At 39.2% G+C, this 72,089-nt stretch overlaps 1 protein-coding gene, 1 non-coding gene and 1 pseudogene across 2 annotated transcripts; 2 read left to right on the top strand and 1 right to left on the bottom strand.

Moving 5' to 3' along the window:
- The first annotated feature begins 9,745 nt into the window (after positions 1-9,745).
- On the top strand, positions 9,746-10,696 carry LOC118720182 (annotated as a pseudogene).
- A 25,358-nt stretch (positions 10,697-36,054) lies between these two features.
- LOC118720181 (melanoma-associated antigen B10-like) lies at positions 36,055-37,071 on the top strand. Its single transcript, XM_036440097.1, has one exon. The coding sequence runs from the start codon at positions 36,055-36,057 to the stop codon at positions 37,069-37,071; it is 1,017 nt and encodes a 338-aa protein (XP_036295990.1).
- Positions 37,072-64,926: 27,855 nt separating this feature from the next.
- On the bottom strand, positions 64,927-65,089 carry LOC118720283. The gene has a single exon (XR_004988383.1). It is a non-coding gene; the product is annotated as a U1 spliceosomal RNA (small nuclear RNA).
- Between the last annotated feature and the right edge of the window lie 7,000 nt (positions 65,090-72,089).

Here is a 72,089-nt window from a genome sequence, read left to right as displayed (position 1 = left end):
AAATAATGTGAATATGTAAAGATCCCATAGTAGAACTATGGGTGTGTTATTTAGACTACTAAAAAAGTACACCTTAGAAAAATATGTTTACTTGAACAAAGTTTTGTTTGAGTGATGAAATTATGGAAATGCCTTTTTTGTCTTTTCTATAATACTCACATTTTCTGTATATATATTAATATCCTATATAATAAAACCGTAATATGCAAATCAACTGAATAGTGGTTGCTATGACAAGCACTGACCACCAGGGGGCAGAAGCTCAATGCAGGAGCTGCCCCCTGGTGGTCAGTGTGCTCCCACAGGGGGAGTGCCACTCAGCCAGAAGCTGGGCTCACAGCTGGTGAGTGCAGTGGCAGTGGTGGGAGCCTCTCCCACCTCTGCCTCAGTGCTAAGGACCCCTTGATGAGCAGGCTGACAGTAAGGAATGAAGTGTCCTGGACTACTAGAGGGATGTCTAACTGTGGGGAGCAGGCCTAAACCATCAGGTGGACATCTCCTGAGGGGTCCCAGCCTGGGAGAGGGTGCAGGCTGGGCTGAGGGACAATTCCAGTGCACAATTCCAGTGAAATTTCGTGCACTCGGCTTCTAGTTGCATTTAAAAAAAAAAAAAAAAAAAAAAGACTTCATCAAAATATATGTAAATAAAAGTTTCCAATTAAAAAAACAAAAACAAAACAACAACAACAAGAAAAATAGTCCAGATGGTGCAGCTCAGTTGTTGATCATCAACCTATGAACCAGGAGGTCACAGTGTCACAGTTTGATTCCCAGTCAGGGCACATGCCGGGGTTGTGGGCTCAATTCCCAGTTGGGGGTGTGCAGCAGGCAGCCAATCAATGATTTTCCCACCATTGATGCTTCTCTCTCTCTCTACCTCTCCCTTCCTCTCTGAAATCAATAAAAATATACTTAAAAAAAAGAAGCATATGTTTGCTTTTAGAGGATTAAATTTTAAATGCATAATATGTATCTCTGATAGCATTAATTATTTATTTCCTCAACAATGTCATTTTATTTACATTCTTTCAAGAAGTAGAAATCTTACAGAAACCAAGAGATTATATGAATAGATACGATTTTTTTATTTGGTTCTCTCTATCTCTTGCTAAATAGGGCATGCAGTTTTCTGGACAGTACATAAAGCAAAAATCTCCCTATTGGTACCAAGTTGGCATGCAATTTGGTTTTAGTCCTGTCTGGAGATTGTGCATTCCCATACATTTCCACTCTGCTCCTGTAATGGTCATCTGTTATGCTGTGATTACATGGATGAACTGCAAAAAGATCATTCGACTAAATTGTCAAGTTAAGGGCACAGCATATGTACAAAGGAAAAATGTTACAACTCAACGTAAAATAGGCTATGATTTACAATGAAGTTTGACACTTTAAAAATAATGCAAATACTCTGCTTTAAACAGCCTACCCATGAAAATATTCTAGGGAATACTTTTCTGCATTGATGAAAATCTCAACAGATTGGCTAGATTCAAGATGCATTTGTGACCCTAGCCAATTTGCTCAGTGGATAAAGCATTGGCCTGCAGACCAAAGGGTCCTGGGTTCAATTCTGGTCAAGTGCTCATACCTTGGTTGAAGGCTCCTCTCTGGCCTGGGCCCCATGGATATTTCTCTGTATTTTCTTCTCTCTTCCACTTTTTCTAAAAATTAATGGAAAAAATCCTCTAGTGAGGATTAAAAAAAAAAAAAAAAGAAAAGATGTGTTATCACTCTTTTAGTTAGTAATACTGAATCTAGAAAGTGCTGAGAAATCACATAATAGCTTCTATAGAACCTGATGGAGTTGAGGTTCATGTAACATTTTTTCTAGTCTATTAAGAGACAAAATATTGGTTAGTCCAAGCTTTCCCAAGGAATATTATATTTCCTGGTTCCAAACACCATCACTGCCTTCAGTGCCTCCTTCCATCTCTCTATATAAAAGGCTAATATGCTAAGTGTCCCTCTGCCCATCCAACCGGTTGCTATGATGTACACTCACTACCAGGGGGCATATGCTCAACACAGGAGCTGCCGAGCTACAGTGACTTGGCATTGGCAGTTCTCAGGGTGACACACCCTGAAACCAGAGAGGAGGGAGCCCGATTCCTCACAGGGCCACGTGATTCCAACTTTGGCTGTGGGTTATGTCTTTGCTGGGGCACAGTCAGCCCCGAATGTGCTTTACTGCATACTTGTGTTTGCATTCCACACTCTGTATGACAGCAACTTTGCAGAGAGCCTTCTCATACTCCAGAACTCCTTTGGGAATGTTGGAGAGCTGGTTTTGGTCTTATCTACACAGGCCAGGCCGTGGGACTCCACCTGCCAGAGGGACCCTGCTCATTCTGCAGATGCTGGGGAGAGACTGGGGAGATTGGCTCCAGGGCATGTCCAGCCAATCTCTCCTAGTCCCACTCCAAGAGTTACCTTCTAATTAATTTCCTATCAATGTGCACGAATTTGTGCACCAGGTCACTAGTGTAATAATAATCAAAGATGAAATTTGACAGTGATTCTCTAATAATAGATACAAGAGGTTGAGCCTAAATCCAATCTCTTTTGGTATATAAGACTTGTTACCCTATTCTCTTCTGCTAGCATTGTAGAAGCATGAAATAACATTTTCATTCATGCTTTATCTGGAATGTAAACAAAAATTGGATACTTCCTAACCATGCCTTGCTTTTGATATCTCTATGTTCATCTCCATGCATAGGACCTCATGGGCACAACCTAACATCTGAGTTCCTCTCAGAATCTTAAGGGGAGTTCATTTTACTATGCCTTCTATCCTTTTCTTGTTGTCCACTATCATTTGGTGAGGTTTTTTAAAAACATTTTATTTTTCAAAATATCTTTTTATTAATTTCAGAGAGGAAGAAAGAGAGAGAGCTAGAAACATCAATGATAAGAGAGAATCATTGATTGGCTCCCTCCTGCACGCCTCCCACTGGGGATTGAACACACAAGCAAGGCATGTGCCCTGACCCAGAATCGTATCCAGGACACTGCAATCCTCAGGTCGACACTCTATCCACTGAGCCGAACCAGCTAGGGCTAGTGAGGGTTTTCTAGATGATCTAAGTGCTTTCCATGCATCATACCACACTTGTGTACTATCTGTTAATTGACCTCTGCCTAATTATCTTCATCTGAAAATTGAAAATTTTAATGGTAACCATCTCCTGGGGTTGAATTGAATAAAATTATGGATATAAAGTGCTTGGAAAAAAGTACTCATCATATAGTAAACAATCCTATATAATAAAAGGCTAATATGCACATAGACCAAACGGTGGAACAACTGATCTAACTGGAACAACCAGTTGCTATGACATGTACTGACCACCAGGGGGCGTGTGCAAAACATGGCGGGCATTAGCTGCAGCAGGATGGTGGAGCAGGTGAGCAGGAATGCCAGACCAAGGAGGGGCACTGGTTGCTGTCAGTGGGGTGAGCCTCTGGTGGTTACTGAAAATTCTTTGCTCTCATGTGCCACAGTCCTGCCTGGCACTTGCACCCACTGCCAGTGACAGAGCCACCGCTTTCACCCACAGCCAGTGTCAAAGCTGCCACTTGCACCTGTTACCAGTGCCTGGCACTGGTCCCAATCACTAGTCCCGATCACTGGCTAAATCATTAGTGGGTGTGAGTGGCAGCTGCCAGCCCTGATTGTCCCTGTGGGCTTCTGCACTTCCCCCTGCTCCCGAGAGGTGATCAGGGCAGCAGCCTCTGCTCACACCTGATGGCAGCGCTAGCCCCACTCACACTGCTGCTGGTGCTGGCCCCAATGGCTCCAAGCTGTCAGCGGGTGTGAGCAGGGCCAGCACCATTAGTGTGAGGGAGCGGTGGTAGTGGGAGCAGGGTTGCAGGCAGACAAGGGACTGGGGTCCATGGCGGGAGGGGCCAGGTGAGGTTGTGGAGGATGGGTCAAGACCCGCCCCTGTGCCTACGACAGCCTTGCAGCCCACAGTTCCTTTCAATGTGAACGAATTTGTGAACTGGGGCCCAATAAAAATATAATATAAAGTATTTCCGTTGATACATTTAAAAACTAGATAAGAAGCATCTACTGCATGGCCATGCCCTGTTCTGGGGACTGGGAATTCAACTTTGAAAAAGATAGACATGATTCCTATTCTTATAGAGATGACATTTCAGTGAGATGACAAACAGATAAAACAAACATGATAGATACAACATATTTATTTTGTCAATGAGGAGATTTAATCTGAGATAAGGTATATAATTTGCTGTCAATTAGAAAGGTAAAAGGTAAAGCCTGGATTTGAATCTAGGATTCTGACATCCCAAAGCCCAAGCTTTAAGCTTGCCATTATCCCCATGCTGTTATGCTCATTATAATCTCTGAAATTCTTTTCCACTGCAGTCTTCCTCTTTTTCCGTTTATACTTCATCCTCTGAAATCACTATACCATATTGTTATTCGATACTTTTACTGGAACTTGATTTTCCTTGGGAGTTTATCAGTTATGACAGTGTTTCTCAAACTTCACTGCATATTGGAATTACTTAGGGACGTTTAAGACAATACTAATGCCTGGAATACCCCCCAGAGATCCTGATTGAATTATTCTGGAAGTCAAGTGAATCCAACATGCAGCCTTTTAGAATGATGGCTACTAATACTCTGTATGTATCTAATGTGTGATCATCAGGTTTCCTCCTTTAAATTCTCTCTTGAGACAACTTCCTGAGTTCTTTAGAAATTCATATTATTAGGGTCACTCCTGCATTTTCTTTGGACAAATTTGATTTCTCACACTGCCAAATCATCCCTTTAGCACATTTCAAAACTCTAGATCTTTAATGTACATCCAGTACCTTGATTATGGTGTCTGATCCCCTCTAAATGACCCTGTATTGGATAGCCTATTGCTCCCTTTATTTTATTCCAATTTTTTTACTGCATTAAAGTCGACCTTGTGTTTCCCCAGTGAGCACTCTATTATTCTGGCCCCATTACAGCCAAATTTCTGAGAAGTGTCTCTCCATTGTGTCTTCACTTATTCATCTTCCAGTCATCTCTAATAGCTGTGTTTTTATTCAATTTGCATCTTTGTGTGTTACCAGAATATAGAAAGTACAACTCAGGTGATGTAAACAGAATACAATTTTATTTAGGTCTCACCTTGCCCATTTTATTCAGTAGGATAACGTAATGCTACACCTGACCAGGACTCATGTTGGCTCTTTCTTATATCTAGTCCTTAAGACAGCCTTGAAATTTTTTAAATGAATATGTTTTTTATTGATTTGAGAGGAAGGGAGAGGGAGAGAGAGATAGAAACATCAATAATGAGAGAGAACCACTGATCGGCTGCCTCCTGCATGTTCCACACTGGGGATTGAGCCCACAACCCGGGCATGTGCCCTGACAGGGAAGTAAACCATGGCCTTCTGGTTCATAGGTCAATGCTCAACCACTGAAAAATGCCTGCTGGGCCAGCCTTGAAAATTTCATACTCCCAAAGACTGTAGGCTGAACCCTATGCAGCCACCAAAATCCCATTTTTTTTTTCAACCAGGAGTCAATCACAGCCTCTCTATATCTCAGGACTACAGACATAGACTGAGTGTCCATGTGAAAGTTCCCAACAAGACATGACAAAGGAGGAGGAGGTGGTGAATCACAAATCACCAAAGAAATCTCTTCCTTCTCTCTTATTTGACTTACTTTTAAAATGGAGTGGAATGGAATGGAATGGAGTATATTACACATTTATAATGGAATTCATTCTCACATTATTTTCTTCATTGCTTCACCTGACCCACTATGATCAATCTTAACACAACCAGACATCATGTGCCCTATGATGTGATGTAATAAATTACCCTTACTTAAAAAAAAAATTGAACCTAGATCAAATCGGCCTCTAGATTTAATTTAGAGTTTATAGGAAATATATGGTTTTAAGGAACAAGTTAAATGATACTACTAGAAAGCTTGAAACTAAAAAAAAAAAAAAAAAAAAAAAAAAAGTAAGAATCTTTATAGGATAAATGACCTAGTTTCTCCAGAAAATCAATTTCAAGAGGAAAAGGAAATGGCGATATGTGGCTCTTATATTATACAATAGAATAAAACAGACTTAAAGGACAAAAGAGCCAAACATGATAAGCAGATCTTGTTTGGAACCTAATTAAAAAGAAAGCAAAAACAAACAACTAGCTGTAAAAATGATCTTTGAGAAAATCGGAGCATTTGAATATTGTCTTATCATTAGATGTCATTAAGAAATTATTCAATATTATAAAATCTTTTAGGTATGAAAATAGCAAAATCATTGTGATAAAAATCAAGAGACCTTTACATTTACATATCTTATCTAATAAGAGAGAATGTGCAAATTAACCATCACTCTGCTACACCCACAACCCACACCCATAAGCCAATCAGGAGTGATTATGCAAATTAACCCAACCAAGATGGCTGTGGCCATGGAGCAAGGAAAAAGCTTGGGTTTCCCTAGCAATGGAGGAAGCCAAACTTTCCACACTCCCTGGCCTGCCTTGGCCTCCACTCAAGGCTACAAAGTTTCAATTATAGAAGATAAATAAATGCTAGAAACCAGGGCCCCTGCTTGGGTCACTGGGGGGCATAGCCAGCCTGCAAACCACCACAGGCCCCTCACCCAGGCTGCCTCATGCCCCATGGGAACCCCCACCCTAATCTGGGACACCTGTCAAGGCAAACCAGCCAGTCCCCACCCATGCACCAAGCCTCTATCTTATCCTATCTAATAAAAGAGTAATGTGCAAATTGATCTTCACATCACTCCAACACACAAGATGGCTGCCCCCATGTGGTCAAAGATGGCTGTCCCCATATGTACACAAGATGGCCACCACAAGATGGCCAGCAGGGAAGGGCACATGGGAGGGACAAAGCCTGCAAGGGAGGGCAGTTGGGGGCAATCAAGCCTGCAGGGGAGGGCAAGTTAGGAATGACCAAGCCGGCAGAGGTGGGAAGTTGGGGGCAACTGGGCCTACAGGATAAGACAGTTGGAGAGACCCAGGCCTGCAGAGGAGGGCATTTAGGGGTGACCAGGCTTGCAGGGAAGGGCATTTAGGGGCAAACAGACTGGCAGGGGAGCAGTTAGGCATCAATCAGACTGGCAGGTGAATGGTTAGGGGGTGATCAGGCTGGCAGGCAGAAACAGTTAGGGCAATCAGGATGGCAGGCAAGCAGTTAGGAGCCAGCAGTCTGGATTGTGAGAGGAATATCCTACTGGGATCTGGCTTAAACAGGTAGTCGGACATCCCTGAGGGGTCCCAGATTGGAGAGGGTGCAGGCTGGCCTGAGGGATATCCTCTCCTGTGCACAAATTTTGTGCACCTGGCCTCTAGTATATAATAAAGTATATATATATATATATATATATATATATATATATATATATATATATGTAAAATTACATAATGTCTGGTATTTATTTTTAAAATTTCTACTTCCTAAAATTTTGGAGATTAAAAAAGAGGACAAATTTGGCTCAGTGGATACAGCATTGGCCCACAGACTAAAAGGTCTCAGATCCAATTTAGGTCAAGGGTCAATGGCACTTGTCTCAGTTGTGGGCTTGATTCCTGTCCCCAGTGGGGGAGCATGTAGGAGGCAGCCAATCAATGTGTTTCTCTCACATTAATATTTCTCTCTCTGTCTCTCCCCCTCCCTTCCATTGTCTCTGAAGAATCAATGGAAAAATATCCTTGGGTGAAGATTAACTAACTACATAACGAATTAACAAACTAACTAAATAAGAAATTAAATAAATAAATACAATTTTAAAAAGTGAACAATTACTGATCTTAGGACTTATTTAATATTCTAGTTTCTCAAACTTTGTATTAGCTTGGAAATTTTTATAATAAATTTGTAATATCATTTTGCATTCTTTTCATTTCATTGCTGTTGTTGCTGTTGGGTTTTGTTTATTCTTTCATAGCTCAGGGATCTGCATATTTAAAACTTATGCCAGGTGATTCTCCCTATTGGTCAGATATAGTTACTCATGTAGGAGATGAATCCCAACTGGGGGTTCAGCATCATTTCTCCATTAGCTCAGGTCTCACGGATTTATTTGAAATTAGACTTATTTAAGTCTTTAGCATTCAAGGAAGATAATCTTTTGTGTGACTATGCAAATGACCTTACTTCAATTGTGAGGAATTAGGAAAAATTGGTTATTATTGGGGTTAACCCACGGCTGCTTTCAACTATTAATTGATACAGACAGTGCAATGCACAAATCATAAGTGTATGCATACCCCAAACTCTGTTTCTCCCCTAAACTTGTCCAGCTGATGATGACCTAAAGAGTCATTCATGCTTTTCCTGTTCTACATCATATTAGCTTATCTATAGAAGTCGGTTTTTATCCTTCATTCACATAGAAGAGTGCTGTGCAGCAAAGTTTAATAAATTTGGGGCAGATGGGATTTACAGAGCTGCAATAAAAAAAGTTAAAGCAAATAATGGACTATTTGTGTTTTATGTTTTATTGTGTGTGTGTGTGTGTGTGTGTGTGTGTGTGTGTGTGTGTGTTTGTTTTTTGTTGTTGTTTTTTTTTCCCGAAAGTCCCTCCATAATTTCTCCAACCCAGGCTTCAATCTCCCCCATTTTGTTTTCTATGGAATACTGCACACATTGTCCTTTTTTGCGGTGAGTAAATGGAAACCAAATACACTTGATATAATTTACATTACTTATCTGACACCTATCAAAATTGAAAACTTTTGCTATACAGAGGATTCAGTTTTAAATCTTAAAACTGAGCACTTTCTAAAATGTATAGGCTCCAAAGACTAGGGTGCTTCTTGCCTACTGAATACTTGGGTTTCTGTACATATAAGTTTGAAAATATTGAACAAAGTCTAAATTTGTGTGTATGAACAAGATGACAAAAAAAGTCTTCATGGTTAAAAAAATTAAATGTATAAAAATTTCATAGACAAAATTAAGTACAAATCACAAGAATGGAGACTTTACAGAATGAAAACTCAAACAGCCAATAAACACATGGAAAGATGTTGAAACTCACTAGTTATTTGAGAAGTGCCAATTAAACCTCAATAAAATGCAAATTAAAAGCATAATGAGCTGAGACCGGTTTGGCTCAATGGATAGAGCGTCGGCTTGGGGACTGAGGGGTTCCGGGTTCGATTCTGGTCAGGGGCATGTACCTTGGTTGTGGGCATATCCCCCGTAGGGGGTGTGCAAGAGGCAGCTGATCGATGACTCTCTCTCATCGATGTTTCTAACTCTCTATCTCTCTCCCTTCCTCTCTGTACAAATCAATAAAAATATATATTTTTTAAAAAGCATAATGAACTGCTATTTCAATACCCATTATGCTTTAGAACAAAGTTTTTAATACTAAGTTTTCTGCCCTAGCAGGTTTGGCTCAGTGGATAACCATCAGCCTGTGGCCTAAAGGCTCTCTAGTTTGATTCCAGTCAAGGGCACATATCTTGATTGCTGGCTCAATCCTCAGTCCTGATCAGGATCCTGTGGGAGGCAACCAATCCATGTGTATCTCTCAAATATCTCTCTATCTCCCTCCTCCCGTCCACTCTCTCTAAAAATCAATGGAAATTGGCAGGGAATGTCTGGAGACCAGGCTGGCTTGGAAGGAGGCAGGAATGCCCAGGCTACAGACTCCTCCGAGAGAGAGTGCAAGGGCCCTATGGGTGGTTGGGCCTGGGGCAGGGGCTGGACATGTGTCTCTGCAGGCAGCACCTTGCCTGGGCTTCTGGAGCGCCCCAAGCATTGCACATCATGATAGAGCTGGAGCACAAGCAGCAAGAGAAAGGAGATATGGACAAGATGAGGAAAGAGAAGCTGAAGGAAGCACAGGCAATAAGGAAGAAAAAGAAGACCAAGAACAAATTCTGAAGTTGCAAGAGAAACTTTTGGCCCTACAGGAAGAGAAGCACCTGTTTTACTTGTAGCTTAAGAATGTTGTAAATGAGGAAGAAAAATGGAGGCAAAAAGAATAGAATGACCTGACCGTTCTGACCTCAGCTGCAGACACACAGGAATTCATTGCCTCATCATGCAGGGCAGCCCAGGAGCACTCAATTGCCATGCAGGCACCCTCATGGTGCTGGTGGAGCCAAACAGATGTCCCCACCTCAAGTGCTTACCACATGGCATTCTGTGGGAACCCAGAGCACAGGCAATTCCACAGCAGCCCAGGCAGTGCCTATGGAGCTGCTCAACTCCCACCTCACTATGGACCCACTCAACTCTCCTATGGTCCCAGCCAGCAGCTCAGAGCCCCTTCAGCGTTTCCTGCAGTGCAGCTCTTGTCTCAGCCACAACCACAGCCACAGCCCGAAGCCATGCACAGCCACTTTCATCCCACCCAGACAGGGTGTCTCCAGCCTGGTGGTGGGTGCCCTGGCCTTGCAAAAGCAAATGGAACATGCTAACCAGCAGACTGGCTTCTCTGACTCATCCTCGCTGCACCCCATGCATCCCCAAGCTCCAAATCTAGCCTCTACACTCCTTGCCCGCCTCCCCACTGCCCAATGCAAATTCAACCAGCAGCAAAGTCAGGCTTTGCAGCTACGAGCCAACCTGGACCCTGGCTCCCTTTCATTCAGCACAGCCAGAACATGCTATTCCACCACAAGTGACCATCAAATTTGATTTTCAACTTCACAACCCCCCCATTGTGTCCTAGTAAAATCTGCCATTAGGGGTGGTGGTGGTGGATATGAAGAGCACAGCTGAGTTGATATGAACTTCTCTTTAACCCAGGGGAGGGATGACTCCAATTTGCTCTGAGCAAGTACACTTTTTTAAGTCTGAGAATCATTATCCCAGTTAATGAATGTGCATTGTGTCATAGCCAGAAGTCGACATTGTAGGAAATGAGACCTTAGCAGGACAGAGGACAAGCAAATATGAAAAACCACATAGGGACATTCAAAGAAGAGCAAGGTATATCTAGGGCCATGCTAAATATACACAGTGAAGCCAATTTTGGATCTAAGGAATTAATCATCAAGAATTTCTTATAGAGAATTCTAGAAGGATTTGAAGAAAGAATACACAGGGTGAGAAATGGTGGGCAAAGCACCAGGTACACTAACTGGTCTGTGTCTCAACACCAGAAAAAGGAAGGAAAGAAAACTGATATTTATGAGCAACTGTGATAGGTCAGGTATTGTAACATTTACTTTGTTTATATTACCTTCATGACAATCCCTTAGGTATTCATTAATTCAACCAGTTTTCCTAATAATTATTTGTTAAATGTCTATTCTGTGCCAGGATTTGTGTGAACCACAGAATATATGAAGAATAAGGAACTGTCAAAGGCAAGAAACATAAAATCCTATAAAATAAAGAGCTAAAATGCTAATTAGACCAAACAGCAGAACAACTGTCCGGGCGATCTTCCCGACAAAGCCTGGGCTGCGAGGGCCGAACCCCTTGAACGAATTTCCTGCATCAGGCCTCTCGTATAAACACAATTTTTTTTTAAAACATCTCCATTTTGAAAATGAGGAAACTGAGACTCAGAGAGATTGTACAATTTATCCAAGTTCACCAAATAAATTATTGACTGAACTAGTATTAGAACTAATGCTCACATTTTTATGTTTTCTCTAGTTAGGTATGTAACATACGGTAAGAAAGAATTTATACCACAGTAAAATGGTGAGATGAATTCCACCTGCTTAATGTGGCAAAGTGTGAGCACTTGGTGGTATTGACACAAGTGACCCTTATCTTTTTATCAATAACTCTGTTCAGGAAGGTTTTATTTATTTTATCTATTTATTTAAATCCTCAGGTGAGGATATTTTTCCATTGATTTTTTAGAGAGAGGGAAAGACAGAGAGAACTAGCCATGTGAGAGAAAAACATCGATTGGTTGTGCCCCGATCAGGGCCGGTCTGTGAAGGTGCCATTGACTGGAATGGAACCCGGGGCCCTTTGGTCCGCAGTCTGATGCTCTACCCACTGAGCCAAACCCACTAGAAGATTTTTTTACATTTTCACTTACTTCACTTGCTATATATTGTTGGTAACTTCTGAGTGTTGCCTAGAAATATTGCCTTAATATCATGGGTCAAGTGAGTTCATAATACCAGAGATACAATGTTTAAAATAAAGAAAACTTCCTGTTTCTCTTTCTGAGGGGGAAAAAGGACCTAAAAAATCATCTGCTGGATTAATCTGAGTCAAAGTAAGAAGGCTCCTGTATTCAGTAGGAACCATCTAGCTTATTTATTACATATAAATCAGAACATATCATGATTATCTTTGATTTTGTCTCTTTAATTATTGTCAGTATTCCTCTAAAAAATATAAACCCTGTTAAGCCAAGAATCAGATCTACTTTAATCACAAGTGTGTACCTATCTTTTAACAGAGAAACCTTAGCAGAGAAAATAGTTACTGATTAATAATCTTTTAAAATAGATAAATGATTAAGAATTTTGACATGAGTGTATGATGGGGAGGTAAAATGAAGATATAGTGAGGTCTGTATTGAAGCTAGTTGAGGGAAGAGCATTACATTTCTCTTTCAACATGTAGATTAGAATTTTTAACCAACAATTTAGCTCAATACAATTCAGTTTAATTAATAAAATCTCTGATTTTGTCAATACCATACCTATTTGAGAAATCATATATCACACCCATAAAAATCCTCCTGACTTCATATAAGAAATCACCACCTTAAGGTCTCCCAGTAAAAATGTGTTTTTCATTCATTGGCAGCCAGGAGTCCACTCTAATATCTTGTTAGCCTCATGTAGAGACAAAATGAAAAAAGAATATCTGCTCAGCCGGTGTGGCTCAATGGTTGAGCATCTACCTATGAACCAGGAGGTCATAGCTCGATTCCAGTCAAGGGCACATACCCAGGGTTCTGGCTCAATCCCCAGGGTGGGGCATGCAGGAGGCAGCTGATGTTTCTTTCTCTCTATCCCTCTCCCTTTCTCTCTGAAATCAACAAAAATATATTTTTAAAAAAGAACATCTAACATATTTAGATTGCAAACATTATTCTGGCTAACTAGATTAGCTAATGCTGGAGGCCCAATAAATATTTTATTTCTAGCCTAACCCTTTATCCCTTCATCCCTTCATGCATTTGTCCTCCATCATGCCTCAGAAGTAAAAATAAGTCTCCAGGAAGTACTCTCATGATGGGCCTTGTCATTGGCTGCTTTATCCATCACTGCATACCAGGGACAGTACCTGGATCATTCTAAGTATTTCATAAATATTTGAGTGGATGAATTCATTGATTTAATCCATCAAGAGTTGAATAATCTCTGAAGCCTTTCAAGATCAAGTCATAATTGGATATATCTGTTTCTCTGGTACCATTCTTTTTTTTAATCTTTATTGTTGAAAGAATTACATTGGTCCCCTTTATTCCCCCACTGACCCCATCTAGCCCAAGGCCTTCACCACCCTATTGTCTGTGTCCATGGGTTATCTATAATAATAAAAGGGTAATATGCTAATTAGATGGATATCCTTCTGGACGACCTACTGGACAAAACCAGGGCTAGGAGGGAAGCCTGGGCCCCATGTGCCAGAGAGAAGCTGGTGCCGGCATCCTGGGGAAGGAAGGCCTTCTCTCTCTCTCTCTCTCTCTCTCTCTCTCTCTCTCTCTCTCTCTCTCTCTTAAAATATGTTTTATTGATTTTTTACAGAGAGGGAGAAGGATACAGAGTTAGAAACATCGATGAGAGAGGAACATCGATCAGCTGCCTCCTGCACCCCCCCCACTGGAGATGTGCCTGCAACCAAGGTACATGCCCTTGACCGGAATCAAACCTGGGGCCCTTCAGTCCGCAGGCCAATGCTCTGTCCACTGAGCCAAACCAGTTAGGGCAGGAAGGCCTATTCTTGCACGAATTTTGTACATCAGGCCTATAGTTCATATATATGCATACAAGTTCCTTAATTGATCTCTTCCCACCCACCCACTCTGGTACCCTTCTTTATATACTTAAAATAGTATTATCAATCCAAAGTCCCATCAGGAACATGTCATGCTGTAAAATGACAATTTAATGTTTAATTTATACTTTTTTTTTTCTTAGGAATAAAAACCATCAAGAGTACTTGATTGTCTTTCATTAGGGCTTTGCATACTCCCTCATGGAATTTATTGAACTAATATTTTGAATGGTCAATTGGGCGGTTTTATTTCCTAACATTCCAATTATTCATGTTTTCATTTGATTATTTTTCTTCTGAATGAGATTTTTTCTTCTTTTTCTTTCTGATAGAGCATAAGCAGTTGCCATCACAGTGCCCCTTCATGAATTTTCCATCATGTTAATGATTCAATGTCCCAGCCTCTGCAGAAATGGTGGATAACACAGATTTAGTCATAGAGCCAGAGAAAATGCTGCCACTTTCTGTTGTTAAGGGCATATTTTTTTCAAGGACTCAGACTCACAACTTATTGCCCAACATTATATTATAAAAGATCTCCAGCATGCAGAAAATTTGAATTTTACAGTGAACATTCACATACCCAACACCAAGAGCTGACAATTAACATTTTGCTATATTTGTTTTATCACATATCTTTTTATGTCTACCCCCCTACTGACCCAGTTTCCCCGAAAATAAGACAGTGTTTTATATTAATTTTTTCTCCCAAAGTTGTGCTAGGTCTTATTTTCAGGGGATGTCTTATCTTTCCATGCACTAGGTCTGATTTTCGGAGGATGTCTTATTTTCGAGGAAACACGGTATCTATCAAGGGTCATCTTATTTTTGTAGGCATTTTATCATAAGTTGCACACATCAGTATACTCCAGCCCTAAATATTTTAGCATGCAAATCAGAAGCTAAAGTTCAGCATTTGTTTGCAGTTTTTTAATGTGAAGCAAAATTTAGTTAAAATGGTATGTACAAATTCTAAGCGTGTGATTTGATGAGTTTTGACAAATAACACAAACTCCTTTCACAATATAGAGCATTTTCTTCACCCCAGAGAAGTTTTCATATGTCCCTTTCTGTTCAGTCTCCACCCCCACCCCTCCTTTAAGAGGTCACCACTATTCTGACTTTTTTCCATCATAAATTAATTTTCTCTGCTTGTTCCAGCACTTCCTATGAATTGTATAATACTCTATGAACTCTTGTCTAAGGCTTCTCTCACTCAGCATTATGTTTTTGACAATCATCTCTCTGTGTAAAGAACTTACTACTTTGTAATACAATACTAAGTAGTATTTCATTATATGACTATATTGCACTCCATTTATTCCATGATCCACACTGTGTTTCCAGTTTCAGCTTTAATGAATAAAGCTCTGTGTACATTCTTGTACAAGAATTTGTGTAAACATATGTTCTCATATGACTTGGGTAAATATCTAGTAGTACACTTCCTGGTTGCAGCATAGGCATATCTTCAACTAAAACTGCCTGATCTTGCCCTGGCTGGTTTGGCTCTGTGGATAGAGCGTTGGCCTGTGGACTCAAGGGTTCTGGGTTCAATTCCAGGAAAGGGTATGTACTGTGGTTGCAGGTACATCTCCAGTAGGGGGTGTGCAGAAGGCAGCTGATCCATGTTTCTAACTCTCTATCCTTCTCCCTTCCTCTCTGTAAAAAAAATCAATAAAATATATTTTAAACAGGCAAGCAAAAAACAAACAAACAAACAAACAAAAACTTGCCTGATCTTTTCTCCAAGGTACTTGTTTAATTTTACACCCTTACCCAACAATGAATGGAAGTTCAAGTTACACATCCTTGACAAATTAGGTGCTATCAATCTGAACTTAACCGTTCTGGTAGGTTTAGTGGGATCTCATTTATGATGTTAATTTTCATTTCTTAGACGACTAATGATCTTGAAATTTTTATTTTTTATTTTTTGCTACTCCTGGGATAAATAACATTTTTTATTCAGTATTTTTTTTAAAGAGTTGATTTTAACTTGCTAATATATTGCTAAATATTTTTATGACAGTATTCATTAGGGACACTCACTGAGTGGCTACATTATTATTATCTCTGAACTCATTATAATCTGGTCACTCAGTGTATATTCTACATAAATAAAGACTAATATGCAAATTATCCCCTCAACCAGGAGTTTGACCAGCAGGCAGGCCAACCAACCATCCATGTCCCCTCTCCCTGGCTAGGCTGGCCGGACCCCACCCATGCACAAATTCATGCACTGGGCCTTTATTATATATATACTGAGTGGCCAGGTTATTATGCATTCAGAGAACATAATAATCTGATCACTCTGTATATTTTTATTGCCTTTGTCAAGTTTTGATCCATCTAGGTAGAGCATCATTTGACGACATTATCTCACAAGATGTGAACACATAACCACTAGTTATTGCCTCTAGGCTTGTAGATTAGCAGGTTCGTGGCGTAAGCTTCATATTTTTGTTTCATCTTTGGTACATGAATATAAGTATTTTAAGCCTGCTGTTTAGTTTTTATTTTCTGTTTTTAATTTTTTCTATGTTTTTGAAGTATTGAAAATGCATCATATGTTTTCTGTATTGTTGTGACCACAATTTACAGTTTTAACCACAACATCATTAATTTCGGATTTGATGTCACTCTTTTTCTCATTCAGTAATTATAAGATATAAAGGTTCTTTTGATGGTAGGACACAACACAAAAACACTTGGATGGTACTGAAAGGCCGAACTTTTGTTACTTCCAGCTCCAAATGAAAGAAGGCTGCCCCAGGCAGGGACGCACAAAAGGTTGCACAGAGACAGGGTAACAACTAGAATTACACAGGAAAGTTTATGTTTGGCAAGCAGGGTGAGGTTAACTAGATTTCTCAAACTCTCTATGGATTGGATAATTTGAATAATTTCAAGGACTCTGGGGTAGAGGCTGCACTAGTTGTCTGGTAACCAAACACAGAGTGACTGGACTGGAGCATAGTGGCTCAAAGTGTGAGATCTAAAAAGAGAAGTTTGCCCTAGCCTGTTTTGCTCAGTGGATAGAGTGCCGACTAAAGGGTCCTGGGTTTGATTCCAGTCAAGGGCACATGCCCCAGTTGTGGGCTTGATCCCCAGTGGGAAGCATGCAAGAGGCAGCCAATCAATGATTCTCTCTCATCATTGCTGTTTCTATTTCTCCCTCTCCCTTCCTCTCTGAAATAAATAAAAAATATATATTTAAAACAATCATAATAATTGCAGTCTCAAAGAGATATTTGTACACCTACACTTATAGCAGCATGAATAGCCAAAAGGTGGAAGCAACTCAGTTAGCCATCAATGCATAAAAATGTGGTATAAAAAGTAAGGAAATTCTGTGACAGGGTCCAACATGAATGAACCCTGAGGGCAGTATTACTGGCATCTAGTAGGCAGAGACAAAGGTTGCTAAACATTCTACAGTGCACAGGACAGAGTCTGTGGAGAAGTTCAGAACTTGGTTGGAAAGTATGTGAGGAGGATTCTCTGAAAGATTGGAGGCCTCTAATGGGACCTTGCAGAAGGCGGGCCTTGACTTTTCCAAACAAGTCTGAGCCCTGGGTGTTTTGCTGGAATCTTTATGTTTGTTCTTTAGACGTCCTTGCTTAAAGGACACTGCAGACACACGTGCCTTCTCAAGGATGCTTACCCTGCTGATAGTATCTAATAGTTAATTTTAGTTCAAGCTGTTGCTACAATAAAATCCTATGCAGGCAGGCGAACAGGGCTGTCTGGTTCCTTTAGCCAGGCAGTCGCTTAGCCCTCTCTCTCTCTCTCTCTCTCTCTCTCTCTCTCTCTCTCTCTCAGAAACGTGTCAGAGTAATCATTCACCCACCGCTCAGGGTCTGCCGGTCAGCCCTGGCAAGAGTCCAAACAACAAATAATTATTCAGTCCAAAATGTTAATAGTGCCAAGGTTCAGAAAGCTTGCACTAGAGGAGCTTCCTAGTCCAATATGTCAAGGCCAACATATGTAGTTGATAACAGAACTTGGCTACAGCTGGAGACTAACATTTCTTATAGATGAGTTCCATCTGTGAAAAGGAAATAAGATACAATGTAACATTTCTTTGGCCCAGTCACAAGGAGTCCTGTAGTTTTTTTGTTTTGTTTTGTTGTTGTTGTTGTTGTTGTTGTGTGTGTGTGTGTGTGTGTGTGTGTGTGTGTGTGTGTGATCCTGACTATTGTTAACACAATGAACCTGCCAGAACAAATCATTATGAAGTGATGTCTAGCCAACTGGATCTATCTTCCAAAGATGTCCTTGTAGTGCTATCCTCAATAACTAACTATGTGAATATGGCAAAGGTTTAAATTTGAGATAGAAGTGATAAAATAATAAAGAGAAATGAAATGAAAAGTGGACCTTCTATTTTAGTCAGCCAAGTTTGGGTTCAGGAGTAGGCAGAGCATGACATGGTGGGACCAGCTTGGATTGGGAGAAAGAGGAGGGCGGAGGGAGGAAAGAAAGAAGAACAAGGAGAACCCAATTCTTTTGTAGGTTGTTTTATTTTACAATTCAGTCTCTTTTTCTTCTGAATTCTATCATTTGGAGGAGAATGGAAGATACTCTAACAACTGATATTTTTCTTTTTGTCCCACAAATACCTCATGCCTAAATATGCCTGATTTCCTCATCCATCAAGCCAAGTGGTTTGATACAAGCATTATGCATGGCATTTCTCTCTCGGGGGTTAATCATTTGTATTCCAAATGCCGATTTCTAAGATCAGGACTTTCCCAACTATTACTTTCTCTGGCCTTGATTGAAAAGCAGCAATGCTTTTTATGGCAGGTAGATTTGCTTCTTAAATTTATTGTCTAGCTATATTCCACTTTAACTTGCAAATTGAGCACTGTGCTTGGGAAGAGAGATTTTTCTAGTCCTCCCAGCTCCACAACCTGGTCTTCTTTTATTCAGGAGGTAATGCAGTGGTCCCCGGCAGCCAGGAAGAGGGGATGTTTGAGGCTCAGGGCTTCTGCTTCATGCCCCAAGCTTCTCTAGTTGCAAAATATGCAGTCTCACAGCATATTTATTGCTAACCACATCCTTTATTATGCATTTCCTATTTTCATAGACAAGTATAAATATAAATAAAACAGCAGAGAAAATAAATGTAAAACAGCATGACAGAGAGCATTTAAATGGGAAAACTGAAATAAGGGATTCTGAGTGCGGAAATAAGACAAATATCATTTCTATATTTTGAAGAATCCAATAATTCATTCTATTTTATAATAGATATATTATAATATAAAAGTATAAACCTGCTTTAAATCACAAGAGCAATATAATTTAACCATCAACATTAAGAGTTTCATTTCATTTGTATTTGCCTATCCTTAAGATTGCTTCATAGATGGCCAAAGAAAATGAATTCCTATCAACCATGAAAATTTCTGGTCCCCAGCCACTTCTCTGGGGATTCTAGTCTGGTAACTATTTATTTGAGAAATGTAAGAAATTAAGTTTCACTAACAGAAGAAATTATATTCTTTCTCTATCTCTGGATTTCTGCTGTGTAATTTCCATTAGACTTCTTATTCAGGCAGCTCTCATTTATCTATATTTCAAAGGACTGTAATACACTTCTGATAATTAAAAAATCCCAAGCATTGCAAGCTCTTCCACTTAAAAAAATTATAGAAACATTTAGAAAGAAATTCATTAAGACTGTTTATTTTCAGTTTTGACTAGTTAACAGTTCCACAGAGAAGATAGAAGTGGTAATGAAATTACCTCAAGATAAAGAACATAATGGGGCGTGAAAATTTCTTCAATTAGGTAATAGTGAACTCTAAAACACTTAATGGTCTTCCGGAGCATTCAGTTTTTGAGAACTGGAAGCAACCAGAAATTAATACATTCTTCTGATTGGAAATTAAATTTTCTTTACAACAGTCAAGGAACTAAATCTTTCTGTTTACTTCACCTTGTCCCAATATTCATTGCTTTTTAAAAAAAAAAATCTTTATTGATTATGGTATCACATAATTGTCCTCATTTCCCCATTCCCATCCCAAACCCCTCCCCACATATGCCCCCACCCCCCTGTTGTCCATGGCCACTGGGTAGGCTTATATGCATGCACACAAGTCCTTTGATCGATCTCTCCCCCATCCCCACCTCCCCTACTTTCCCTTTGAGGTTTGACAGTCTGATCACTGCTTCTCTGTGTCGGGGTCTGTTTCTGTTCATCAATTTATGTTGTTCATTATTTCCCCAAGATGTGTTAGATCATGTGATACAAGAAATACCCTTATAAGAACCGAAACTGAGATAAGCCATAATGGTTATGCTGAGAGGCAAATGAATCAGTCTGTAGTGAGTTCCTTTCTGGGCCAACAGTTCTTATGAGTCCCAATTTCTATGTCGAACAGTTCCTTATGTGTACATGTCAGTCATGATATTTCAGATCTGGTTGGTGGACAAATGGTGGTGATGCAGGTCCGACCGTCTCTGGTTTGGTCTTGGGCATCCTTCACCGATGCACAGCTGCATTGCTCCTATGAAGAGATACATTATCTGGCTGGCTGGCATGACTCAGTAGTTGAGCATTGACCTATGAACCAGGAGGTCACGGTTCAATTCCCAGTCAGGGAACCTGCCTGAGTTGCGGGCTGCTGGCTCAATTTCCCATGTGGGGCGTGCAGGAGGCAACGGATCAATGACTCTCTCTCATCATTAATGTTCCTATCTCTCTCTCCCTCTCCCTTCCTTACTGTAATCAATAAAAATATATTTTTAAAAAGAGATACATCCTCTTTTCTCTCTAACCATAATTCATGCTCCAGAAGGCTATTTTGATCTCAACATGCTAAATGAAGTGAAGTGATTTCCTCTTATAAAAGCCTACATCTCTCTATCATTCTCCACCTATGCAACTATTCATCTATTCATTTAATTAAGATGTGAGTATATATACAGTATATTCAGCACCAGTTGTTTATCAAGCAATGGATAGGAGACAGCAAACTTGTGCAGCAAAGGGCCAGGTAGTAAATTCTTTAGGTTCTGCAGGCCACATGATCTTTGTCACAGCTACTCAACTCTGTCACTCTGGTATATTAGGTCTAGTAATAATTAATGTCGTTTTCTAATACTTTTTAAAATCGAATTTATTTAAACAATACAATAAAATTTAATCAACAATATAGTTGCCATTGTTTTCTACTACTTGTGCCCAACGCTCAGGAAGCATTTTAATCCCTCTGTTGTAAAATTCTTGTGATTTTGATGCAAAAATTTCGGTCAATGTATTTTTGAGGCATTCTTCATTATTAAATTTTTTTCCAAGAAGACAGTTTTGCAAAGAACGAAACAAATGGTAATCAGAAGGGGCAATATCAGGAGAATATGCAGGTTGAGGGAGAACTTCCCATTCCAACTGGCGCAGTTTTTCAGCAGTGATTCTTGCAGTATGCGGTCGTGCGTTATCGTGGTGAAGAATTACGCCCTTCAGATTAATCAGCGCGGGTTCTTTTTCTCTTAAAGCTTGGGCTAACCTTTCCAATTGGGCACTATACACTGCACTTGTAATGGTTTGGTTAGATGGTAAAAGTTCATAATGAAGAATTCCTTTAAAATTCCACCAAACACACAACATCACTTTTTCGCATGCAAGTCAGGTTTTGGCGTGGGCTGCGGAGCCTCATTTTTGTCCAACCATTGAGGCCACCTTTTCAAGTTAACATACAGCACCCATTCTTCATCTCCGGTAACAATTTGCTCTAAAAACGGCAAACGGGCCGGGACCGGTTTGGCTCAATGGATAGAGCGTCGGCTTGGGGACTGAAGGGTCCCGGGTTCGATTCCAGTCAAGGGCATGTACCTTGGTTGCGGGCATATCCCCAGTAGGGGGTGTGCAGGAGGCAGCTGATCGATGACTCTCTCTCATCGATGTTTCTAACTCTCTATCTCTCTCCCTTCCTCTCTGTATAAAATCAATAAAATATATTTAAAAAAATAAAAAAATAAAAAAATAAAAAAGGGCAAATGGTTTTGACGAGAGAGGAGCGAACTGCAAATTGTGACTCTTTGATTACGGTTGTTGTGGGTCAACTCATGAGGAACCCATTTTCCAAACTTTTGGACTTTGCCAAGTGCACGCAATTGATTGGAAATTGTTTTTTGTGGACAATTTAAAGTTGTCGCAAGCTCTTGTTGGGTAATTTGAGGATTTTGAACCAAAAGAGCTTGAAGAGCTTCTTGATCAAAATTGGACACACGGCCTCGACCACTCTTGTCATCTAACGAAAAATTTCCCTCGCGAAATTTCTCAAACCAACGCTGGCATTTTCTGGTGCTAACTGCATCTTGACCAAGAGCACTACAGATGTTTTTTGCAGACTCACTTGCTTTTCTTCCTAATTGGAACTCGTAAAGCATGCAGTGCCGAATATGCTCTTCATCCGCCATCTTCTTAGCCATAGTTTTGCAACAAAAACCAAACCAAACACAAACTTTTTCAAGTAAAACTTGTTAATTGCACTTCACACGTTCTGTAGATACCACGTGTTTGAAGGCTATGTCAATACAAGTCAACGCCAAGCAAGATTTTAAACGAATGTTTAAAAACGACATTAATTATTACTAGACCCTAGAATCAGCCAAATATAATGTGCAAATGAACTGCCGTGGCTGTGTTCTAATAAAATTTTGGTAACAAAAACAAGGGGTGGGATGGATTTGTCCAATGGGAGGTAATTTGCTGAACTCTGGACATTATGTGGTTTATATTGAGCAAATATAATCATAGGAATCAAAATGATAATAGGAAAATTTAAGAAAATAAAAAAAATGCAAACCTTTTGTAAGCTGTTAAAAGTACTAGACATCTGGATATAGGATTGTTAAAGTAATATATTCGTATTTTATCCAGAATCACAAAGATAGAGAGAGAGAGACAGATGGAAAAAGAGAGAAAATGAAGGAGGAAAAGAGAGAGTTAATATAAGAATATCACAGTTTTCTTTAAAGCTTAAAATGAACATATTATATACCTTATTTATAAAAAAATACATTAAACATCTATTTTTTGGTTTTTTTTAAATGTAATCACAATATAAAATACAATATGCAATACAACAGAAATACTATTTAACAAAAAATAGACATTTCATATGCATACATATATATAAATAATTGCTAAATTAATTAACCATCTAAATCAGGGGTCCTCAAACTTTTTAAAGTGGGGGCCAGATCACTGTCCCTCAGAGAGCTGGAGGGCCGGAATATAAGAACTACTAATTTCTACTGTAACACCTCGGCTGCGCTCACTGCCCAAAAAACCTGGCGGGCCGGATCAGACTCCTCTGCGGGCCGCATGTGGCCCGCGAGCCGTAGTTTGAAGATGCCTGGACTATTTAGATTCTAAATAGTCCCCCTGCCCCAAGTGGATGCCTGCAACCATGGATAGTCCCAAATCTTATATATACCATATATATATATATATATATATATATATATATATATATATATATATATATATACTGAGTGGCCAAGTTTTTATGATCTCTGACTGGGCCAGTGCATGAATTCATGCATGAATTCATGCATGGGTGGGTCCAGCTAGCCTGGCCAAGGGGAAGGGACATGGGCAGTTGGCCAGCCTGCCAGCTGGTCGAACTCCTGGTCAAGGGCACAATTTGCATATTAGCCTTTTATTATATAGGATATCCACTGAGTGGCCAAATTATTATGTGTTCAGAGATCATAATAATCTGGCCACTCTGTGTATATTGCTTCCCTTTGGCATATCCTAACTACCACCATGACGACTCCTGCCCCTTGTGGTCATTAATAAGTTAAATAAAGGTTACTTGAATACAAGCACTGAAATACCACAACAGTCAATCTGATAACCTAGTTAGGGGTGTCGAACTCAATCAGAGAAGGGGCCAAAATCTAAAATCCAGCCTAAATCTCGGGCCGAATGGTTTACTGAACAGTCATAAACTGTCATTGTGATGGAAACGCAGCGGAGTGTAGTGATGACAGCGCGGTGCGGGCCACATTGCAAGGCCTGGCGGGACGGATTTGGCCCTCGGGCCTTGTGTTTGACACATGTGACCTAGATGGTTACTACATACTAATCCACAGGTATCATATATAGCATGGATATACTGATTTATGTTCAAGGTGGGACACAGCAGGATGATGTTCAATTTCATTGTGTTACTCAGAAGGGCAATCAAATTAAAATTTGCTTCTGGAATTTTTTAGTTAATATTTTTGGATCATGGTTGACCATGAGTAAATAAAATTTTATGAAGCAACAGCATGGATAAGAGGGGGGGGGGAAGACAACTGCAATCTGCATGCCAAAGTGGCACATTCTGGAGTAGCTTGTTCTATATGCCTCCAAGACAGAGTAACTGGACAACACAACTCAGAATTTGACATAATTTATTACCCATATTAGTTTCCCATTGTTGCTATAACAAAATACTGCAAACTTAGCTGCTTCAAACAGTACAGATGTATTCACTTACAATTATAAGGTCAAATTTTTAAAGGTCTCACTGGATGAAGTCTGTGTGTAAGTAGGGCTGGTTGAGAGGGGAATGTAACAGTCAGGGTTCTCCAGAGAAACAGTAAAATCGTTTTTTAAATGGTTATTATGTGAGGTGAGGGATGTATTAACTAACTTTGTGGTAATCGGTTTACAAAAACTATGTGTATCAAAGCATCACTTGTATATAATGCAATATTCAGATATTGAATTATGGAATTGTACACTTGAAACTTATGTAACCTTATTAACTGATGTCAGTCCAATGAATTTAATTTAAAAAGATTAAAAAATTAAAAAATGAGCAAACAAAACAAAAACAGACTTGTAGAAATAAAGAATAAACTTATGGTTGCCACAGGGAAATCTGTGGAAAAGATGAAAAATATAGATAACTAGTGGCTCGATGCACAAAATTCGTGCAAGAGTAAGCCTTCCTTCCCCTGGTTGCCAGAAATGGCTTCCTTCCAGCCGCCGGCAGGCAACCGAGACCCAGGCTTCCCTTGCAGCCTCAGCTTCATCCAGAAGGTGGTCCAGTCTAATTAGCATATTACGCTTTTATTATTAAAAATAATAATGTGGTAACTTCACATGGTGGCAGATGGTGATGAGACTTAGTGGGGTGAGCACATTGTAAGCTATACAAATGTCAAATCCCAATGATGTACACTTGAAACTAATATAATACTGTATGCCAACTCTACTTTAATAAAAACAATCAAACACTAAAGAGTATTTTGTAAATGTCATAGTTCACCGTGCCTTGACCAGGATGTTCTTAATGTTCTCCTGGGCTTACCTAAACTTTAAACAGGCTTTTTCCTGACAATAGGCCTGATTTCCTTTTTGTAGAGCATTTACTTTAGAAAACGTGCAATTGTAAACTTTTTTCACCGCCCCTTTGAGATATAAAACTTCTATAACCAAAGAATGTTTTCCTCAAGGACCTGGGAGCCATCCCTTTGAAATGTAATCATCACGAAAGCACCCCTTTCTCCCAGACGTTTTGATAGTTGGGGACTTAGATAAGCACAGATTAGCAAACTCAGATAACCTAATGACATCGACACTCTTCCCTGTAATGTCCTCTAGTATTTTTCCATTAGCTCATCTCAGCCTTTAAAATCCTGCTGCCATTTGTTTCAGTGGAGCTGAGTTAAATCTCTCTCCCCCTTATTGCAATAGTCCTGAATATTTTCTTTGGCCCGATTTTTCCTTTCTAGCACAGGAAATGCTCTTTCTCCCTAATTTTATGTGAAATAAGTTCAGATATTGCAGCTATACCAAGGACCACAATCAAGAGTAAACCAAACATATCAGAGGAACATAGTAATTTTTTAGAAGGAAGTTACACAGACTTTATGATTAAAGCCTATTCTTAGAAAAATTCAGTAAGGTTTGTACAATCAGAGCTACGAAGCAGAGATCTATATCCTGGTGCAAATTGCATGAGGTGGGCCCAGAGTCGCTTTTGACACTCAGAAAAGCCCAGCTGGCATGGATCAGTGGTTGAGCGTCAACCTATGAACCAGAAGGTCATGGTTTGATTCCCAGTTAGGGTACATGCCCAGGTTGTGGGCTCCATCCCCAGTGTGGTATATGCAGGAGGCAGCCAATCAATGATTCTCTCTCATCACTGATCTCTCTCTCTCTCTCTCTCTCTCTCTCTCTCTCTCTCTCTCTCTCTCTCTCTCTCTCTCTCTCTCTTCCTCCTCCTCCTCCTCCTCCTCCTCCTCCTCCTCCTCCTCCTCCTCCTCTCCCTTACTCTCTGAAATAAATAAATTTTTTTTAAAAAAACACACTCAGAAGTGGAAGCCACCTGCTTAACTATTATCCTAATTCACTACCTGAGAAGGAAATATAAATTGTTCAAAACGTATGATATATTCTTTATAAGCTGTTGAACATACTATTAGTATATGTGTATATTAAATTGTTTGCAGTCTGAATTCTAGATTTTGGCCTCAATAATTCTCAGGAAAATTTCATTTTCATTTTACTTTATTTTTGTTTTCTTGCTCAATTTCTTATAACCTTTCTAGATATTGTTGTAGGTACATGATTGATCATTAAAAGTAAAATTATAAATTCAGAAGAGAAAGTGTTTCCCACCTCCATTCCCACCCCCCCACACACACACACATGAGATATCTTTATGTCATATATGTTTTTCAGAGAGGAAGGGAGAAGGAGAAAGAGAGAAAAATCATTGAAAAGCTTCCTCCTGCATGCCCCCCACTGGGGATGGAGCCCACAACCCAGGCATGTACTCTTGACTGGAATTGAACCTGGGACCCTTCAGTTCATAGGCCAACGCTCTATCCACTGAGCCAAACCAGCTAGAGCTCCACCATACATTTTACCTTTAATATAGTACACATGTGGAGTCTCTAGCTTAGCACTGTGCAATAGAACTTTCTGTAATGATGGAAATGTTTCAGTAAAGTTACGTAGCCACATTTGGTTAATGAGCACTCAAAATCTGACTAGTGTGACCAAGGAACTTAAAATTTAACTTTGTTCAATAATGAATTTAACTTAAATTGAAATAATTACATGTTGCTAATGGCTACTATAGTGGGCAGTTCGCTAGTTTATCTCAATCATAAATCTCAACGCCAATTGGTTAGAGCTTACTAGGAGGTTAATCATACAAAGCTTTTTAAAATATTTTCATAGTAGAAAATGAGATCCATGCCTGCCTATGTCATTTTCTCAATCTTGGTACTACTGACAGTTTAAGTCAGATAATTACGTGGTGTGTGTATGTGATGGGGAGGAATGGGGGGGGGCAGGTATCCTGTGTATAGAAGATATTTAGCAACAGCCCTGGCCTCTACCCTCTAGATCACAGAAGCACTTCTGATCTGGTTACGACAACTGAAAATGTCTTCAGACATTGCCTAATGTCTTCTGGGCAATAAAGGAGCATCCACACAAGCACTACCTTTAATCCTAATTATTTGTGATGGAATTCTCACCACTTCTTCAGGCAATCTGCCTCCAAGACCACCTGGCTCAGTTAAGGAGGTTCATAAATATACCTCCTGTGATGGATATCTGAAGTAAGAGGCAGACAGAAAATACTATAGGAAAAAAAGGAAGAAAAGAAATTCTTTCATTACAAACACAAAAATATTATTTTTTATATAAGACTAGTGGCCCTGTGCATGAAATTCATGCACGGAGAGGGGTGTCCCTCAGCCTGGCCTGCACCCCTCCAATCAGGGACCCCCCGGGGGATGTCCGACTGCTGGTTTAGGCCCAATCCTTGTGAATATCCTTCTTGCAATTAGGACTGCAGGCTCTGAACAGCTCACCTGCCTGCGTGCTTGATCACCCCTAACCATTCTACATGCCAGCCTGCTCGCCCCCAACTACCCCCCCCCTGCCAGCCTGATCACCCCCAACAGCCCTCCCCTCCTGGCCTGATTGCCCCTAACTGCCACCATGGCTTTGTCTGGAAGGACATCCGGAAGGCCTCCTAGAAGGTCTCCTGGTCTAATTAGCATATTACCCTTTTAATAGTATAGATACTTTGTGTCCTTACATTTTTAACTTTGCAAAATGACCTCATCCATATTTCCTAGTATGTTTGATTGCCTGGAATTACCACCCATTTAAAGGGTTTCTAACTTTATATTATTTTGGCACATTTAATTTAAGAAGTATTTAAATAGCATTCTAAATCTCACCCCTGTGAGACAAGAATAGAAATAAAATTCTGTTCTAAATCTGTCAAGGGTCGGAGTCATCCTTCTGACTTCAAATGAAAGCAAATCAGCTCAGTACAGGGGAAGAAAGGTTGTGTATGGCAACAACTAGGGAAGGGGAGGAGGGCATCAGCTCTGGGCATGTTCCTGGACACAGACATTTTGGAAGCAATAGTCAAATACAAACAGTCAGAGGCTATGGTTACTAGTTTCTGGTCTGGCATATTCAAACTATATGACCTTCAGCATTTATGCTCCTTCATCTCTGAATGTTTTCATTTAATTGCACTAGGGCAGACCCTGTCCAGGTACTTTATCTTTAATTTCACATTGAGAAAAAAAAATGAAATGAGTGTTTGGTTTGTATTAATATTGTAAAAACAACTAGAAAAGTATCTCTTACGAAGCTTCCCAATGCAGTCTGGGCAGCAGTAACTGATAGTTATGTTCATAACGAAGATATGAACATAATAATAATAATTACCTGTGCTTTCCAGAATGCATACTACATATTCACTTTCAGTAAGATATTTATCACTGATATGAAATTTTCTACCCTGGACTGGCAAATAAGAATTGATTGCACAGGTTACCATGTATCAACGTGCTACTATTTTGTTTTATTTTTAAACTAAAATATATAATATCTATGATGATTTTTTAAAATTTTTTCAATTACATTTTTACATTCACTGTTATTTTGTATCAGTTTCAGGTATACAGCATAATATTTAGGCAACAGTATACTGTACAAAGAGTCCCCCCAATAGTTTCAGGACCCATTTGGCACCATACACAGTTATTACAATGACTACATTTCCTATGCTGTACTTTATATCCCCATGACAATTTAACACTACTAATCTGTACTTCTCAATTCCTTCACCTTTTTCACCCAGTCCCCCAACTACCCTCCCCTCTGAAAATGGCAAGATTTCATTCTCTTAATTTTTTTTTATATTAGAGAGAAGAAGAGAGGGAGGGAAGGAGGGAAGGAGGGAAGGAGGGAGGGAGGGAGGGAGGGAGGGAGGGAGGGAGGGAGGGAGAGAGAGAGAGAGAGAGAGAGAGAGAGAGAGAGAGAGAGAGAGAGAGAGAGATATGTGAGAAATATCAATCAGTTGAAGGTGTTTCTTGCATGTGCCCCAACTGGGCATCCATCCTGCAACTTGGAAAGATTTAAAACCTATCTTTCACAAAATGTTCCCCCAAAATTGAAGAAGAATCAATATTTCCTAACACATTTTATGACACCAATATAACCCTGATACCAAAACCTGGCAAAGATAACACACACACACACACACACACACACACACACACACAAAATAAAAAAAATAAATAAATAAATTACAGGCAAATATTACATAAATGCAATGCAAAAATCCTAAACAAAATACTAGAAAATTGAAAACAATAGTACATTAAAAAAATAATACATCATGATTAAGTGGGGTTCATTCCTGGGGCACAAGGATGATTCAACATATGCAAATTAATGTAATACACCGCATTAACAAAAGATAAAAATCCTACATTAGCAATAAATGCAGAAAAAGCATTTGACAAGATACAACATCCATTTATGATGAAAACATTCAATAAAATAGGAATAGAAGGAAAGTACCTCAACTTAATAAAGGCATCTATGATAAATCCTCAGCTAATATACTCAATGGTGAAAAACTGAAAGCTTTTCCTCTAAGATCAGGAAGAAGACAAGGATGTTCACTCACCACTCTTATTCAACATAGTGCTGGATGTCTTAACCAAAGCAATAAGGCAAGAGAAAGAAATTGAAGGCATCCCAATGGGGAATGAAGAAATAACCTATCACTTTTTGCAGATGAGATGATTCTATATATATGGGAAACCTTAAAGGCTCCAGTAAAAAAAAAAAATGATTAGAAACAATAAACAAATACAGTAAAATTTCAGGATACAGAATCAATGTGTAAAAATCCATTGCCTTCCTGTATACTAACAACAAAACATCAGAAAAAGAAATGAAAAAAAAATCATTTTCCAATTGCGACCAAAAGAATAAAATAACTGGGAATAAACTTAACAAAGAATGTGGAAGACCTATATCTTGAAAATTACAAAGCATTATTTAAAAGAGATTGAAAAAGATACAACAAAATAGAAAAATATTCTATGTCCATGGATTGCAAGAAGCAACAAAGTTCAAATGGCCATATTATCTAAAGCAGAATATAGATTTAATGCAATCACCATCAAGATCCGAATGTTATTTTTTTAAAGAAATGGAGATATCATGCTACCTAACTTCTAATTATACTACAGAGCTATGATAATCAAAACAGTGGGGTATCAGCATAGGATCAGACACACAGATAAATGGAACAGAATGGAAAGCCCAGCTATAAAACCACATGTAAATTAACAGATAATTGTTGAGAAAGGAGCCAAAAACACACAATGGAGTTAAGATAATCTCTTCAATAACTGGTGCTGGGAAAACATGCAAATGAATGAAATTGTGTGTCCCCATATACAAAAATTAATTCAAAATAGATCAAAGCCCTAAATATAAAATCTGAAACAATAAGTTACATAGAAGAAAATATAGATAACAAACTTATGGAACTTGGTCTTAGAGAACATTTTATGAACTTGACCCCAAAGGCAAGGGAAGTAAAGGCCAAAGTAAATGAATGGGACTATATCAAACTAAAAAGCTTTTGTACAACAAAAGAAACTGACAACAAAACAAAGAAGCAGCCAGATGGGAGATGGTAGTTGCAAACAGCAGTCCTGACAAAGATTTAATTTCCAAAACATAGGTAGAAAAGAACCCATAAAACTCAACAAACAACCCAATCAAAAAGTGGGCAGAGGACTGAAAATACATTACCTCTCCCAAGAAGACATAGGAACAACTGATAGATGTATGAAAAGATGTTCAACCTCATTGGCAATTAGGGAAAAATAATCAAAACTACAACAAGATACCACCTCACACCTGTTAGCGTGGCCATTATTACAAGACAAGCAATAACAAGTGTTGGAGAGGTTGTGGAAAAAAAGGAACCTTCATTCACTGCTGGTGGGAATGCAGTCCAGTACAACCACTATGGAAAGCAGTCTGGTGATTCCTCAATAAATTGAGAATAGACCTACCTTATGACCTAGCAATTCCTCTCCTGGGTGTATACCCAAAAACGTTGGAATCATGTATTCTCTAAGATATATGTGCCCCTATGCTCACTGCAGCATTATTCACGGTGACTAGGACATGGAAACAACCAAAGTGTCCTGCAATAGATGATTGGATAAAAAATGTGTGGTACATATACACAATGGAGTACTATTCAGCCATAAAAAGGATGAGACAGCACCACTTGCAACAACATGGATGGACCCTGAGAACATTATGCAAAGAGAAATAACTCAGAAAAAGCTAAGAACCATACGATTTCATTCATATCTGTGATATAAACCTAAAATTTGTGAATACAACTAGCAATGTGGTGATTGCCAGAGGGAAAGGGATGGGAGTAGAAGGGGTCCTAAATATATGGGGACAAAAGATTTGACTTTGGGTAGTGAACAGATGGTACAATATACAGAGCTTGTCATATAGAAACCCACACCTGAAACCTTTATGTTCATGTTGATCAATGTCACCGGATTGAATTTAATTAAAAATTGATATTATATTTAGAAGAGAAAAATAGTGTACAATTTAAAAATATAACCCTCTTATCAACAAAAAAGCAAATAAAAGTTGACTGGAATATATAACAGATGAATAAAAGTATCAAAATAAATAAGAAGACGGAATATTTAAAAGGACAGAGATCATAAGTGGTGACAATATGGTCCTCTAATTAGAAAATCCAAATGAACCAGGACACAAACTATTCAAATGAATAAGAGACTCTAAAAGCTATTGTATAGAAGATTATTATGCCAAAATCAAGAGCCTAGCCACACAAAAGTAATAACTAATTAAGATAATTAATAGAAAATATGCCCCCCAGAAGCAGCAGCAATGTCCAAAATTTACATAAAAAGAAACCCGAGAAAAAGACACACTATCTTTTTGGAGGTCACTATTAAAAGGTCCTGATAGATTTAAGGAAAGAAGTCACAAATAAATACAGGAGTCCACTGTTTTTATTCACTAGGAAGAGAATATTGTCAAGATGTCAATTCTCCTTATTACAGATTTTCTACCTATCTGTACTGAAATTTGTCCTCCTCGCTCCTTTTTATATATTGACCCCTAATCCCCAATGTGACTGTATTTGGAGCTAGAGTCTTTAAGGGGATGATTAAGGTTAAATGAGGCCATAAGGGTGGGGCCCTAATTCAATAGGGTTAATGTCCCTATAAGAAGAGGAAGACATCAGAGGTCACTCTCTGTGCGTGCATTTGTGAACACGTGAGGACAAAGCAAGAAGCTGGCCATGTGCAAAGCCAGAAAGAGCTCTTAACAGAACGTGTATCTGCCAGCACCTTGGTCTGGGAATACTAGCCTCTAGAACTGTGAAGAAAAAACATGTCTTTTAAGATACTCCAACTGTGGTATTTTGCTATTCCTTTGCCCACACTGATGAAGACATTGCCTTGCATGTAGCTTCGAAGATGGCTACCCGACTTGGGCTGCTGTTTCGGGAAATCAACCCTGACAAACTGTAAAAGAAGAGAATGAAAGAATAATATCACCCACAGCAAAACAGCATAAACGAGAAGCCCAGTGAGACTCTATAGGGAAGTAGTGGGCATGCCCGGGAGTTGAGCCAGGTCTGTAGCCTGCAAGAGAGACAAACGACAGGGTTTGTGGGAGGAGAGATTTTAAAGTTCAGCCTGGCTTTTTCCAACATGCCCTAGGGCAATGAATTTCCCCTGCTTCACTGAAGGAACCTAGAGCAGATCCTCAGAGCCTGCATGCCGGGACCATGGGGTATTATCAGGATGGCACCAGAGTTTGGGGTTGTTTGAAACAGTGTGAGTCCAGAAGCTGTGCGATAACCACCTGATACCTCTTTAGTGGGCAGGGACAGACCTTTTAAAAATTAATATTATTCTCAAATATAAGGGATGGAAAGAATGTATCACAAACACGGATATGCATTGTTTCATGGAAAATATACACACACACATACACACACACACACACACTTGTTAGAAATATATTTCTTACTATGAATGAGGATCAAAAATAAAAGTCTCCACACCGGATGGAGCATTGTTAGATAATGTCAAATTAGCTGAATCTCTCAAAATCATGTAGCACAGCATCTTTCCCTTAGAAAGGAGATAATCTCTCAGTTTGGCATAGTATTTTCCTGGTCCCTCCATACTGTCCCAAAGGGTAAGAGATCCCTCTTTTTTTCTTTTTTTTTTTTTTTTTACAGATGCATGATATTCCATAGTAGAAAGGTACCACAGCTTTTTTATCCACTCATATGCTGAAGGGCACTTGGGCTGTTTCCAAATCTTAGCTATTGAAAAGAACACTGCCAAGTCAGAGTCAAATATCACATGATCTCATTTCTTTGTGGAATCAAATGACCAACAAAATAAGACTCGAAGCAGGGAGGCACGGAACAGAATGACATACCTTGATGTGGGGTTGGGGGTCGGGGGGAGAGACAAGAAGAGATAAATCAAAGAACTTATATACTTATATGCATAGCCCTGGACACTGGCAATAGGGTAGTGAAGACCTGTGCGTGGGGGGCGCATTGGGGCCGGGAGGAGGGGGAGGGAATGGGAGATACCTGTAATGCTATCAGGAATTAATTTTTTTTTAATGGAAGGAGATCCTTTAGGGTAGAAGGTTCTTAAAGACTGTCTGGCTGAAGGACAAATGCTATGATGGATCAGTGTGTTTTCCTTACAGCCCATCACCCATTACAGGACCCTGTCTTGCACTGAGACTTCCCCTTCTCACATCTAACCTGGGGCTCTTATCCATTTTACGCAAAAGGTTTGTAGTAGGGAAACAGCTCAGTTTCAGAACTGGTATTTCCCAGGGAGCCTTACAGGGAACAGTGAAGAGGACAACCTCCTCCCTACCCCCCGCGGAGGACTAACAGGACAACCCACACAGAACAGAAGGGCCGCACAGAGCCCCAGGCAAGCTTTCATTCTTGTAAGCCTTGGACAGAGCTGATAGCGTGAGGTGCTGGCTGACTTCCACCTCCAGGGTGTCAGGTCTTGGAGGAGAGAAGCGATGCTGACCATCCAGGTCTGGGCTCTCAGACCTTTGGAAAGGGGACTCCCAGGCTCCCAACCATGGGGTCTTCCCAGAATGCAGCGCCCTGACCCTAACCCTAATCCTTACCCTTCTCCCCTCTCCCCCTCCCTGACCCCACCCACTCCCGCCCCCCACGCATGCGTGCTCACTCACAGGCTTGAGGTCTGATTGTTGACGCCAACGTTCTAGTCCCTCATTCCAGTCTCAGAGGCGTTTTCAGGGAGTGAGGACTGATCTTAGTATTGAGCTGGTACGACTCAGATCAAAGAGAGAAGTCCCAGTCTTCGTTGGCGGTGGAGGAGTGGGAAAGAAGACCTCAAGAGGACTGAAGGTACTCTCAACCTCATACCCCTGCCCCCGAGGTCTACCTGGGGGCGGGTGGGGGGGCGGGAACGGGCAGGACTCTCACTCTCTGGGAGGGGAGGGAGGTGGGAGTGACATCTTGGTTTAATGGAGGGGGTGGGGGGTCTTGTTCTATTGGTATTGGGGTGGTGTGAGTCAGTGTGTGGGAGTCGGGTCTTGATCTTATGGGGGTTGGGATGGTGGTAGTGGGGTTTGAGGAATGGAGTCTTGGTCTAATGGGGGTGGGGATGGAATCAGTCTAATGGGGGTTGGGGTGGGGGGGTTGGGGATTGGGGAGTAGGGGCTTAGTCTAATGGGGGTTGGGGTGGGGTCTTGGTCTAATGGGGATGAGATGGTAGGGCATGGGGGATAGGGTGGGGGTGGGGTCTTGGTCTAATGGATGTTGGGGTAGTAGGGGCATAGGGGGTGGGGTCTTGGTCTTATGGGGGTTGGGATGGTGGGGGGGTGGGGGAGTGGTGAGTAGGGGCTTAGTCTAATGGGGCTTGGGGTCGTAGGGGCATAGGGGGTGGGGTGGAGTCTTCGTCTAATGGGGATTGGGATGATGGGGGGGGTTGAGGAGTGGGTGGTGGGATCTTGGTCTAATGGGGATGAGATGGTAGGAGTATTAGGGGGTGGGAGTGGAGTCTTGGTCTAATGAAGGTGGGGGTCTTTGTCTAATGGAGATAGGGGTTTTTGGTCTCATGGGGGTGGGGGTCTTGGTCTCAAGGGGTGGCCACAGAAGTGAGGAATGAAAACCTAATAATTACTTTGCAAAAAGAGATCCCATAAGACACTGCTCCTGATGGAGCTCTAGGTGCGCAGCCCCAGCAGGGTGATGAGATAGGCTCTTCCTCCTTTCCCCCAGGCCTCACAGGGGATAAGGCTATTGGGGTAAGCAGGTTAGTTCACAGCAGAGAGGGGAGGAGGCCGGGCCCTGCCACTAGTTGTTCCACAGGACGATCCTGTAAAGGAGAAATTCCTCCTCCTCAGAGCACAGGGGACCTGCAGAGCCTAACCCCGCCAGCCCTGCTCTCAGCCCCAGGTGCACCCTAACTTCCTCTGCAGGGACATAGGGCAGAGACTGGGCAGAACAGGAGCCCTGTGGGCCCCTGGAGCACTGCCCTCAGACCCTGCAGACATGGCCTGGGTTAAGGCCCAGGTGCAGTGTCCCAGCTGAGGGTGCCCAAGCCATCTCCCTCTCCCTCCTCCAGGGGCCCAGTCACCTCTCCGGCCACACGGGTGACCGCTGTCCCTGACCAGTGTCCTCATGCCTCGGGGAAAGAAGAGTAAACACCGGGCCCGAGATAAACGCCAGCAGGCCCGGAATGAGGCTCGCAGAGTCAGGAGTGCTCAGGCCTCTACAGAGGAGGGGGAAGACTCCGACTCCTCCTGCTCTCTTTCTTATGGGGTTTCTTCCCTGAGCACCCCTGAGCCTGTGCTGTCCCAGGAACCTCGGGGAGCCGCAGCAGCTTCTGGCTCTGTCAAGCCAAAAATTGCATGGCCATGTTTTGACACCAGTGCCGAGAGCCGCAGCGAGGAAAGTGCAGGTGCCTCCCAGGCAGAGTCGGGGTCTGAGGGTCCCCGCAGGAGCCCTCTAGACCAGAAGGCGATGCTGCTGGCGCAGTTCATGCTGCGCAAGTACAACATGAAGGAGCCCATCATCAAGGAAGACATGATGAAGCATGTCATCAAGAAGCACAAGCTGTATTTCCAGGAGATCCTCAAGAGAGCCTCTGAGCTCATGGTGCTGGCCTTTGGCATTGATGTGAAGGAAGCCGACCCCGGCGGGCACAGCTATGTCCTGGTCAGCAAATTGCACCAGGCCGGGGATAGCAGGCTGAGCGGGGAGATCATGCCCAAGAAGGGCCTCCTGATGACAATCCTCTGCGTGATCTTCATGAAGGGCAACTGTGCCACCGAGGAAGAGATCTGGGATGTCCTCAACGCCATGGGCATACATGCTGGCAAGCAGCACAACCTCCACGGGGAGCCCATGAAGCTCATCACTGAAGATCTGGTGAAAGAAGGTTACCTGGTGTACCGTCAGGTGCCGCACAGCGATCCTCCAAGCCACGAGTTCCTGTGGGGCCCGCAGGCCTGCGAGGAGACCAGCAAGATGGAAGTGCTGCAGTTCTTAGCCAAGCTTCACGGTACCCAGCCCAGCGCCTTCCCACTCTGGTATGAAGAGGCCCTACAGGATGAGCTGGAGAGAACCCGCCGCAGATTCGCGGCTGTGGTTCGCACCAGCACCTTGGCCACCTTCTGCAGCCCAGACAAGTATTGAAAGCTGAAGCACTTCTCTCGCTCTGAGCTTGAAGTGGGGTAGGGGTGAGGTGGTGTTGGGGGGAACGCAGTGCACATCATATCTGTGATCCTGTTCTGTTATTAAATTGCTGCTTTATCTTACTGTTGCCGAATGCTTTCAAATGTTGTTCTTTAAAACAAGTTTAATTAGCATCAGAATCTAAGTGCACAATGATACTGGTTATGCATTTAAGGTAGTTTATGAGGCTTAAGAGTAAGAGTTTTACTTTTTACTAAACAAATGCTGTAACCTTCCGCCTTACGTAATGTTCTGGAACGAGATAACATGGCATTAGAAAATGTATTTCCTTAGAAATGTGACAGAAATGAGTGGCAAAATAGTTGTGATAAACAAGTACAGAGAAAAGTAAAAGATGATCAATTCTTGGTTTCCCTTACTCCTTGTATTCTGCTGTTCTATAAAATAAAAGTTATATGCCTACACTTGCTTTGTTTATTCAAGTACATAAGAGAAATGAAATCATGATGAATTTCATTTTTTTTAATTCCTCAATTGAGCATCTGCTCTTGGGAAGGCTCCATGGTGGTCGGGGGATGGGGAGAAAAGAAGACAGAGCAACTGCCCCCAGAATGATGGAGGCTAGGAGCAGCTCCGGTGAAAGGAAGATGGTGAGATACCTCTAAGACACAAATCCAGTGAAAAGAAGTATGAGGAGGGGAGAAGAGGGAGGTCATGATAAGGGCAGGCAATCTGGGGTCCTGGGAAGCCTCATTCCCTTCAGTGGGAGATGCTGTTGTGTTGAGGTGGGAGGGGCCTCAGAGGAGGGTGTGAGTGTGGTGAGCAAGAGCCAGACCCTTGGGTGGTGGGTCACAGAGTTGAGCTAAGCTTCCAGAGGAGATGTGCTGTTAGCAGTGTCAGTGTCGGGGACCCTGGATGAAGCAGAGAGAAATCTACAGCCAGGGCAGGGGTGGAAGGTGCCCTGGGCTTTGGGCCCGGAGCAGGAAAACAGAAGGCTCAGGATCTGCATTTTATCACCACCATCTCCAGGGAGTTTCTGAGAAATCAGGGCAGTTCTTCCTCAGGGTAGGATGCCAGGGAGCCACTGTGCTGGCGCCCTTTGCCCTGGGCAGGGAGAAACAGGGTGTCTTATAAAAAGGCCTTTTAGCTAATTTGTCTTGAGTACAATTTGTCAACCTCTAAGGGAGGCCTTGACTTGCGGAGAGGGTAAATGAATGAAAAATGGGGTGATTTAGAGCAAAGGGCAGCTGGAGGGAGGAAAGGAGAGTTGTTATTGACACAATTAATTATTTAGGAGCTTTGTGTAATATGCAGATGAGGGGATCCCCTAACATGCAAATTAAATACTATTTCCACTAAGAGGAATGCTTTGCTAAGGCATTTTTTCTTGCTAAGCAGAATTTTTGGCAGAGTTAACTGCTCTTTAGCACTGCATATTCTCAGACATCTCCTCGATTAACACAACAACACAAAGACAAAAATCTTAGCAGGAGGGTGGGTCTCATTTAAGGTCCAAAGAAATCATAGTAGTAATTGCCATTCTTTGCAATCTCAATGCACATCAGTCACTGTGCCAGGTGCTTTGCACACATCACAGGCATCCCAACAGTCCTAGGAGGAAGGAGGCACCAAGCCCAAGTCATTGATGAGGAATCCGAGGCTCAGAGAGTTGGAAAGGTTCAGAATTCACAAGGCTAGTGAGTGCCAGAGCCCTGGACTGACTTGGTCAAGAACCCACACTGCTCCACTGCTCCCAGCCTTGTGTTTATTCATTCCTTTCTCTTCTCACCATTCCATGATGTTTCTCAGATGGTAAGAAGCAGAGGCCTGTGGGTAAAGTACTGAAGAGCAAGCGTAAAGAAGGAGTGGAAATGAGAATGAAGCACAATGCAGGGATTGTCTGCGATTCATTTACCCAGGGTCCACCTGCCACCCCCCACCCCCCGCCCAGCTCCTTAAGAGCTGACTCTGCCCTGGGCCCAGCACAAGTGTCCAGTCCCAGCCCTATGCTGCATTACAGCACCCTTCCCCTGGGTCTTCCCCAGTGTGCCTCCTGTCCAGGCTGGAACCTGTCCTGCCATCCAGCTCTTCTCCACATCCTCCCCTGCTGGCAGCTCCCTGCTCCCCTGAACACACAACCCCTGTCCCCTGCCTCCCCGACCTGGAGCATCCAAATCCCTGCAGATTCCCTCCTTCTCTGTGGACCCCTCAGGTAGCAGTGGCCCTTTCCATGCAATTCCTCACTTCAGATGGAGACGTTTACACACCTCTCCACAGCCCCTCTGGCTGCCTCCACCACATTCTCAGAATGCTTTCAAATCTGCTGACTAGAATCTGATTTGGCACAGAACCCACTGGTTCTTTGCAGTAGAATGTTAATAGGCTGAATTCTTTGAGATTGGCCACTGTCTACATAGATGAATAAATGAGTTTACCTTGTTGGTCAACATGAAGCAAAGGTTATCATTTCCAGACTGAGGCATTTGAGCGTGCCTGCTTTCTGTTCAATTCAGCAGCAAGCACTGAGAGCCTGTGCTGAGAGGTGGAATCACATGCATTGGAGCAGCCTTCATCCCTGGGCCACTTGACAACATAGACCCCAGCATAGACTGCCTATGCCAAATTTAATGTGCATAAAAACAAACTTTTGTGGTGTTAGGTCATTCAAATGTTAGGCTTCTTCCATTCCATCCACTAGAAGTTACTTATCTGAATAACACAGGGCTATTATTTATGTTGTTAGTCTTACTTATTATATATAGCCTAATTGCCACAGAAATCGTGTATATATTGTTTATGTTGAATATATGAGGCAATCATAACTCTGCCTCCCTTCTATGGTCCTGTAAAATTCAGGTCCTATTAAGTAATCACAAATACAAACCCTGTGTGTATAATTTTTAAAATTTTCTAGACTTCTTTTTCTTACACTTATGTGCTAGAATAGTACACTGTTGATAACTTCCTTTCAAAATGTCTCCAGTGAGCAGTGAGGCTCTCGAGGGATCACAGTAGGGAGGGAATCCCATTCTCACTCCAGCTTACCATAAATTGTATCTATATTGCTTCTACATGGTACCTCACTTGTGATAAATAGGTTTTATCACTCCTGCCAGATCAGAAGTTCTTGAGGGTTCATGTTGGTATCTCTCTCTTTAAAAAAAAAAATATATATATATATATATATATATATATATATATATATATATATATACATATATATATATATATATATATATATAAATATATAATTGATTTTTTACAGAGAGGAAGGGAGAGGGATAGAGAGTTAGAAACATCCATGAGAGAGAATCATAGATCAGCTGCCTCTTGCACACCCCCCACTGGGGATGTGCCTGCAACCAAGGCACATGTCCTTGACTGGAATCGAACCTGGGACCTTTCAGTCCGCAGGCCGATGTTCTATCTACTGAGCCAAACCGGTTTCAGCGGCATCTCTCTCAGAGTGGCCAGGAATAAGAGCCAACTCAACAGCACCTAATACGCACAGGTTATATTTATAAGCAATGATACCGAGTAAAACTAAGTAGACCACAGGAAGTAAATTCAAATACCAATCCCTTAAACAAGCACCAAACATAACACAAAATATCCGCAGGAACTATTATTCTACTTACTGTAGCTATGATACATGCACAGTAAATTTAAAACATACTTAAGAAGTAATTGCTTAAAAGAAAAAGAAAAAAAAAAGCAATTGTTCCTTTATATTTTTGTACATCCTTTGATGGATGTTATTACTTCCATTGTTAATACTCTTCTATCATTTCATAGTCAGTTACCAAAATTATAATACATTAAGTGTAAGTCCATCAAGTTTGCAAGATAAACATGCAAAATCAATTTTATCTCTATACAGTAGCAATGAACATGTAGACAATAAAATTAAAAATACAATGCAATGTGAAATTGCTGAAAAAAAGAAAATGCTTAGGTGGAAATCAAACAAAATATGTGCAGGCCTTGTAATCTAAAACTAAATCAAACTAATTTTAAAAATCTAAGATATATAAAGAAATATGATACATACCTTGATCATGTATCACAAGACTCAACATAGTAAAATAAACATTTCCATTCTTCCCAAATTGATATATTGCCTTCATCCTACTCCTAACAAATTATAACAATGTTTTTTTAAAGATACAGACAAGATTATTCTAATATGTATATAATAAGAGTAAGGAAGTAGAATAAAAACTGTGAACTTGCATGATCTCACTAATTTATGAATATAATGAATAACAAACTAATGAACAAAAATAGATCCAGAGACAGAGAAACGTCGATCAGACCATCAAACCTCAGAGGGAAGGTAGGGGAGGGTGGGGTAAAGGGGAGAGATCAACTAAAGGACTGGTATGCATGCATATAAGCATAACCAGTGGGCACAGACAACAGGGGGATGAGGATATGAGTGGGGGGGATGGGGGAGTAATGGGGGAATAAGGACACATATGTAACACCTTAATCAATAATGAAATTTTAAAAAAGAATCACTCTGCCCAATTTCAATGCATATTATTATTATATAGCTACAGTGATCACAATAGTGTGAAACTGATAGAGGGATCGACACAGACCAATGGAACAGAAAGAACACACACAAAAAATAGCCCCCAGTACAGCCAACTGATTTTTTATAAAGCTGAAAGAGCAATTTAATGGAGAAAAAAAATAAACTTTTCAATAAATGGTGCTCAAGCAATGGGATATTCATAGACAAAAATATAAACTTCTATCTAAACCTCACAACTTAAACAAAAATTAGCTTATACTGGATCATAGAATTAAATGTAAAATTTTTGTTTTCAAAATAGCGTCAATATGGCTAGCCTTAACACTGACGACATGACCCATAAAGGACAATTTTGATAATTTGGACTCCATATTATTTAAAGATTTTACTATTTAAAATGTTTCATCATCAAGTAAGAGTATGGACAGACAAGTTACAGATTTGGAGAAAATATATTTTAAAATATATTTTATTGATTTCCGAGAGGAAGAGGGAGGGAGAGTTAGAAACATCAATGATGAGAGAGAATTGTGCCTTGACTGGGAATCAAACCATGATCTCCTGGTTCATATGTTGATGCTCAACCACTGAGCAACACCAGCCGGGCCAGAGAAAATATTTTCAAATAATATATTCAATAAAAGATTAGTATCTCGTAATAGAAATGAAACAATAAAAGTAATTTATTTTAGTGACATTATAAGAAATACAAAGAGAAGATTGAAAATGCTAAAACTTTTTTGGGGGGTCTGGGGGATGAGTGGCGGGGAGGAAGAGGACTTATATAAACCTCTGGCTGCACTAATTAAGAAAAAACACACAGATTAAAAAGAAGAAACATGAATTCAATAAAAATGATGCAAAAAAGAAAATCCTCATGCCAAATCCCAGCAACATGTACATAATGATATAAATAACTATGCTATAAAGTTTGATCTATGAACAGAGAAAATTCCAAGGAAGACATAGCTTGATGAACAATAAAACTTACAAAATCTCAATTGTCCTATATCTTGTAAATAAAGTATGTCTATCATAAAATGCCTTCCTACAAACAAATCCCATGAGCTAGTGACTACAGTCATGAACTTTTCCATACAGTAAAATGGAAAAAGAAATAACAGTCATTTCACACAAGCCTTTCCAAATAGTAGAAATAGTAAAAATGTTTCCCAAAATGCTTTGTGTGACCCCTATAAACTTGACACCAGAACGATAAGGAAAATAAAGTTAGAAAAGTCAATGTTATATATGCCTTATGAAATCCTGCTTCAACCCCAAAAGCACAACTTATATTTGACAAAAAAAACAAAGCTACTTCAGCCATAGCAACCCCAGGAACATCCTGAGTTTAAACCAAGAATGAAATCTAGTGAGATTAAAAAAGTCCAGCATTAAACAACTATAATGAAACAAAGGGCAAAATCATATCACCATCACAATAGAGAGAAACAATATACCCAAGTTTACCATCCAGTAAAGATTTTAAAAAATACTTTAAAAGTACAGAAAATAGCTTGACTGGCGTGGTTCAGTGGTTGAGTGTCAAGATTCCCTGTCAAGGCATATGCTCGGGTTGTGGGCTTTGTCCCAGTGTGGGACATGCAGGAGGCAGCCTATCAATGATACTCTCTCATCATTGATGTTTCCATCTCTCTCTCCCTCTCCCTTCCTCTCTAACACACACACACACACACACACACACACACACACACACACACACCGTGTTTCCCCGAAAATAAGACCTACTTACAGGTTTCCTTCTGAGTGAAATATAAGGCATCCCCCCGAAAATAAGGCCCCCCTAGGCTAAACATGAGAGATTTGGTCCACTGATTCTGAAAGAAATGGAGTCACAAGAAATTCACCAGGAAATTCAGGAATTTCCAGAAGATGATGACATGATTGTCATTGAATAAATGAGTCAATTCTTGATACTGTAGGATTCACAGTTTTTCTGGTTTGTGTTGACAACTACCATACTACCGTACCGTAAAGAGGTAATAAATTTCCTTTATTTTCATTTAACAATAAATGTGTACCATACGTATTCTTCTTCATGGAAAAATAAGACATCCCCTGAAAATAAGACCTAGCGCATCTTTGGGAGCAAAAATTAATATAAGACACTGTCTTATTTTCCGGGAAACAGGGTATATATTAGAGGACCAGTGCACAAAATTTGTGCACGGGACGGGGAGTCCCCCTCAGCCCTACCTAAGCTCTCTTTCAGTCCAGGATTTCTCACTCCTTATTGCCTGCCTGCTCATTGCTCCTTACAACTTCGTTCACTGCTTCTTAGTGCTGCCATGGAGGTGGTAGAGGCTCCCGCCACTGCTGCTGCACTTGCCAGCTGTGAGTCTGGCTTCTGGCTGAGTGGCACTAACCCTGTGTGAGCACATTGACCACCACGGGGCAGTTCCTGCACTGAGCGCCTGCCGCCTGGTGGTCAATGTGCAACATAGCGACCAGTCATTCTGGTCGTTCCACTGTAAAGGTCAATTAGGTTTTTATTTTTTATATATATAACAGCAAATATTATATCTAATAGGGAAATATTAAAAAAACCTCATCTATCATTGAAATTAAATAGTAAATTTAGCAAGACTTTTGGATTCCGTAGTTAAATATTAACACATTTTTCAAAGAACATTAATTTCTACTAACCTTCTTACATATATCATAAGAAATGGCACATAAAAATGTTGAATCACTATATTGTACACCTGAAACTAATATAACCAATATAAGAATATATACCAACTATACTTAAATAAAAATTAAATTAAAAAAGGGAAAATGGCACAAAAATTCTATAGCATAAGATTATATCCTTAGCCTTTTTCCATATGCTGATCAGACAAAACTTGAGAAGGTTTTAACCCTTATTTCTGTCATTTTATTTTTCTATTATGATAATAGAGACCCCAATATATTTACTATACACTCAACATTTAATTCTACTAGAACAACAAAACAGATTATTCTTTGTGACCAATTTCCTAATAACCCTTGCTTAATGATATTACTATGAGTTTAACTTTACAAATTAAATTATTTTTCCTCAAATCTTATTTAATTTTGCTTATTATTTTCCCTTTCTCTTTTTTAAATCTCCTGTCTAACTTCTTCATAATGTCTTATCTCAATCTGGACTACTTTAACATAAGACAGCAAAGTGTAGATCCTTTAAATTTTATTGATGATATAGCATCATTGCATGTTTTATTATTTTTTTATTTATATCTTTAATTATGTATGTTATATTGGTCCCTTCACACTACTTTAACAAAATAGCACAGACTGGGTAGCTTATGAACAATAGAAATTTATTTCTCACAGCTCTAGAGGCTGGTAAGTCCAAGATCAAGGTGCCATCACATCCAGTGTCTGGTGACAGCCTACTTCCTGATTCATAGACAATCATATTCCCCTGTAACTTCATATGGTAGAAGTGATGAGAGAGCTCTCTAGGACCTCCCAAAGTCCTCACCTCCTAATGTCATCACATATGAATGTTGGTACACAAACATTCAGTCTGTAGCATACATGGATGGCATGTATACAGTATAAAATTTTTCAGAAAATGATGATACACTACACTTCAGAATTAATTGTCATTAGCTGAGAAGTATAACAGACATAAACATATGCATAAATTAACATGAATAATATATTTACATACATGTATGCATATGTGTATATAAATTATCATCTGATTTCATCATTAGCAATATACCTTGAAGATATATTTTGTAAATATGTAACATCTTCTTAATTAGTTGTAAATAATGCATAGTATTCATGGTATACACATAATATTATATAATTTATCAAAATAGTTGTTTTAACTTTTATTTATCCACTAGAGGCCCAGTGCATGAAATTCATGCACATGGGGATGGAGGGTTCCCTGAGCCTGAATTACAAGAGGACACTTAGTATATTAGGCTTTTATGTATTTTTTATTTTTAAAAAATATATTTTATTGATTTTTTTTACAGAGAGGAAGGGAGAGAGAGAGATAGAGTTAGAAACATTGATGAGAGAGAAACATCAATCTGCTACCTCCTGCACACCCCCCATTGGGGATGTGCCCACAACCAATGTATGTGCCCTTGACCGGAATTGAACCCGGGACCATCCAGTCCTCAGGTTGATGCTCTATCCACTGAGCCAAACCGGTTTTTGCCAGACCACTTTTCTTTCTTTCTTTCTTTCTTTTTTTTTTTTACTGTCTTTTACTTTTATTTTATTTTTATTTTTTATTAAATTATTATATGTGTACATATATTTTATTATATAGGATACTTTAATGCACATGTGTGAGTAGCTGTGTCTGATATAGTTGTAAGTGGTGGATAATATAGATAAATTTGTAACATGGTTTAAAAATACTGAAATGCTTCCCCAAAAAACTGGTTTCAATATAAAATAGGTACCCTGTTACTTAAATAATTTACTTCAAAGATAAAGCATGCTTAATAGGTAATTGCCCATTTATACTTATTTTTTGTACATCCTTTGATGGATGTTACTAATTCCATTTTTTAATTAAAAATTTTTATTGTTGACACTATTACAGATGTACCCCATTCCCACCCCCCATTGCCCACCTCCACCTAGCTCCCACCCCTTCCCCTTGGCCCTCACCACACTACTGTCTGTGTCCATGTGCTATTCACATGTTCTTTGGCTAATCTCTCCACCTTCTTTCATCCAGTTCCACCCTCCATCTTTCCTCAGACCTGTCAGTCTGTCCCATGTACCCATTTTGCTCATCAGTTTATTTTGTTCTTTAGATTCCATGTATTAATGAGGTAATAAGGTATTTATCTTTCTCTGACTGGCTTAGTTTGCTTAGCATAAGAATTCCCTTTTGAAACTACTTTATCATTTCCTAATTACTTGATTACCAAAATTATTATACATATATGAGGTCTAGCTAGACAGGAAGATATAGATGCACAAACACTCCCTGCTTTCACTTATATTCTATACAGTATATTGCAAAATACCTAATTGATTATATGTGTTATGTCTATATAAATAGTTTTGCATGTAAAACATATTTTGCCAAAGAATAAAAGTATTGTATATTATAGAAAACATATATAATTCTAAGTATAAGATCAAAAAAGGAATGCAAGCATCAATCCCTTGAGCCCTAGCTGGTTTGGCTTAGTGTATACAGCATTAGCCTGCACACTGAAGGTCCTGGGTTTGATTCCAGTCATGGGCACATGCCAGGTTTGTGGGCTTGATCCCCAGTGGGAGGCATGCAGGAGGCAGCCAATCAATGATTCCCTTTCAGCACTGATGTTTCTATCTCTCTCTTCCTATCTATTCCTCTCCAAAATCAAGGAAAACAAATTTAAAAAATAGATATCAATCCCCTGAGAAGCCACTAAAAATAACACAAAAATATATAGGTAATATGCTGGTTCTTATTAATGCATTACAAATGGCCACAAAATTATCTTCTATAATATACTGCATGCTTGCTTGTCTGTTTTCCCACTAAGCTGTCTCTCAATAATGTAACTGCTGCACATGGCCCACACCTGGCACATGGTGGGAACTGGAGAAATATTTATGAGATGAATGAAATAATTCAATTGAAAGAAATTAAGCAAATGATGGCCAAAACAAGTCTACTGCTTATGAAGATGACTGGCTACAAAAATGTTGGATATCTGCTTCTAAGAAGAGGAAATAGACATACTTTCCTTATTTCTCTTAAGTATAGCTAAAAATCTGGATGTTACCTACAAAATAAACTAGGCTCTGAAAGATACTTGTTAGGGTTCTCAGAACCCAGTGAACAAAACAACCCCCCCCCCCCATTTTGTTTTGTTTGGTTTTGCCTTATACATTTTCCAGAACTCCAGCTGAAAAATCTGGCAGCACAGAAACGCCAAAAGATTCAGACAAAAAGCTGCAACAAAAGCATGCTTTCTGTAGAGAAAAAGCTGGAAAAGAACAACCTAACACTATTCAAACTTTTAGACAATAGCTGCAATATAGTTGAACACTATCCTCATCCATGCCAGTAAAGGCCGAGTGAGGAGCCTAAACTTCCACCCTTACTAGGCTGTCACCCCAAAATGCCCTTCTAGTTGCAGAGATGGTTCAGTACATATCTTAGACTTTCATCCTTGATGGATGGTAAAGAGCACTCGCCCCAAGTGAGTTAATGGATAGCATGTAGAGAGCCTTGACTTCCACCCCCTGAAAACAAAATGAGAAAGAAACTACAAAAATGAAAATTACAGACTAATATACTTTGAATTCAGACACAAAATTCTTAATAAATATTAGCAAATAGAATTATCCTATATAATAAAAGCATAATATGCAAATTTGGCCAAACAGTGGAATCACCATCCAGATGACCATCTGAATGACCATCCGGATGACCATCTGGGACCACGCTATGATACATACAGTTGCCAGGCAGATGCGATGTGATTAATTGGGGGCCTGGCCATCGCCCCATGATTTTCCCACAAAGGGAGGCCAAGGCCACTGACCAGTAGGCTATGGCAGGTAGGCAGGGCTTCCCTCTCTGAGGGAAGCCAAGGTCCCTGGTGCCAGAGGGAAGCTGACGCAGGCAGCCTGGGGGAAGGAAGGCCTACTCTTACACATCAGGCCTCTAGTGTTTATACTATAATGAAAGGGTATTATGCTAATTAGACCAGAAGATCTTATGGACATATTTCCAGACAAAGCCATGGCAGTGGGGCCAAGGCACAAGCAGTTATGGGTGATCAGGCCATAAGGGGGGCAGTTGGGGGTGAGAAGGCCGGCAGGCAGAGTGGTTAAGGGCAATCAGACAGGCAGGCAGGTGAGCAGTTAGGAGCCAGCAATCCCATATTGCAAGAGAGATGTCTGACTGCCAGTTTAGGCCTGATCCCCTGAGGGGTACAAGATTGGAGAGGGTGCAGGCTGGGCTAAGGGATACCCTTCTGTGAGTGAATTTTGTGCACTGGGCTACTAGTATATATATAAAACACTAATATGCAAAGTGTCCCCACAGGAGTTCAGCAGGAGACTGAGAGTTCTATCACTTGCTATGACATGCAATGACCACCAGGGGGGCGACATGGAATGAAGGAAAGCCCCAGCCAGCAGCTGGAAGGCCCCTATTGGCCCTGATTGCTGGCCAGGCCTAGGGACCCTACATGCACGAATTTTGTGCACTGGGACTCTAGTATACATATAAATGATACACCATACATATTATATACCAGGTTTTAACTCCATGTTTATCAGGCTGGTTCAATAACTGAAAATCAATCAATGCAGCTTACCATATAAATAAGCTAAAGAAAATAAATCCCATGATCATATCAATCCATGAAGAAAAATTATTAACAAAATTCAACACCAAATCACAATTTTAAAAAACCCTCAGAAAAATATGACTAGAGGAGATTGTTCCAAGAAAACCCAGCTTAACAAATCAAGAAAACTTAAGAAGTCTCAATTGGCCTGTATCTCACAGACAAGCTTTGCCTGTAGTATTGAAAAACACTCTTACAAATGAATTCCAAATCCTGGCACCTGAGGTCATGTACTTTTCAAATAATAAGAAATAACACCAATCTTGCACAAACTCTTTCACATAATAGAAACACTTTCCAAAATAATTCATATAAGCTTTATACACTTTACACCATTATGATAAAGACATTATAAGAAATTAAAAACAAAGATTTATATCCTCAGAAAACCAACTTACTAGTATGTTTGTCAAAGGACATACATAACCCCAAAATGCTTCAGTTATATGTCTATGAACCAACTGGCTAGAATCCAAACATGAATTATTGTTGAGGTAACACTTCAGAATGAAACTGACAAATGAAAGCACAGCATCATGTCACTATTACCATAGATAGAGAGAAATCATATGACAAAATTTACCATCAAGTTACGTTTAAAAAAAAAAAAAAACTCTGAGAACTGCAGCAAATATCATTAGTGGTTAAGTACTAACCCCCCCCCCCTGAGATCTTAAAAGAGATAAGAATGCTTACTATCACCAGTTCTACTAAACATTTTAGGGAGGGCATAGACAGGGGAAAAAATGCAAGAAAATGCATAAAGATTGAAAAGAATGAAAAGAAATTACCTTTATTCACAGAGCAGATGTTCATTTGTAGGATATGGAAAAGCAACCTATAGGCAAATATATTAGCATTGATAAGCGAATTTAGCAAGATTGCAGAATTCCATAGGGTTAAACCTAAATGCATTTTTATAGAATAGAAACTCTTACTAAGCATCATTACATACCTCATAAGAAGTGGTACAAAAACCTTACAAGACAAGGTCATATTGATAGGAGCGGAAATAGAATATTGGGGATCAGCTGTTAACGGTGATTGTTTTGTTCTGATTAAAGAAGGCAGTCTAACCTGGCTGGGAATTGTAGGAGGGACCTGAGAGCTCACCTAGAAATGCAGCCTGTCCTCCCGTTTGGAACTGCCTATTTTTTTTTAATATATTTTATTGATTTTTTATAGAGAGGAAGAGAGAGGGATAGAGAGTTAGAAACATTGATGAAAGAGAATCATCAATCAACTGCCTCTTGCACACCCCTACTGGGGACGTGCCCGCAACCAAAGTACATGCCCCCGACCATAATCGAACCCTGGACCTTTCAATCTGCAGGCCTAGGCTCTATCCACTGAGCCAGACCGGTTTTGGCTGGAGCTGCTTATTATTATGGAAAGTTTAACAACTGTGCTGCAGAAACCAGAGCCACCAGCCCTTTGGAGAGGCCCCCGCCCAGCCCTTTGAAAACCCTCAGGCTTTTGCAAATCTCCAGCCTGCATTATCTGTTAACTGTCATTTGACATATCCTATGCCTACTTCCCCATGTAATCTTTGTCCTCTTACCCAACATAAGCATCCGGCTTGTGGTGGGGGGCAGAGTAGATTTTTGTGCATGACCTGCTGCTCTCCCACACTGCCTGCATTATTTAAATAAATGCTCACATATGATTCAACCCTGTCTCTGCTGAATTGGCTCAAGTAGTGACAGGCAGCATGGACCCATTGATTATCCAGTTATAATATTTTAAAGGTTTTGTCTTATATATTTATCAGATAAAATTCAGGAATTATTAAATTTTGATTATTGTTATTGTTTTTCTGATATCATGGTACTGGAGGCCCCCAGATAGATGACAAACCTCACAATATACTTGCTACTTAATCCTTTCAGAGCAATCTTAAAGAGCATTCATTGTGCCAATTTTATTTATGGTCCCCAGGTTAATGATCTTACCAACTAATTAGAAGTGAGGTACTTCTAAATATTTCACTATAAATCATATTATTTTCTTTATATAAATTCTCTGTATGCTTTCTTACTTATTTTTTTTAACTCTGTTCTATTTCTGGCCTTAAACATAACTTCCTGGCTATTCTGTACTACCTTATAAAAGAAAAAGGAAAAGAGAAAAAAAAATTTAAAAAGAGTGACTCTTTCAGAAAATCATTAGCGATATGATTTCATGTGACTATTTGGTTTCCTTTTACTAAATATCAATGTGGCACATGCTCAGTGTAAGTTTCCCCAAAAAAGAAATGCATCTCTTCATACATTTTCCCTGCTAACCATGATTAGTAGGGAAGTATTTATATAATATAAACAGGTATATACAAAAATACTGGCATAAGTAATACATTAATAACTTGTAACACAAATAAAGTACAACTTGCTCTCTTTTATTAACAATATGCCTTTGATATATCTTCTGCAATTACATAAGACTATATATATAGTCATATATATATATATATGTATATATATATATTCTTATGCATTTCAACATTAGCAATACTTCAGCAACTGTAGCAACAACCATTTTGATTGGGTGTAAAAATTACATAGTATTCACTGTATTCACACAGCATAAGTTATTTTACAAAAAATATATATGACGAAAGAGAACAAAGAAAAGAGAGAGCAAATGGATTATACTGTTGGGAAGTTACATTTACACAAAGTGGAACATTCCTAAGTAGAAGTAGAACAATGTAGGTAAAGGATTCACGTGCTAGTCCCTAGAGCAAAGAGTGAACGTAATGTAAAGTGGCATAGGTAATATTCTGATTGCTACTGCTGCAGAACATATCACCTGCAATATACTTCATATTTACTTGTTTGTTTTTCACAAGGCTATAACTCAATAATGTACCTCTACCACATAATCCATATCTGGCTCATGTTGGAAACTGGGAAAACATTCAAGTAATTATTAAAACAAAAATTAATTGGAGTGCATTAAACAAAAGAAGAGTTTCACTGATTGGGTAGATTGTTGCCATAAATTTATTTTATCTTTTTGATATAAAGATGGACTTAATGGGCTATAGAAGAAAAAACAAACAACTAAAACCAAAAACACATTTCCCCCAAACAGTATGTATTAAGCTGTCTTCTTCCATTAATGACACGCCAACCTTTTCTACTCAACCATCCTCCTGAGAAAAACTATGAAGGCTTAAAGATATTCAATATTTTGTTTGAAGACACTACAAACTCAAGGATGCAAGCATTTGAAGAAACTGAATCTTAATGATAAGGGTTAGCTAGCTAGCTTAATTAAGGAGATCGGACGGGGAGGGAAGGTCCAGGAAGGACAGAGGTATCTTTGGAATGAGCAATTAAAGCAAACTTAAGGAAGATCAAAAGCAGTGCTGACCTGAGCAGCTGGGAGAGCCATAGGGGTAATAAAACATCTCAGGCCACGACAACTGAGAGAGCCTTAAGGGAGATCAAAAGCAACTCCAACTTGAACAGATCAGATGGATATGCGAAGGGCACCAAGTGGGCTTTAGACTTGGGAACTAGCAGAGTGACCAATGAGGAAAGCATGGGCTCCTAAATTTAAAAAGGGTTCAATTAGAAAGGGTCAAGTTCAGACAAAGAACTGCAGCCTTTATAAACCTGGAGACAAAGCGACTCGGCCAGATTATTTAGATTTTTTCCTATTAGAGAGCAAGAGAGAATAAGCCTTTTCCATTTGAGGGATGGAGTTTGTATATGCTTCCAGTAAACTTCTACATTTTTATTAAAGAAGCCTTCAGTCAGCGAGTTTATTCTTCAAACCTCGTAGGGCAAGAAAGGACCCATGGAAGAAAAGTCTGCACCCTGGCTGAAACCGGTTTGGCTCAGTGGATAGAGCGTCAGCCTGTGGACTGAAAGGTCCCAGGTTCGATTCTGGTCAAGAGCATATACCTTGCGGGCACATCCTCAGTAGGGGGTGTGCAAGAGGCAGCTGATCAATGATTCTATCTCATCTCATCTCATCGATGTTTCTAATTCTCTATCCCTCTCTCTGTAAAAAATCAATAAAATATATTTAACTATTATTAAAAAATTAAATAAATAAAAAGAAAAGTGTGTACCCCCAATCCCACATTTCATTAATTAGAAGGGAAGCTCAAGTGATGAGACCCAGGTCTGGTAACCCTTTTCCCTCAGGTCTGTTTTACTGACTCCAAGGTGGTAACGAAGAAGCCCAGGTGCTAAGTAGAAAGTTTTAGCTGAGAAGTTGAGCAGCGGACCAGGGCTTTCGGCAGTCTCACCAGCCCAGCAGATTAAACTGATAGAGTTCATGGCCCACCAGAGCTGAGAGTATCTGGAAAAACTCAAGGACTGATTCGGTATCCTTGATGGGCTATGTTCTCAGTGTCAATGTGAACCAGAAATAGAAAATTCCTCACAAAACATGACAAGCAGCTTCAAAAGGACTGAAGTATTGATTGAAATGAGATGAACTACCTCACTTTGCCTTTCAAAGAAAATGCTCCCAGGACAAAAATAAAATCATCCAGAATCTCCTAGTTCCTCTATAGCATTTTATACAGAAAATGTAGTACACAATAAAAAAAACAAACTATGCATTCTAAATATAATCAGAAGGAGAGGGTTAGGTTCAGGGTTACATGCATGTTCTCCATTTACAGGAGATACCTTGAACAGAAGGCACTAATACTTGGTTATAGCCATGCAATTTAAAGTGACAGTGAGATATCACTGCACACCAATTAGAAAGTCTCCGATGAAAAACACTAACCAGCCTGGCCAGGGTGGCTCAGCGGTTGAGCATCAACCTATGAACTAGGAGTTCATGGTTCGATTCCCCATCAGGGCACATGACCGGGTGGCAGGCTTGATCCCCAGTGTGCAGTGTGCAGGAGGCAGCCAATCGTTGATTCTCTCTCATCATTGATGTTTCTATCTCACTCTCCTTTCTTTTCTGAATTCAATAAAAAATATTTTTTTAAAAACTAACCAGAGCATATACTGGCAAATGGAGCTCATACTGCTAGTAGAATGTAAAATAGTACAATCATATTGCAAGACATTGACATGTTCTACAAAAAATTAAATACACACCTGTCAAGTGTTGCAGCCACTCCTTTTTTTGATGGTTTTTCCAAATCAACAAACAAAAAGTATATGTTCACACAAAGACTTGTGCAAGACTGTTCACAGCATATGAATGAGAGAGCAGCTTGGGTAGGAACAGGAAGGGGAAGTACAGTGGTGAACAAGGCAACTTTGTGAGAGGGAGATGGATATTTACACACTCTGAATTGTGGTGATGGCTTGATAACTATACAGGCATTTCAAAACCTATACCCTTTATTTTAATGTTGTGCAGTTTATTTTAAATCTATTATACCTCAATGAAGCTATTAAAATCATGTGGATACATCAAAACATGTGCCTAAGGGAAAGTGTATATCATTAATGCAAAGGAGGAAGTCCTGAAAATTTAAGATTTGATAATACACTTCACAAAATAGGAAAATAAAGCAGAAATATAAACAAAACATAAAACATAAAAATTAAAGTATGATCAATTAATTAAACTGAAAAATGGTCAACAATACTAAAGTGACATTTTTAACAATGAAAAAAATGAACACAATATAACTTACTGAAAAATAGATCTTTTATCATTTTTTAACCATACTTTTGTGCACATTTGTGACTATAATATTGGGAGGAAAATAACTGCTAAGAAAGGGTAAGACATTTTTAAAATTTGCTTTAAAATGCTAATTTAATTTTTAAAACCCCAGTGTCATTTTTTCTCCCTCAATGATTTGGTATACAGTTAAAAGAGTATCTTACTATTAATTTAAAATGCAATATTATTAAGCATATTGAATATGGTAATTGGCCTTCCATACCTTTTTTTTTTATTGTTAGAGACTGAATGATCAGAGATCAGACCATACATAAAAGTGATAAAAGGGGGGGGGGGGCGTACAATGACCAGATCACATAAAAAAACAGAACTCTGACCCACAGCCTCTGCAGCAACCAACCCCTGAAGCCAGACTACAAATTCTGCAGAACCTGGCCCAAAAAAGTGAGGACCTGATCAGTCACTGCCAACCTCCCTACTTTTTGGTTCTACTTTTAACCTTCAATGAACATGAGAAAATCAAATAAGACCCCAAACCAAATATACACAATGCCCCACCTCTACCCTTACCAGGCCAACTACATCCAATCAGGGCACACCTGAAGTTTGCCCTTTTTCCCACCAAAAAGCGTTCCCACTCTGTAGCCTGCCTTTGATTCTCTGCCAAAGACAAGTGATGATGGCATTTTCTTGCTCTCATTTTTTAAAATATATTTTTTATTAATTTCAGATGGGAAGGGGGAGAGATAGAGAGAAACATCAATGATGAGAAAGAATCATTGATCAGCTGTCTTCTGCATGCCCCCTAATGGGGACCGAGCCCACAAGCTGGGCATGTGCTCTTGACCGGAATTGAATGTGGGACTCTTCAGTCCCCAGGCTGATGCTCTATCCACTGAGCCAAACCAGCTAGGGCTCCTTGTTCTGATTTTGATTATATTAATTTATTTTACTATTCTATTTGTTAGTCTATTGTCTCATTAATATTTGAAATATAAAAATTAATATATCCTGTATATATAAATCACATAAATAAGATATCCTTTTTACTTTCAGTCATATATATATATATATATATATATATATCCTGTTATAAATGTATTCCACTATTTATTTAAATCATTCAGACATAGACTATGTCTGCCAAATTGAATGTTAATATATTATAATAATTATATATAATATATTATAATATATTATAATATATATTATAATGACTATATATTATATATTAATATATTATAATAATTATAATATATATTATATATATAAAATATTACCCTTTAATTAGTATGTAACATTATTGTTTATCAAGAGTTTTATATGTTTGCATAGAGTTTCTCATACATGTTAATATTAGTATCAAATTAACAATTAAAATAAAATTTTCTGGTATTTTGTATGTAATTTGCGTAACTCATTTTAATTTATATGCAATGTGTTCAGATATTTGTATATTTTTTAATGAACAATTAAAACTGAATATTTTCAGCCCTGGCTCAGTTGATTAGAATGTCATCCTGATACACCAAGGTTGCATGTTCAAATCTAGATCAGGGCACATACAAGAATCAACCAAAGAATGCCAAGTAAATGGCAAACAAATTAATGTTTCTCTCTTTCTCTCTCTCCCTCTCTCTCTCTCAAATCAGTCAATGAAATTACATATTTTGGATTTTGTAAAATATTTTTTCACATTATTTTTTTTTCTTTTGTTTTGTTGCTCTTGTCAATCCAATAAAATATCTTTATTTATATAAAGGGCAGGTGGGATTAATAAAGGGCAATATTGGATTGATAAAGTCATTATTAAATTTTTAAAATATTTTATCAGTAAAATGTATCTTGGACATCTATGTGAAATATACATATTTCAGTGAAGTGTATAAATGTATACCAGCAAAAAATTCTGAAAAACAAAGCACATTAGTCACCAAGAACAATGACCTAAATAATGGTTGTATTCTCAACAGAATCCTTAGAGAAATGGCAGAAATGGAGTAGCAACTTTCCAGTGCTGAAAGAAAAAATAAAACTATTAACCCAGAATTCTTCATTCCCCAAAATTATCCTTTCAAATGGAGAATGAAATAAGATAGAGACACATAAACAAACTTGAGACAATTTTCCCTTTAAAAAATAATATGTAAAACTATAGGAAGTTCTTCAATCTTATAGGAAAAAAAACAAAAAACACAACACAAAAATACCTGAGAGAAACTAAAGAAAAGAAAGAAGAGGACTAGATATAGGAAATATGTAGATAAATATAAAAGACTACTTTTTTATTTTTTGTAAAAGAACCAAACTGGTTCCTTGAAGTAAAAATGATAAATAGTATAATTTGCAAAATTAATCTAAGTGTAAGTGTAAGCTTTATTCATTTAACTGAATATACAACAAATTAAATTTAGGGAAATAAAAGGCCAAAAATAAATTATATATAATCGGTTTATGTTTTTAAATAAGAATATTTAAATAAAATATTTGACAAAAGAATAAAAAATGAAGAGAATAAGTGAAATCATCTTGTGAGGTTACACATATCGATATATGAACTGATACTAACTTAATCTAATAGATCAAGATCATTTAAAGATTCATATGTCAAGTTTCTTTTCATTTACAGTTTACATTCAACTTTATTTTATATTCATTTCAGGTGTACAGCATAATAGTTAGACAATCATGTGCTTTACAGCATGTTCCCACCTGATATTTCCCATACCCACCTGGGCACCATACATAGTTATTTCAATATTATTGACTATATTTCCAATATTATTGACTATATTGAACTTGACATTCCTGTGACTACTTTGTAACTACCAAATAAACACCCAGAATGGTGCACAATAAATGTTCAATTAATGTGTTTCTTATTGTTATTAAGTATATTATAAAGTAATTTCTTCTCTTTTTAAAAATTTATCTTTATTTTTTAATATATATTTTATTGATTTTTTACAGAGAAGAAGGGAGAGGGATAGAAAGCTAGAAACATCGATGAGAGAGAAACATCGACCAACTGCCTCTTGCACACCCCCTACTGGGGATGTGCCCGCAACCAATGTACATCCCTTTGACCGGAATTGAACCTGGGACCCTTCAGTCTGCAGACCGACGCTCTACCCACTGAGCCAAACCAGTTTTGGCAAAATTTATCTTTATTGTTGAAAGTATTACAGCTGTCTCCCCTTTTTTCTCCATTGACCCCCTCCGCCCAGGCGTTCACCACACTATTGTCTGTGTCCATGGGTTATGCATATAAATTTTTGGGTTAATCTCTCCCCACCCACCCCCACCTGCCCTCTGAGATTCATTAGTCTGTTCATGCTTCTATGTCTCTGGATCTATTTTGTTCATCAGTTTATTTTGCTCATTAGATTCCACCTATAAGTGAAATCATATGATACTTTTGAATAATCAGTAAATACAATATAAATAGGTATAAGTTACATTTTGGTTGTTATTTTAGCATAAAATTTTACCACAAAACTTATCTTCTATAATATACTCCATATTTAATTGTATGTTTCCCATTAGGCTATATTTTAATAATATAGCTGCATACTTGGCATATGTAAGGAACTAAAGACACCTTTTGGCAAAAGATTGGATAATTGATTAAAGGAGGAAAAATAATTAAAACTAAATCACATTTCAAAAATAGTATGTGCAGAGCCATCTTCTTCCAATTATGGTAGATAAGATATTTCTGCCCACCCTTCCTCCTGAGAATAAAACTAGGGGAAAGCTGGAAGATATTAAACTGCCCAAATGAGCAGTTTACAGGTAATGCAGACTGGAGAGTTGCAAAGGCCTATAGGTATGCCCACTGTAAAAGTTGCTTAGGCTTTTATTATATAGATTTAAAATCATATGCCATGAGAAAATTCCAGAAAAAAATAGCTTAACAAAACAAGAAATATAGAAAATCCTATGTTTTAATTAAATTGTATCTAAATGAAAATCCTTCCTACAAATTATTTCTATGGCCTGAGATCTAATTGTGTGAAATTTTCCATAAAATTCAGAAATAAATACCACCAATCTTGCACAACCTCTTCCACAAAGAACAACAGTAAAAGGGAAAACAGTAAAAAACACTCAACAAAATATTTAATTATATCCATCCCTCTAAATTTTATACTAAACTGATAAGGGCATAAAGAAGAAAGAAAAATCAGTAGTTGATAGGAATCTTTGAAAGGAAGTTTTAGGGGTGAAATAGGCAGGTTTAAGAAATTTTTTAAAATTAAGAGGTCTATGCCAAAACAGGTTTGGCTCAATGGATAGAGTGTCAGCCTGCGGACTGAAGGGTCTCAGGTTCGATTCCGGTCAAGGGCATGTATCTTGGTTGTGGGCACATCCCCAGGTGGGGGGGTGGTGCAGGAGGCAGCTGATCGATGTTTCTCTCTCATCGATGTTTCTAGCTCTCTATCCTTCTCCCTTCCTCTCTGTAAAAAAATCAATTAAAAATATTTTTAAAAAATTAAGGGGTCCATGGAAAAAACATAGGGCTACAGAGTTGCAAAGGAGTAGATTACCATAAGACAAGGGAGCTGGGAATGGCAGAACTTACATTTCCATAAGACAGAAGTTACATAAAACAAGGGAGCAGCAGAAGTTACATTTTCATAAGACAAGGGAGCTGGGAGCAGCAGAAGTTATATTTCCATAAGATAAGGGAGCTGGGAGTAGCAAGAGGTACACATTTACAAAGTAAGAGGGAGAAAGAAAAGCCCAGAGAGAATGTGAAAACAATAAAGGAGAACTTCACATACTTCAAATGAGACCAGAGCTCAGGAGTTGGTATAGTGACCAAATCAGAAGGGAATAGTGACCAATCAGAAGGGATATTGAAAGGCACAAAAACTGTAGCCTTTATAAACTGTGGAAAGGGGGACTTGGTGGGACTGTTTCCCCCTCCCATGGGAGTTTGTGCTTGTTTCTCAATAAATTTCCACCTTTGTTATACTGTCTTCCTTCTGTGGTTTCATTCTTCGACTGCACTGGACAAAGAACTTGGGAAATCAAACTGCCCAGGGGGATACTGCACATTTCCAGTTCAAATTTCCCGTTTCATCATGATAACATATATATAAAAAAAAAACTTATTCTTAAAAAGCAGAATTTAAACACACTTCAATTATAATAACCATAGACAAAATGGGTTTAATTCTAGAATGGTTTCATAGTGGCTTAACAATTTAAAATCAAAACTCTGACAAAAGACAAAATCATGTCACTAGCACAACAGATACAGAGAAACCATTTCACAAACTTACTACCCAGTTATAAGTAAAAAACTCAAAAATTATAGCAAATATCATAATTAATGATGAAATATTGAAAAATACAACCTGAGATCAGGATGGAGGCAAAGATACCTATAATTACAGGCATCAGGCCTAAACTGGCAGTCGGCCATACCTTTCACAATCCAGGACTTCTGGCTCCAAACCACTCACCTGCCTGCCTGCCTCATTGCCCCTAACCACTCTGCCTGACTGCTCGCCCCCAACTGCCCCCCTCACCAGCCTGATTGCCCCCAACTGCCCCCCTGCCAGCCTGCTCATCCCCAACTGCCCCCCTGCCAGCCTGATCACCCTCAACTGATTCCTACTGATGGCCTGCTCACCCCCAACTGCTACCCACTGTCATCCTGATCACCTCCAATGCCCCCCTCCCTCGCACCAGCCTGATCACCCACAACTTCCCTCCCCTCTTGGCCCCTAACTGCCTCTACTTCAGCCCTGCCACCATGGCTTTGTCCAGAAGAACATCCAGAAGGTCTGCTGGAACATCTTCCAGTCTAATTAGTATATTAACCTTTTATTAGTATACAGTCTTGGTGCATGGGTGGGGGCCAGTTGGTTTGCCCTGAAGGGTGTCCTGGATCAGGGGGCGGGGTGGCCTGGGCAAGGGACCTGTGGTAGTTTGCAGGCCAGCCACTCCTCCATTGGAGTGGAGTTCCCCACTGGGGGGAGCATGGCGAGCCTGGGTGAGGGGCTGATGGCTGTTTGCAGGCTGGCCATGCCCCCCAGCAAAGACCCTCACCCCATAAGGGCATGGCCAGTCTGGGTAAGCAGCTAAGACCGTTTTCAGGCTGGCCGCGACTCCCAGTGGGGATCCTCTCCCCAATGGTGGCCTGGCCAGCCTGGGTGAGGGGCTGAGGGCCATTTTCAGGCCCCTCCCTCGACAGCCAGCCTCGGTGACCCAAGCATCCCACTCGCTCTGACCTTCGGTGGCCAGCCATGGCGGACAAGAAGCTTGGCTTCTTCTATCGCTGGAGGCAACCCAAGCCTCCCACCCACTCCAACTGGCTCCATGGCAGCAGCCATCCTTGCCCCACTAATTTGCATATTCCCTCCTGATTGGCTGTGGGTATCTTGGAGTGATGGTCAATTACCATATTTCTCTTTTATTAGTATAGATTAGAACTAATAACTGCATTTGTCAACATTGGTAGATTCCATATAGTACAATTTATCTGAACAGCAATTCTTACTTAACATTTTGTATACATCATAAAAAATGGCATGAAAACCCTACATAAGATCATAGTTTTACTGTTAAGTCTTTTTCCACATAGTGATGAGATAAAAATTGAGAGGATTTTAAACCTGATTACTGACATTTTTCTGATATCATGGCAATATAGGCCCCTGAATATTAAATAAATTCTACATTAAACTTGACATTTAATTCTAGAACAGTAAAAAGAGCATTCTTTGTGACAATTTTACTTATGGCCCTTGTTTAATGATTTCACTTATTAATTAGAAGTCAGTTTCCTATAAATGGTTCATAACTAATTTAAATTATTTGTCCACATACATTTTATATATTTTTTCTTATATATATATTTTCCTTATCTAATTCTGTTCTAATTCTGGCTTTAAGCATAACTTCTCACTATACTAAACTATTTTTTTAATATATATATATTTTATTGATTTTTTACAGAGAGAAAGGGAGAGATAGAGAGTTAGAAACATCTATGAGAGAGAGTCATGGATCAGCTGCCTCTTGCACACCCCCTACTGGGGATGTGCCCACAACCAAGGTACATACCCTTAACTGGAATCGAACACAGGACCCTTCAGTCTACAGGCTGACTATCCACTGAGGCAAACCAGTTTTGGCCTAAAGTACTTTTAAAAATGAAAAAAATAGATGGTTCAAAAGATTCAGTAATATGCTATTATGTGACAGTTTTTTATTTAATGATTATAAATAAGATGTGTAATCAGTAGAAATTTTTCAAAAAATACAGGTACATATCTTTCATAGAAAGAAAACATGATTAGCAGTAAAGACTGTAACTTAACAAATATACATATGAATACGCATTTATATAAGTAGTATGTTTATATGCTTGTGAACACATTAAATAAATTATAACTTGCTTGCTTTTTATTAAAAATATGTCCTAGAGAGACATTCTGCAATTATTTAAGATTTATCTGATTGGATGTAAAATCTGCAGTGCATAGTAGATAGAGCATGAACACAATATATTAAGGTAGTCTATTAAAAATACATATTTTGACTTTTATACATATATATTTATATTTATTTTTATTTATTTCAGAGAGGAAGGGAGAAGGAGAGATAGAAACATCAATGATAAGAATCATTGATTGGCTACCTCCTGCATGTCCCACACAGGGGATCAAGCCTACAACCTGGGCATGTTCCCTGACCAGGAATGAAATTGTGACCTCCTGGTTCATAGGTTGATGCTCAACCGCTGAGCCATGCTTGCTGAGCTATATATATGTTTTATGCACATGTTTGACAAGTTATGTCAAATACAGCTATAGAAAAACAATTACTATTGAAATGGGGAGGCAAATTGAAAACATTGATAAAAAACACAGTACCATTTAATACTCCCTCCAAAATCTGGTATCAATATATTAAAAAAGGAGAGGGAAGAAGGACAAGTAATAACACAGGCAGAGATGGGAGTGATGCAGCTAAGGAAGTTAAGGAAAGCCAAGGATTGCTGGCAACCACAAATCCTATGTAATAAAACCCTAACATATAAATTGACTGAACAGCAGAAAGACCAGTTGCCATGATGCGCACTGACCACCAGGGTGCAGATGCTCAACACAGGAGCTGTCCCCTGGTGGTCAGTGTATTCATGGCTGGTGATCTCAGGGGCAGTGGCAGGAGCCTCTCCTGCCTCCGCAGCAGAATTAAGGACCCCTCAGGGGATGTCTGCCTGCAAGCTTAGAACCTTTCCCTGCAAAAGGGCACAGTCTAGGCTGAGGCACCCCCTTGCCCCCACAGTGCACAGATGTCATATACAGGGACTCTAGTTTTAATATATTTACTAGTATATAAATATTTTTTTTCAATATGTTCCCCAAAGTAGAATTTTATTCTATTTTATATAATAAAGAGATAAAATGCAAATTGACCATCATGCCCTTGCACAAGATGGCCACCCCCATGTGGTCACAAGATGGATGTCACAAGATGGCTGTCAGGGTAGGGCAGTTGGGGGCAACCAGGCTTGCAGGGGAGGGAGGACAGTTGGGGGGAGACGAAGTCTACAGGGGAGGGCAGTTAAGGCCAACCAAGCCGGCAGGCGAGGGCAGTTGGGGGGGACAAGGCCTGCAGGGGAGAGCAATTAGAGGCAACCAGACCTGCAGGGGAGGGCAGTTAGGGGTGACAGGGCTGTCAGGGGAGCAGTTACGCATCAATCAGGCTGGCAGGGGAGAGGTTAGGGGGTGATCAGGTAGGCAGGCAAGTAGTTGGGAACCAGCAGTCCCAGATTGTAAGAGGGTGCAGGCTGGGCTGATGGACACCCCCCATTTTTGTGCAGGAATTTCTTGCACTGGGCCTCTAGTATTATAAAAGTACAGTATTTAGAAATATTTGTTCTACATAATATTTCACTTCATTGTGTGTTTTTTTTTTTTAATCAATGAAGTCCTATCTTACAGATTCTTAACCACTTCAATGTTAGGATCAGAACAATAATAACAAACCATTTTGATATTTTGCTCATGAATGTGCTTAAATTATTTAATTTGTATATAATCTATGCATATTTTACATGTTTTAGCAAGAGAAAAATGAATGCTTTGGCATTTGCTTTTTTCATGTGAGGTTTTTTTTTTTGTTTGTTTGTTTTTTGCTTTTGCTTTATTCTGTTACTATTGTAAAACCAAGGAAATATCCTTTTATTTATACAAATGGGAAATTTTGGATTGATGAAATAGCTATTTAAATTTTAAAATATTTTGTAGTACATTACATATTCGGTATGCATAAACAACATAAAGAATATTAGTGAAGTGTACAGAACTGAAACCTCTAAGAAGTAAAGATATGTTACCACCATAGGAACGCCGTTTTAAAATAGGCTGCCCTCTCAACCGAAGCCAAAGAGAACCTGAGATAATGGAGCACAATCTTTATTATGAAATAAAACTATAAAGAGAAATAAAACTATCCTTAGAATTCTGTATCCAGAAAAATTCTCTTCCCAAACTGTGATTTACAAAGCATCCTCATAAACAAATATGAGACGATCTGTCGGTTACAACTTGTTACTTTACTTTACAACCTAGTCATTTACATTACAGCCTGTTCATTTATGCGTTTATGGTGCTACCAAAAGTGCAAAAGTTGAAGGAAAATGGCTCTTGATGGAAACCGAGAGCAGGGAAGTGCCTTAACAGCACTGGCAGGAAGAACAAAGTAGCGCCCTCTGCTGGTGGAGGTTGGTAACGTGAGCTGGCTGGAATTTCAGCCCAGGAATTTATGTAGCATCAATTGTAGCACTGCATTGGTACAAAGTTCACTAAACTTGCCCCAGAAACCTGGGATGAGCCATAAGCTCATTACATAAAGGAAAGGATGTTACAGAATGCGTGGACATGTGGGACCCAATTATATGTTGTTTATATGTGAAGTAATTTAAATCGCAAGATGCTGTCAGCATGAAAGTAATACTATAAAAAATAATAGACCGTGTAAAATTAAGCAGAAGAAAGCTTTATTGGGTATTTCAATGCCAAAATAGACTTCAAGAAACAGAATATAACTGGTAGATTTAGAGGGGCATTTCATTATGATCAGCACATACATTTGTCAGGAAGACAATAATCCTAAATGTGTAGGCACCTAACTATAGAACCTCAAATACATAAAACAACACCTGATTTTTGTTTGTAATTTTTATTTTTCTCCTAAAATTCTTAATTTTGTCTTCTTTTTATTTGAACATATCAGGCCATTTTTATTGCCTATCTAAGAGGTCCTTTATCTTGTTAACTTGACGTTCTATTCCCATTATCCGCTGTTTCATTTGAATATTTTTTTAACCAGGGGGCAGCGCGAACACAGTCCTCCACTACTACAAATTATGCAGTCGAGTTTCCCACATTTGGGGAAATCGCAGGGGCCAGCATACCTGGAGTGCAATGGATAAGCCTCGCCCTGGGAAAACCACCTTCATATCATGGTATCTCCCCTGCCAGGTAAGTATCATTTGAATTTTGATTACATGATCTTTTCCCCTACTTATGCTGGTCATTTTCAACTGTATGCCAGAAACTATATATGAAAATTGTAGGATGATTTGAATTTATTTTTATTCAGCCTGAGCAACTAGCGGCATTATAATTTCCAAACATATTCGAAATGATTCCAAGTTGAGCCTATTAAGAGCTGGTTAATTTCAGGTTTGCTGTTGCTTTCAAACCATAGCCCTCTGTCTCACTCAAACCCAGTAGAGTTTACAACATCTTATCCTGCTCTGTATCACACATAGACACCGATGAACAAATCCTGAAATCTGTTTCCTCTGCGATCTGCTGAGTTTGTTGAAGTTTTGCTCATTGTCTGTCTCTAGCTAAACTACCTTAATCTGTAGATTACTCAAGAGGAAAGATAGCTGCCAATACTCTACTGAGTTCTATGGGTCTTCACTTTATAATTTCTCTGGCAGAATTGCCTCTGTTAATTCTTCAATATTTTTTTCCCTAAGATACATGTCTGTCTTTTAGCCCTTATCTTCTCTAAAATATTTCCTTATTTACTTTACTGTTTCCACATTAGGCAGTGACCTATCAATGCACCTGCAATAGATTGACCACACTTGGTGCGTGTTGAGAACTGGAGAAACATTTATGGATTCAATTAAATTTTGTTAACTATATTTTTTATTGATTTCAGAGAGAAAGGGAGAAGGAGAGAGAGAGAGAAACATCAATGATGAGAGAGAATCATTGATCAGCAGCTTCCCACATGCCCCTTGAGCCCGCAACCCAGGCATGTGCCCTTGACCAAAATTGAACCTGGGATCTTTCAGTCTGCAGGTCGATGCTCTATCCACTAAACCAAACCAGCTAGGGCTCAATTAAATTTTTAAATGAAGGTAAATTAGGCAAATGATGACAAAAAGGATTGACTTATCAAGAAGAACATTTGCCTTAATTTATTTATCTTGCTAATGTCTAGTTTAGAATAATTGTCCAAAAGAAGCAAAACTATTACCAACCATTAAATATTTTTTTAAAAAATAGTATTTGTAGAGATGTCTGCTTCCAGTAATGGCAGACCAGACGTTTTAGTGTAATCATCCTACTAAAAACAATAGGAAAAATTGAAGATACTAAGGATATTACTCAAAGTCACTAAAGACTCAAGAAGAACAAAATAGGATTTCAGAGAGAGGAGAAGCCCGAGTAATGAGACCCAATGGTGGTGTGGAGAGAGTCAGACTGAGTATTTAACTACATGGAGATTTGGGCAGGTAACAGTGCGTTCATTATCTATCTTGTTTCATTAATATAAACATATGTTCAAATCATATCACATTGTAGATTTTTAAGTTGAGCATGAACAGTTTATCATATATCAGTTAGACTTCAAGAAACCTTTCAAACATATCTGATGCACCAAAACATACATCTAAAGATAATTTTCCACATTAAAAACGTGGAAAAAGAAAATGCTATAAAATTCAGAATCTGATTATTCCTCACAATACTTTTTTAAAAATGGCAATATAAAATGAAATAAACAAAATTAAAATTAAAATTTAATAAAATTTAAAAAATAGAGACTTTTAACAAAATCCAAAAGTTCTTTTTAAATTTAAATGAAATTGATAAACACCTAGAAAAACTGATAAAGAAAGAAGAGAAGGCACACACAATCCTTACTAGGAATATAATGGGGGTCATCACTACAGATTCTAAAGACAGAGCCATAAAACTACTAGTATAAGCAGTTGTATCCAGTAAATTTGACATGAGCTGACAAGACAAAATTCCAAGAAAAACACACTTAAAAAAATAAAACTAGAAAATGTGATCTTGCACAACCTTTTCCAGAAAATAGAAAGAGTAAAAAGTTTACAAAAAGCTTTAATTAGACTCATTTGCAACTTATAGCAAATCAATAAGGATTTATAGGAAAGGAAACTCAAAGGTTAATCTCTTTTATGACCAAATGGGGGGGGAAAAAAACTTACTGGGTGAAAGCTCAAGAAAAAAAAAAAATCAAACGTACCACAGACTAATCAAGATACCACAAACAAGTAATTAAAAAATTACATTACTATAAAGATACCATTTACAAAGGCATCAAACTCAAAAGTGTAGGTTTAATAAAAGATGTGTAAGATCTGTACACAGCAAATTGTGGGGAATAGTTGAGAAATATTAATAGAGACGCCAAGAATTGGAATGGCATAATACTTTAATGGATTAGAAGATTCAATATTTTTAATCTTTCCACACTGAGTCACAGATTCAATATAATCCAAATTAAAATCCCATCATTTCTAATGATGTTAAATTTCTTCCCCTGCATGCTTGTCGCATGAGTGTTTTAGGTTTGAATTTTCTGTAAGATAATATTTACTATACAAATACTGGTGAAAGGCTTCAATTCAGAAATGTGGCACACTTATTAGATATCTGAATTTTAACTGGAGACTTCATGGTCATGGAATATTAAATTATTAATAAGGCTCAAATTTATATGTGATATAATTTTTATAATTAGAAAGAAAATATCATTATGTGACAGTAACATTATTTAGGTGAGGATATTTTTAATGACATGATGTTTAACAATTAAAAACTATAATAGAATGTCATAAAAAATCCCTCTAGTATCACATAGAGTGCATAGTCTCAGGAAATATGAAATAATAATTTTAATGATTCAAAGAAAATTATCATTATAAAGTTATTTTAATTACTGATATGGTCTGGTGGGAAGACTGCAATATTAGTAAGTATTGTAAAATAACTTCATTCTATACTCTATAAGACCTGCATTTTCTTCTTCTGAAAAATAAAATTATATTACTCCTATCTACTTTACAGAACTTTATAGAACTCAGTAAAAGAATAAAAAGGTGAGTGATTATTACTGTGAATGAAAAAAAATATCTCAGTATCAGGAAGAAATAACATAATTTCTTCCTTTTCACCATTTTTAAATTTAAAAGATATTAAGGAGTAGTAAAGCTTATATGTTGCTTTTAGGTATCTTATCATTGCTTCCTGTAAGTTAGTGAAAGATTTTATGCCCCAAGATGGATTTACCATAAGCTTATGTAAATGATGAGGGGATGCTGAATATGAGATTACTTTAGCAACCTGAGTGTTTTGGACAGAAATTAGGGGTGTAGAAGGTGGAGCTAGAATATATAGAGGAAAACCAGGATAGAAATAAGGAACTAACAATTTGGGGACAGAATAAAGAAAAAAGATTGGGTGATATGTGGTATTTTAAGGTAATCATAGAAAGCAAGTGACAATGTTCCATTAAAAATAACTATTAGCCCAGCTAGTGTAGCTCAGTGGTTGAGCATTAACTTATGAACCAGGAGGTCATGATTTGATTCCCAATCAGAGCACAGCCCTAGTAGAGGGCATGAAGAAGGCAGCTGACTGGTGATTCTTTCTCATCATTGATGTATTTTCTTTCTCTCCCTTTCCCTTACTCTCTCTGAAATCAATAAAAACAAATTTTAAAAAAGAACTATTAAGTCTAGTAATCAGTCACCACAGCATCTAATCAAGGAGATGAAAATAAGTGCCTTCAGCAGCTGATTGAGAAAAATGAAAATTAGGAGACAAATTTTGTCAAGAACTGATAAGAAATACCATTTGCTTTCTTGCTTCTTGGCTTTCTTCAAATCATAGCCAAGAACTTCGGCAGACTTCCAAATGCCTGTTGATTTCAAATTATGAACATTCTATATAAGCTAACAGTTTGTACTTTTAGCCAACTTTTTATTTTTTATTTTTTTTATAATAAACCTTTATTGTTCAGATTATTACAGGTGTTCCTCTTTCCCCCCTCTTCCCCCGTAGCTCCCCTCCACCTGATCCCCAACTCCACCCCATGCCCTTACCCCCCCGCCCCTGTCTTCATCCATAGGTGTAAGATTCTTGTCCAATCTCTTTCCTCACCTACTGAGAATTGTTAGTCCAATCTCTTTCTATGTCCCTGATTCTATTATATTCACTAGTCCATTTTATTCTTCAGATTTTTTATTCACTTGATTTTTAGGTTTGCTTGTTGGTAGGTATGTACTTTGTCTTTTTGTTGTTCATAATTTTTACCTTTTCTTTTTTCTTCTTCTTCTTCTTCTCCTTAAAGAATACCCTTCAGCATTTCATGTGATTCTGGTTTGGTGTTGATGAACTCCTTTAACTTTTTCTTGTCTGTAAAGCTCTTTATCTGACCTTCGATTCTGAATGATAGCTTTGCTGGGTAGAGTAATCTTGGTTGTAGGTTCTTATTGTTCATCATTTTGAATATTTCTTGCCATTCCCTTCTGGCCTGCATAGTTTCTGTTGAGAAATCAGCTGACAGTCGTATGGGTGCTCCCTTGTAGGTAACTAGCTGTTTTTCTCTTGCTGCTTGTAAGATTCTCTCTTTGTCTTTTGCCCTTGGCATTTTAATTATGATGTTTCTTGGTGTGTCCCTCCTTGGATTTCTCTTGTTTGGGGTTCTGTGTGCTTCCTGAACTTGTAAGTCTATTTCTTTTACCAGGTAGGGAAAGTTTTCTGTCATTATTTCTTCCATTAAGCCTTCAATATCCTGCTCGCTCTTCTCTGGCACCCCAAAAATCCGGATGTTGGTACGATTTAAGCTGTCCTGGAGGCTCCTTACATTATCTTCACACTTTTGGATTCTGCTTTCTTTCTGCCTCTCTGGTTGGGTGATTTTTTCTTCCTTATATTCCAGATCTTTGGTTTGATTCTTGGGGTACGTTGATCTATAGTTGATTTTCTGTATATTCTTTATTTAAGAGATTGTATGCTTAATTTCTGACTGGTCCTTTTCCTTTTTTTTTTTTTTTTTTTTTTTTTTTTTGTAGTCTCTTTAAGGTCCTTGAAGGTCTCACTAAGCTTCTTGGAGGTCTCATCAAGTTTCTCAAAGGTTTTTAGAAGATTCTTGAGTAATCTTATAAATGTGATTCTGAACTTTCCTTCATCTCTCCCATTCGTGACATGTTTCTGTGTCTCTTCCCTGTGTTGATGGAGTGGCTTTGTGTGGTAGATGACCTATAGGGTCCAGTAGTTCAGCTTCCTCAATCACCTGAGGTGGTCGCTTTTGGTATATCCCTTTGTGGGCTGAGTGAAAAGTCTTAGTATAATTAAGCCTTGTTTGCTGTTGGTACTCTGGGAGGAATTGATCTCCAGGCCAATTGTCTGTGAGGACCAGCTCTGTCTATAAAGGAAGAACTGCTGTGCTGGAGACACGCTTTATTTCAGTGGGGCTTTGGTGCTCACTGAGTCTGTCTCCCGAATGTCTTACTTATGGGTGAGAGTGGTTGAAACTGACCACTAGAAACACTGACTCCTGGATCACCAATGGGGTACAGTTCATTTGCTTGGGACTTGTCGGTTTTGTTGCTGGAGCTTTGTTGCTGGAGCTGCAGTTTGTTTCATTAAGCTGCCACAATACCAGCCATTTATATGCAAAAGCAGCTGTGTGGTGCCTGGGCCAGTCTGTAGAATCTGCTGGAGGGACCTCAGGGCAGGGTCTCAGGGCAGGGCGGGGCCTCAGGGTGGGGCGGGGTCTCAGGATGTCACTAGGTTGGGGTGTGGCTATCAGCAATGGCTGTCCCAGGCCTCCCCCACCCCCCTCATTTCCAAGTCCACGTTTCCCTGCCATCCAGTGCAATAAACAATGATTGCTGCACACATCTCTGTGAGAGTTGCCTGCACTTCGGACTGAGGCCCACAGACCAACTTCTCCCCATAGGCGTCTGGGTCCCCCACGTGACCCCAGAGACTTGATTTCAAAGTGATAGGGATCTGGTTTCCTTTAGGGTTGAAAAGAAAAACCGCGTGCCCAGTTGCCTGCCACCCGCCCGATTCGTGTGCCTCCGTATATAGGCTCCTCAGCTTTTCAGCGCTTGCACTCCTTTCTCTTTCAGCCAACCTTCCCGTGGTTTTGGATGATAGATGTCCTTTATATTAGTTATAATTTTTAAATTGTTGTGGGAGCAGCAGACCAGTTGCTCACCCACGCTGCCACCATCTTGGTTTCCAACCGGGAAGCTTAGCTAACTTTTTAAACATGCATACTGGTTGAATAGACATTTGGAAGATAGTCAAATGAATCTATGCTGTAATTCTTGAATCTCATAGGAATCAGCGACCAGTGCATTCCAGACAATAAATCTAAACACATTTTAAAAATCTCTCTATATAAAAGGCTTATATGCAAAGTGTCCCCTTGGGAGTTCAACTGGGAGAGCAGAAGTTTAATAGCTCGCTATAACGTGCACTGACCACCAGGGGTGAGGGGGCAGCAGAATGAAGGAAGGCCCTGGCCGGCAGCTGGAAGGCCCCCATCAGCCCTGATCACTGTCCAGGCCTAGGGACCCTACTTGTGCACATATAATTTGCTTTATTTGTTTTGTAGAAATCCTATCAATCATCAGCCTATTATTATTGGGATTTTTGCATATGATGTCCTGAGAGACAGGTTATTCTTTCCAGCCTCATCAACTTAAAATGATAATGTTATTAATGATGATAAAATAACCTTAGAAATATGCTCCCCTTTATTATATTTAAATTTCCTATTAATATACATAAACTACCAAATCTTAATTTTAAAATATTTTAAAATGGATTTTCCCCTTAGAATTTCCAGTTCTGAAAAGTTTCTGATGTTTGGTTAAATATTTCAGGAAATTTACTTTGTGTAAGAGGCCTGATGCATGAAGATTCATGCAAGAATGGGCCTTTCTTTCCCTGGCTGCCGGCACCACCTTCGCTCTGGCGGGAGCCACCTTTCCGCCTTCCCAAGCTGCACAGAGGCCACAGAGAGGGATCCATATGGCAAGCTGAGCCTTTATAGTCAGAGGTAAACAAAGGAGTGGTCACCATAGTTACAATGTTCTTGTGAGTTTCACTTGTTCTAGCAGCACTTGCTGCACCTCCCACCGCCAATTAGCTACCTAGATAGAATCTAGGGGTGACATAAGGTCAAGCTTAATT

This window comes from Pipistrellus kuhlii, unplaced genomic scaffold, assembly GCF_014108245.1.
Source record: "Pipistrellus kuhlii isolate mPipKuh1 unplaced genomic scaffold, mPipKuh1.p scaffold_m20_p_16, whole genome shotgun sequence".
Classification (NCBI taxonomy): domain Eukaryota; kingdom Metazoa; phylum Chordata; class Mammalia; order Chiroptera; family Vespertilionidae; genus Pipistrellus; species Pipistrellus kuhlii.
The sequence above is the reverse complement of the archived record's forward strand: the minus strand, read 5'-3'. Positions and strand labels throughout refer to the sequence as shown.

Excerpts from the sequence above, each read along its gene's own strand:
- LOC118720181 (XM_036440097.1), top strand. The coding sequence starts at position 36,055 with ATGCCTCGGGGAAAGAAGAGTAAACACCGGGCCCGAGATAAACGCCAG.